The sequence below is a fragment of the Aphis gossypii genome, chromosome 1 (assembly GCF_020184175.1).
Source record: "Aphis gossypii isolate Hap1 chromosome 1, ASM2018417v2, whole genome shotgun sequence".
NCBI classification, from domain to species: Eukaryota; Metazoa; Arthropoda; class Insecta; order Hemiptera; family Aphididae; genus Aphis; species Aphis gossypii.
This window is the reverse complement of record NC_065530.1, coordinates 52380207-52452295: the sequence shown is the minus strand read 5'-3', so window position 1 is coordinate 52452295 and position 72089 is coordinate 52380207. Positions and strand designations below refer to the sequence as shown.

Sequence of the window (72089 nt, the reverse complement as noted above, 5' to 3'; positions counted from 1 at the left end):
GTTTGTTCTGAGTCATTTCCTGTCAGTAACAAAAAAAAAAAAGATAAAGATTATTTAAACTCGTCTATCGCTTGAAACGAATTTGTAACAAGGATATTATTAGGTACTCTATTATGGTTTTATAAAAATGGGAAAACTATAATACGTACAACATTATATTATACCGATATGGAAAAAATTGTAAACGAGCGATCTCCATACAATTTATAAGACACTCAGATTTATTACCAATTTATGTTTTTTAGTTGTGTGTGTGTGTTTCAGTAACAAAATAATATACGACAAAAAACGTAAACGATTTTTGGGCTTGGCTATAATTTGTAGCGGCGAGGACGACCGTCCAGTGCCGTAGGCGCGTAGGTGTGTTCTTGGTAATAATATATTATATTATAACACGTATGTTTAGTCGAAGGTCATCGAATAGTGCGGGGCTGGTGATTCGGCCATTATGAGGGTGAATTCTCACAATAGGAGCCGGCTCGGTATGTATGACGCGTGACCAAAGTAATTTACAGTTTGTGTCTTCGAAATGGGTCTTATATTATTCTCTGTTAAAAAATGCTGGAAAAAAATCTGTTTTTAATTCCTGCTCATATAATAAAACAGCGTTGAGACTACATCACTCCCTGCGAATTGTACACATATGAAGCACAGAACATCATGAGACTATATTATATAGTCATGTATGTGCGCCTATTGATCTGAGTTTGCTTCACGGCTTTCGATCCGAATAATTTTATTGATTTAATTTACGTAAAATTAATCATCTTAAAAATTCGTTTTTTTTCTAAAATATTACTTATATGTCACAATTAAGTAAGTATACATTACAGATAATGACGATTTAAAATGTTAAAGTCGTTAATATTTCTATACAATAGTTCATTATAATATTATGAGTATTGTGTCTATCCAAATTGATTATACATTTTTAGCGATCATAACAATTACGAAGAATAAATTGTATTTAATGAAGACAAATGTATATTTTATTTACATCGAATCATTTAATACGTATTTAAAAAGTATTACTGATCTATTAATTAATTGGAAGTTATGCATTATCAGTTTATGTATTATTATTTTTTATTTTTGTAGAAAACAGTTTAAATTACTCATATTAATTTTATTTAGATATTATATTTATACAAATTTTATCTCGAATATAAAACGACAAAATATACACATTTTAATGGATTAGAGAACATTTAAAGACTTGGTCAATAATTATTTTGTTTGTTGTATTATATACATATATATAAATAGATAAATCATAATTATACATAATAGCACTAATATAGTATATCGAATAAAATGAATCACTTATCATTTTAATTATTTTCATCGTTAAATCGGTCAAAACTATATTCTATTTTATTCTCTTCGATCTCATGTTCGTATAGAATTAAGTACAAGACTGTACCATTTTAAAATTCCTCGTTAACAAAATATATCTTGAGAAATCTGATATTTCTTAGTTTAAAAACATGATTTACGATAATATACTGTCGGCTGGCTGTATGACTAAGACTTGACGTTAGGTTGATACACCTATATGAATTGTGTTACAAGAAATACACGACTACCCCAGATTATAATACTGTAGGCGTCAAACACAAAACGGTCTAATTATATTGGTTATACGACGGTTCGATTTTGTTTCACGTTTAGAATGATTTCCGTGTTAGTCACCGTTTTCTAAATCCATCCTTATTTTTATTCTGAATACACTGCTCGCAGGACGCTCGGCACACGTGTGCCTGCACATTTCAGGGTTACTTTTGTATACATAATAAACGATGAAAATATGTCGTTAGAATTTTGTCTTGTTCCAGTCGTATATACGTTTCCAAATCGACCACCGTGAAGACTACGATTGACGATTCCGCGTATTTAAATGCTCGATAAATTATAAAATAAAACATCAATTGTATATGTACAAAATAATATTTATTTTTCCACATCAAAAATAGTTTTGTTAATTTTTTGTCGTTTGTTTAATAGAACACTCGTATATAATAAACATGATCATTTTGCAACCGAAACAGTAGATTTTTGTTATAAATTATACATAGATACTATAGGAATCTTTTCTAAGAACATTATTCTGACCTTTTTGGTTTCGTTTACAGTACATTTAAGAAGAAAATGGTTTGGAAAAAGAGGAAGTTAAAATTTTTTTGTGTATTTCGCTTCGGAAACTTTGAAAGTTAAGATTCCGTGCGGAAATAATATAGGTATATGCGAGATGTACATAGGGAGTTTGATACGTTTTCTATTTTATTTTTTATGTTCCGCCACCGGAATATACGTTTTGTATAATATATATTATATTATACCTACGTGAAGTGATATTATAGGATTGGGGTACTGAGGGTTGAAATTTTTTCACCGTCGTCGGTTGCAGCGACGCGGCGCGCGAATCTCGGATCGCGTAGGTGGAGTCGAAACTATTGATCTCTACACCGCCACCGGCCCGGACCGTCCACCCACCGACGGCGCACCCGTACTGCACTTCGATATATATATAATATGTGCACGTTATAATCTATTATATATATACGTATATTTGTGCGCAAAACCCGTCTGCCACGCCACCCTCCCCAGCTGGATCGCGGTCTCTGCCGTTTCGCCAAAATGGCCGTTCGCACTAAGCCCTCTCGCCGACCGACGACCGTATACATATATATATATATATATGAGTATTCTTCGCCCCGCACACTCATTTCACACCCGGCGATTCGCGTGCTGCAGCAGGGTCTCGCCGAGTTTTTCCTCTATACACCGACATTAAAAAGCGCACAGACCTTTTAATATTATCGCGTGTCCTCCGGGGAGGGGGAGAGTACGTATATATGACTCGTATACTCCCCCGCACGTGGGTTTTGCGACTAAATCGTTACGGCTAGGGACCTGACGCGATGTTATTTCGCACTCTGCGCGCGTGGAGAGGCTGCAAAACTCATAATATACGTTCGCTGTTTGATACCACACACACACACGAATATAGGTATAATAACAATAATACCATATATATATTTACGTTATTATATGGGTGTTGTATATAGATCGACTGCAGGCAAACGTTTTCGTTTTTACTGCACCACGCGCGCGTTTCCACAGCGGTACGATCATGATTCATGATATTATATATAACAATATATATTGCAAACCTATATGTAAGTGATACGCGTATATGTATTGTAAATGTGCTCGTGCAGTAGGTATATAATATTGTGGGACGTAACGCAAAGTACTCGAATGACCTCTGATGGAGCGGCCTTTGTATTAATCGTCGCTGCTACCGGATCGTATATGTAATTTTATAGCTGGCTGCGGAGCACAAAATGTCGGTGCGGGTCTCGAGTAATATAATTCGAGGAGACCCGTGAAATGTGTATAACATGCGACACACCACACACGCATTTAATATACAATATAATACGATTAGGATGTATATATGACGAATCTCTGGTCCAAAAGATCCGTATAATTTTTACGACGCATTGTACAATTATTACTGAATTACGGTCTATAAAGCATTTACTCTTAATAATAAATATATATGTATATATGAAAGACGCTATAATAGCTGGGTGCCTGGGTCGATCAACTGTCGTATCAATAAAAACGTGATTTGTCTAATGCGAATCGTGAGATTGATATATCCACACCGATATACTGCGCAGCATGTTATAAGCATATATAGCAACTACATAAGTTTAATTAAGTAATTATAGTAAAAACAAGAGAGAGTCGAAGTGTCAGTATTTTATAACGTTCTGGAATTCTGTGTTTTTCGATGAATAAATTAATTTTTAGATTCTGAAATAGCGACGGACCTCGACTTGATTTTATAATGATGTGTGTTTTTTTATTTCTGTTCCCGAAGACACTTTTTCTAGTAAAAAACAAACCATTTTATTCGTTTTTCTTCGTACAGTGATAATGATTTATCGTTGAATTCAAATTTAACACACCGTTTATTATTTTGCCCACTCAATGGCGAGATACACTCAAACCCGCTCTAATACTATACGACAGAACGGGCACCTATAATTTCCCATGTTTTTGTTTTCATAACAAAAATGTGATATTTAAATCGCCGTTTGCCATTACCTAAATATTATATAATATTCAGGCACCGTTTTACGATCACGAAGTTATATTAAATATACCGTGGCACCGTCCTGTACCTGTAAACAACAATAAGTCATCGATCATGTATGATCAATGTATATACTACGGTGCGCATGTGTGTGTTGCGCCTCATCGAAAAAACGTATAAGCAAACAATTTGTATTCCATAAAAAGCGACTGTTCGGGACCGTATCGTAAATATCAGAAAACTGACAGCGTTGAGAATACTTTTCGAACCGTGCCTGAAAGGTTTTTTTTCTTTCTCCATAATTTCAATACTTTTCAATATAATATACACAATACTACATATTTATATATATATATATAATATATTATATGTCGTCGTTTGTCGTGCCCGCCCTTATCAAAATAATAATAAAAACCTACTATCATATACCAATGCGTAGGATGTGTGTAATATATTTATTATAAAAGAGCACATTTAACCACGCCAAGACGGAAAGACGGGAAATCGTGTTTGCTTGTATCACATGTAGATAGTTACCGTTCCAAGTTTATTATTTTATATCATATTTGTATATTTATGTGACAAATCACAAAATGTTTTTGAAAAAATGACATACTCATCGTATATATAAATGTATTTATATACATATACTTGCTACTTAGTTTCTTAATGTAAATAATACTAATAATAAACACTTTTCGATTCTTGCCACGCATTTTTTCTACCAATACTACTAATACCAATATACCTACCAATACGATATGCTTTTAACAAAATTAGTTTACGCAGCTAAATATATATTTTTTGTCACGAAGATCGTTTTTTGCCTAATATACTATGCTTTGATTAATACTCGACTACATTAATAAATACCTATAATATATATTATATATACGATATACCTATACACAAGTTACGTGCGTCTGTTTGTATCATTTGGATCGACGTGATTCACGTCACGTGAAACAAAGCGTCGAAAACATTAGTGCTGGATTGGAAATAAATAATACAAACGACGTCCGTTTTCGTTTACCACCCGGTAAAGGCAGTTACGGGTCACGACTCCCTTTTGATTTTTCATCTATAATGCCATTTATGAAATTATCTTACGATAGTGAGATAGGTTATGTATGTTTCAATATAGGTACTTTATACTTACTATGTATATACGAAATACGAATAATAGGCATAATAATAGAATGATTGTGAGTTCCATTAGCAATGAAAAGCTCATACAAGTTATGGTCAACATAGGTTTCCCTCAAAAATGACTTTTCCGTTTCCCATCACGAATAATTTAAGTATAAATACGTTTTAAATTTATTTTATAAATCCATTTACTTTACTATTTAAAATTACAGCGTAAAAATAATGACTAATAAATAATAATACTATTAAATATTATGAAAAAGAGTAAATTTTAACGAATTTATTATTTATGCTTAATATTTTCAATTTATTATTTGTATTATTTTTATTTATTTACTGTAGATACACCTAGAAATGTTGAAAAATATCATTTATGTGTTATTTTAATACACAAGAAATAAATGGTAAACAGTATTACTATATGGTTAGCGATGTTTAGGTGAATTTCTAGCTTGTCCTGTCCTTTTTCACAACATAAAAATGTAAATATTTTTGTATTCAACACGTAAATAATATATATATATATATTTATAAATCCACATTAGATTTTAGTGTATTAAATTGTTAGTTACAGTATAAAAATGTATTATATTATAATATTGAATATTGACGCAAATAAAAATAATTTACGAAAACACTATTATTTATCACTTATAAATTATAAGTAATCGAAAACGGTAAGGTGATTTTTAGCATAAACCGGTGAAGTATCAGCACCCTGTGGTACGTATCGAGAACATTTTTCAATCGCGATTTACACGTTGTATACTGTCTGATGTATGTATAGTTTGAAACGACATAATATAATGATGATAATATAATGCGCAGACGTGGCGAAATCACGACTTTTCACATCTCGTACCATTATGTGCGGTTTTTCATCGTTGAAACGTTTGAATTATACGGTGCCTTTGAGATTCGACCGCTTGAGAGTGACGCCGCTAACCGGGCTCATTATAGGTATCGTAAACGACATGTGCTTCGTTTGTAACACGACTCGTTTCGCAATCAATAATATTAATAATTGCCCCCCAAAACTCGGTGGTTTTTCAAGTATAAAACAAAAAAACAAACAAACACCGACACGGACGAGTGTCAATAATTGAAATCATATTTAGTGGTTTGAACTCTCATCGAAAATATATTACGTTCATTACACTAAATCTTTATAAGTTACAACCGACAATACAGTCGTTAATTCCCGTATAGGAGTGCTGACGAACATTATATAGACGTTTTTGAAAAGTATATCATCTTTATAATTTAATATATGTATTCGGTATATATACCATTATACCTACTATTGTTTTTTCCACTATAAAGCAAATAGTTTATTACAGCAATTATTTCGTTCACGCTTTGCGTGATTCACACAGTAGTATGTAGCATAATATATGATTATTTATTATTATACACGTGTATAAATGAGTAGATTTTCATCTTTCGACATAAAAACTCGTTATTAAATCGGTCGGTGTACGCGGCTGGAAATATAATATACGTGCTTATATACCGAAAAAACGAAACGAAAAACAATGCAGGACTTCACGGGTTATACCCATATGCATTCTATCGTCTTTAATTTAATACGCAATAATAATTATTCAAACACATTATGAACACCTACGCCGTACGTATGTACATCATACAAGTACACGAATTCGTTTTAAACGGACGGTAGTGATGTGTAGTAAACGCCGAACACGGAGTCAGTTTCAAATCTGACAATAAAAATTAATACTCCTCACACGTTTCGTTTGCCATTTTTTTTACATATTAATAAATATTGTATACGATATTTATTTTTCATTTTCTTGACCGTTAAACGTTAATAATGTTATAACTTAAAACTTATAATTCATACACTACGTAGTATAAGCGTGGCATAGATTTATCCATTGTACATACATGGGTAATACCAAATTTGCAGGAATTATAAAATTACTGCTGGTAGAAGTACTTGTAACTTGCGAGTGTGAGTGACATCTTTTTTGGTTCAAAAAGTTAGCTGCCCGATTTAACATAAGGATGGACCCGTCCGACAGTTCGTATGTGTAACATTCTTTGGGACACACAATGTATCTAGTGTCTACACAATATTATATAATATAATATACATATAGTAGGATCGCGTTTAAACCGTCGCTGGTCCCCGTATATCATTGATGTTCGAGTTAAGTTAGGTTTTGTTATTATATTATAGGATCTATAATAGTATGTATACACACTGATATTATAATATGTATATATAGGTATCGTTATATTATTGTGTACGTAGATGCGACATCACGGCGAGCGTCGTAATATTGAATTTGTTTACGGAATAATACGTCCTGGACAAAGGTCCTACGTCCTTGGAACGCATATTACTGTTATTATTGCTCGCCGGCCGTCTTATATAAAAGGATACAATGTACTTAAAACGCGATCCCCGGCGCGGCGATGACCTTGTGTCAGACAGAATCCGTTGGATCGTTTGATAATGTCCTTTTTGTTTACGTTCAAGGGTACGTATTATGTATAATATAACAGACATCCGTACACACACGAATTCGGCGGTCCTCATATGCACACAAACACATACCTATCTATATTTATGTGCGTTTGCGGAGAATGTCATCAAACGTGACCAGCAAAGGGTTAGTCGGACGTTAAGGGACCTATCAGTTTTGGTCCGAATCTCTTGGTGCGCGAAACGTCGTCCGCCCGTCCGTCCGATCGAGTGCAATCATAATATCAATGTAATACTAGTGTAACATAACTGATTTTTAACGCTTTCAAGAACTTCTCGCAAAACACCGTCGCCGACTCCACTGCCGCCATTATTAGGAGATAATAAGACTACACAGACGTATTATAATATATGTAATTGTTATCTGCTGCTGCAAGAGCCAAATTACGCGATTGGTTTGGTATTTGTTTATTTTTTAAGCTTGGTTTTCTATAACATTAGTGTTATAACGGCATACTACTACTAGTATAGGTATACTATTATTATAATATTATATACGTAACAACTCAAACGCACGAGACGACAATGTAATATTGTGGGCACCATCACAATCTGATTCGTGTATAATGTATATTATACTCGTATATTACGTGGTTAAAACACTTAACTTCTGGTTTTTAATAATTAGGAGTAAAAACATGTCATCGTTCGTTTCGATGAACGCGGTAAAAAGGAATAAGTTAATTTAGCCATTTTCGTTAATAGACAAGAACGTTCTGTGTAATTTTTATTATCAATATATTTGATTTTTGTTTTTTTCCTATCTGAAATAATTATCTATACACGAAAAACCTATTAAGATAAATGCAGAAATGAGGTTGTTTTTCATAATTTATTACTGAAGATAAGTGATTTTGGATAACTCACATTGATCATAATCATTAAAGCTGAGTTGTTTAGAGATTTTGAAATCGTTTGTTTTTAATACTAAACTGATATTATACCTAATGTTTATGTTTACAAGCGTGTCTAATTATATATGAATATGTAGATAGAATATTTGTGCCGATTTAATGTGTCGTGGAATGTTTATTTATTTATTTATTTATTCAAAGGGGCAATAGCCCAGTAACAGTTTTAAATCAATTAATATCATAACAAAATTTGACAAATGGAAAAAAAGCACAATAAAATTGTATTTATATTTCGTCAATAATTGCAGTTGTGATTTAGTGAGTTTTAATTTGCAACTATCGAATAGGTAAATGATTCCAGCAGTTGGTATTCATTTAAATAGATTCGTGAATCATGATCAAATACATATACGAGGATCTTTACGCTATATGAAAATGCTTTTAAAAAATCTGTTCTCTAGTTAACAGTTTTTGTTTGTAAAACTGTACGAATTGAAAACATTCCACAATTCACGCTTCATACTATCTGTGAGATTCGATTAGTTTGTTGTGTACCAGCTCGACATATTTTTTTTAAATCTAATTTTTTACTAAATGTACGATCATGGTTCTAGAGCGTATTAGGTAAGACAAAACTACGACGTACATAAACACAATTATATACATATAGAATTTAATCCAAATACAATAAATTCGTACTCGATAAAACTAGTTTCTACATTATAATATATTATACTATAATATATAATGCTGTATGCTCTTATTGTTATCGAAATACTTAGGACTGCCGTGTGTAAGAAATGAATAAAACGGCATAATTTACTAGTTTTTTTTAGCAGTACCATTATTATGATATTATACGTCGTATAAACGTGTAATTAATCGTTCTGAGTATATAAAGAAAAAATGTATCTTCGTGTTGACAACACTACGGTTGCATTTTTTACCTACTGCGACGTTTTATATTAATATCGTGACCGTTAAACGACTAAAAATATGTTTGCCTTCTAGCCAGCAGTGTTGGAGCAAAGCCATAGTTTCTTATATAAAATCGACGATATAGTATTATCCTCTCTATCGCAGTGGTCGCCGCTACAGCAGTGCATTTTACGCGTATCTACATTGCGGTTCACACGCGCGTTCTCCCTTATTATATACACAAACACGATCGCGTTTAATTTATCATCCGACGATATGATATTATATGTAGGTATATACGTAAGTTTAACACTATATAGACAATGACTATGGCCGTTGATGATTTTCACACTGTATAGCTTTTGACGTGTCGCTCATAAGTTTTGTTTTCAGACCTATACATAATAATAATATTATAATATACTATCAATAAAATTCTGACGTTCGCCAAACACACACACACACACACACACACACACACACACATTTACACGGTTGCATCTGACTGTAATATCGAATGAATACATCGTTGTTTACGACAGACGAGGAAATATAAGGCGGTCTGCATAGACGACGAGGGACGTTTTTTCTTCGATTCGTTTACTTAACGGAGTCGTTTAGGGTCCATCGTATAATATGGTGATTTTCCGTTAAATTACACTATTATACGCCGTACGACTACCTACATTATACTATGTACTCGTTTCTCGGCTTTATGTTATTTGTTGATTATTATTGCGTCGCTCCCGTTAAAGACCAACGATAATAATATAATATACGTCTATAATAACACTCGATAAATTCACTCCGATCAATCGGAAATTTGTTTTTGTACAAACAATCGTACACACGTATACACACACACATACACATTGTTCAAAATATTTTACACAATATGTCAATATATCATAGTTCACGCCATCATATATAGTTTTCGCAATCGTCCTGCCGAAAACCAATAAAAGTGTACGACAGTTATCCTATCATACCTATACGTTGGGTACAGACAAATCGCCATTCGTCGGAACCCTAATATATTATTACGTTATATGTTTACAATAATTCGCTATTATAATTTATACCGATAATGGATACCATACTTTATTATAATACCTATATATATTCAGATATATTTTCTCATATAATATTTTAATGTATGGTATATCGTACTTATATACATAAATATATTGTGTACCAACGACCATTGCAGTAAAGGTGTGCTATATGTTTTCAAGCATTGATTTCACGGTTTATTTGTAATTTACGAATATCTCTGTCAGCTTGTGTATGTTTTAAAAGAAATATGATTTAAATGTAACCTAACCTAACCTACTGCTGCTTATTCTTTTTTTAACGATTTATTCGGAACAATTTTAATTTATAAAAACGCGTATAAAGTAATTCATACTTCTGTTAGTCATTAAATAATTATGAATATCACAAATCATACCTTACAAATAGTATAAGTTAGCTCTTCTACGTGCAGGGTATATCACGGCAAGAATATATAATATTACGCATTCTACCTTAAAACTTGTTGTTTATTGCAAACGTTGGGTTTTTAGGTTATTATTATTTTTATTATTATTTTTTCACACAACAAATAATAATAGTATATCGAACATTGGACAAACATCGAATTCTTAAAAAGTTTTTTAATCGCAATTATTGCAACACTCTAATACGTCATAAACTCATAACATAATATATAATGTGTGTATGTTGTACACGTACATAGTTTTAAAAACGAACGTATATTATTTATACTATTTTATATTAAACGCTCAATTATATTAATTCGTGTACAGAACAATTATATTGATTTGGTCAACAGCGATAAACGTACATAATTATCGTTGCTCCGTTAATACATTAATATGATAGCTATATACATGATTAATTATCTGTACATAACAGCAGATATGGAACGCATGTAAAATAGTTGATGTACGTATGTGACATATTACACATATTAATATTCTGACTGACTTTTGAAAGGGCACAACTTTTTCAAATTATAATATATACTTGTGGTCGGGTGCTCGTATCGCCGCGTTTGTTCAATCGAGAAAAATTGACCGCAGCTTTTGTGGTATGATATACGTATATTTATTATGTATGATAGTCTTCACCCGTTAAGAGTAAATAATAATATTCATATGATTTTAAAATAAAATCATTTAAATCTCAATAAATTATTTGTGTTTTAACTACGGTGGTCATCAGTTACGGTGACACTATATATATTATAATACATCAATATACGAGTTAATAAAATTCAATTTAAGACATAAAAACGATTTATAATTAATGTAAACTTAAAAAGTACTTTAAAATTATGTGTTTAACTATCAATTTTTTTATTTATAATATATTCATTAATCATAATGGTCTAATATTCTTTCATAACACATAACACGTAAAACCGTGAAAATAATTTGAAACTTTATTGAGGATTAATAAAAAAAAAGAATATAAATATTCTTCGCGTTCATCAATCTTATACACGATAGAAATAAAAAACTATTACTTCTAAAAAACTAAACAGGCGTTTATGATTTTTTTTTTTTATAACGCTTCTGGTGTTATTATTGCACATAATATTCAGTAATTATCAGCGCGAACGATGATTAATAATGGACAGTTTTGGTTTTAATTGAACGTATTTAAATTATACTTAATGTGTCGCCGATAAAACCAATAGAATAATATACGATCGTGCGTAATCACGCGGACGTGTTCATCGTTGACAACCGTCGGATCGAGACTTAATTAAATTTAATAACTCTGTATACGATTTAATTATATTATAAACATTTTTGAATTGTAAGACTATAATAATAAAATGTGTGTATATATTATTATATGTATATGCGTGCATGTTTATCGTACACCGATCTCTACGTATACGAGAGAGAATTACTATTTCTAATCCCGCCAAGGTATACCCATATTATAGTATATTTTGTTCAATGCTCGTTTATTAAATGTATAAATAAATAAATTACTCTAAGTGTAGGTATAAAAAAATATTTTGACTGTTTAAAGATATGCTGTGCATGTGTACCTACGTAAATTTATACGCACAGTAGCCATCGTATGAATTATTTTTGCTCGTTAAAAAATGAGTGAATTGTGATGATTAAAATATAATATATGAATCGTGTTTGTACAAATTTTTGCACACATTTCTATTGATGACTATATGCATACATTTACACAAAAATGCAGTATATTATATATATATATTTTATCGCGAATTCGTTTTGCACGAACGAAATAAGTGAGTTTGTCACGAATAACGATTCAATGTACAAACTTAAGTATACATAAACATTATATTATACGTATTACGTACACAGTTATTGAAAATGATAATAATTATAAATTATTAGAGTAAATATTTAATATTTAAAAATATTGAAATTGTACATACTTTAAAGACCGTAATAATTTCAACGTTTGGCAGCTATAGTTAGTAGATAAATGTTAAAACTTATGGGTAAGTAAATAATTTGCATTGTGATTTTAGACAATAGGATATGTGTAACGCATGAGTCGGTTGACACTTGATATTTCGAAACAAATTTCGTTTTAATTTTCACCAAATATTTTTTTACGGCATTTTAATGTAGACAGCGTTGATTTTTACGCATCATAAACGTTTGAACCTTTTCAAACATCGATTTTCGTTTATTCAGTTTATTGTATACATTGTTGCGAAACGAACAACTGAATAATATCATGTGTCGAAAATAAGATCAAATATTGCATCACTAAAAATTATGTACTTCAATGTTTATTACTTTAGACGCATATATTATAATTCAAAATTATTCAGTGAAACGTCCCCTAATGAAACCTCTAAGTAGCAAAGGATTTTTTTTTAACTGAACTCTGAACGAATAACGTAGGTACACTATTTTCAGATTCCGAATGTAGGTAATTAGAAGTTTCACCGTATATTACACTTGTAACTATCTTATATTTTCAGATTAAAAATGGCGATTTAGCTGTTGTATCGTAACGAATCGTATCAAACACACAATGAGTATTTTTTAAATTATTTTTTTTGCAAATATATCTTGTTATAATAATATTGTCTAAACTTAGCCAAACTGCTATATATTTTCTTAACGTATTAATTCCAATGTTAATCACCAAAACAAATACTTTTCGTATATATTCAGAAAAAATCGTTGTCCTCTTTATATAAGTATGTCGGGCTATTCACGCCCCCGCGACATGGTTTATATTAGGTAAATTATTATAGGTATTTTATTGTTGGCGCAGTAGCCTTGTTAAAACGTTCAGGAAACGAAAACACTACAAAAACCGTTCCTGTAGCAGCAAGCTATACTACCTATATATACGTATAATACATGTATGGTATGTATATACCTGTATCAGTGTATTATAATATATAATGTAGGCATGTGGCCTATCCACAAACGAGTCGTACACGGAATCCGGCCGATATTTAATATCGAATTGTGCATCGGGAAAGAAAACGTCAAGCCGGGTACCCGTTAAACCTGTTCAATGGTATTTTTTTTTTCCGTCTGCGAGTAAATGCGCCGACCGTCGGGTTAACGTGACCCGACATTCATTGGGTTTTAAAACGATATTCGTGTGTGTAATAATATATTATTATAAACGAATTACGTCCATGACCGACGCCATCGCGCGTGTAGGTACAACATATTATTCGATACTATTCGGCGGTATTATTTCTATGTGTAGTTTGTATTATATTTTATAATAAAAATATTTTTTTTCATTAGATTAAAAAGCGCGTGAGCTAAATTGCACAATAAAATGCGTTAAATTACAACGTTTGAGTTGATTATTAAATTAGTATAAATTATAATGGTTATAATAGTATAGTATACAATAATTGACAATTGTTGTAGGTAATATAATAACGATGATCTAGGCTGTACAGCTTCAGAGATTTAATTTTCCTTAGTAAGATATAGGTATCTAAAATAAAATCAAAGTTGGAGTATTTGTTGCATAATGGCATTGCTCTTGCAATGTGAGAATTTTTTGCAAAATTAGTATTATGTAAAGAAACATGGAAAAGTGTGGGACGTATGAGATGATACGGTTATTATGCCATTCTTCAGGCGAATGCATTGTTTTTATCAAAACAAAATTATATTTTATTTCGTATGCAGTATTCGTATATCTGTAGGTACTAGTAGGGACTTATTATTATATTTCGAAGTACCTATTATAAGCAAGGTACGTATAAATTAACTCGTAGTTATTCGACGTTTCCAATGCATACGCATACAACTCGTACAAGTACCTCAATGGAAATAATATTATAATATTAATATTATTATAATTATATTACGTGCCTTCGATGTAGATGTTGCACTACTAGTGAATTTTCAGAAAATATCATGTTAAAAAAAGGCTCGGATATACTGGTTTGGCTGGTCAGTCTGCATTCCGAGATATGAATATTCGTTGTGTCATGATGAATTATTGTCGAAATAAGACCAATGCGCCATCGCTGCAATGTGAGATGTGATTTAAAACCCGTTCGGTACCATATTCTCGGTCAAACGTGTGCGTGATCTATCTATAAGTCATGGGTACCGACGTAGGTTTGAACACGGATAGGCTTATCCGTACTAAATAGGATAGAGGTAAAAAATACTCGCGGTTACGTTATTACTCTTATTGGTAACAATGAATTATATTGGTATGTACCGTAAGAATATATACCAACACTATATATATTTTTATATAATAATATAAACTGTAATTATTCGTTTTCATATGACGAAACATCCGAGTCTGTATAATAAAGTCAGTCTCGCCGATCGAACGTTCGATAAATTGCAATGTATTGCAGCAATAAGTTTGTAATTGAAACGCTTGAGATCGCGTGGCGTGGAAAACATTCGTAATTGTTGCAGTATATGATTATGTTATATTATTACAATAGTATTATTATTTTGTCAAAGGATCACGCAGTAGAAAATTTACAATCCTCGAGTATACCACAAAATTGATTATATTATGTTTGTGATTTATCGAACAGTTTAAAATAATGATTGTCGCGTATGAACAATGTCGTAATCGTATATAATTGTCTTCGATAAATATTATAATATTTTGTAATGGTATATTCGTCGTAAATTAGTATCTTAGAATGAGTCATTTCAAAACGCCGCCATTTCGATGTGGTATATTATGTAAGTACATGTATATTATATATTTTATATGTATATACGTAATACGTTCAAAGCGTGATGGCTTAATATACAAACGTTTAAAAGGGAATATTTTCCAACATCGGCACAGTTATAATAGCAATAATAGTAATAATAATAATAATAATAATCAAACGACCTGGTTAAAGAAATAAAACAATAACGTTCTCGGTTGCGTTTCAATTACGTCAGACGACAAATCACATCACACCCATACATATTATAATATAATATTATGTACAGGTGAGTAAATTATTCTATATAGTGCTGCGACATCGTTTCTCGTATGGTTCAGATAATATAATATGGCGATAGAGAGGAATTATTATAAACCTACCTACAATTTACAATAAGATACGTATTTTTTTCGAGCGGCGCTTCCCTATATTTTTTTTTTTTTTTACCGAGCACGCTTTTAACGCACGAGCGAATATATAATATATAACGTGTACGATATTATTATTATACGTACATTATAATTTATATTTTATATATTATCATGTGCTCGCATTATATATATATATACGATCGGCCCCTATCTCTTTAGTCTGCCGCATCGATAAAGTGTGTGTATCATGTGTGGATGTGTGTGTGTACATTTTTTTCTCTTCGATGTGTAATTTAAAAAAATAAAGCTAATGCATGGCCGGGAGGCGGTGATCCCGTGTCATGCAGTGGGAGGACGGGGTGCTGCGTGTACACACTCACACACACAGACATACATTGGACGCGTGTAATAACGTGCACGAACGCATATATATATATATTTATATGTACGTCCCGGAGAGCTTGACAAGCCGGCGAAGCGGTCGTAAAAACTGTAATTTAACTGCTGTTCTGGGCCCAGCACGTATATAGTTAGCTGATAAATTAAAAAAAAAAAACCCGTGAGAGAGACAGAGAGAGAAAGAGTGAGCGAGCGAGTGGGAGAGGAAAAAGCCAAGGGTCGTAAAAACTAAAAACCGCGGGGAAGAAGAAAGTTTTTATTTTTTCGAGTACGGCTGGGAAAATCGGATAGCAAACGCCCAATTCCTTTGTAATGATATATGCTCATTTCTGCCGCAGTATGGTATATTATTATTATTATTATTATTATTATGTATTTAATATCGCTGTGAATTCGGTTTTGATAAAAAAAACAAGTATTATAATGTAGGTTTACCGGCAAAAACTCAATTCGTGTACGACCTCGACTGTAATATTTGGACTCGATTTCAATTGTAGGTACCATGTTAGATACCATGTTAGATAGTGGGGGGATGGTTTTCCTTTTATTTAAATGTATATTTTGAATTGTAATAACTGTAGTTGGTCCGAATGAAAATTCGTAATCGTTAAAAAAGTCCAACAATTATATTTTATTTACTACTAAAAGTGACCAACAATTATTGTTTTTTATGCTCCCGTATTGCGTTGTATATTATATGCTATTGGTAACGTATTAATGTATACCTATTATATACATGTACGGACCTATATAGGTAAATTTAAGTACTTAAATATATATATTAGGTAATAGGAATAATATAACTGTTTAATGTGTTTATTGCTAATATATAATAATGCTTGAAAACGATAATAATTGTTCGATTATGTATGTATAATATTATTTGACCTCTGACTGGAATAACAAAACATGAATTGCTATATTTGTGGCCAACGAGGAAGGTTAATACAAGGTAATAAAATAAGATGATACTTTGTATATTATGAATTCTCTAATTCTCGCACTCCACAGACCACGCGAACGTCTATGGTCTATATAATATTTATAATAATGATAATAATAATAATATAATATGCACTTACAAGTTACGACTGTTACAAGTAATAGTAATTGGGATTATGTTGACAAATATATGTTCGTAAAATAATAATATAAAATGAATTATATAATAATAAAAAAACAGTTCATTAGACTCTTGAACTGTACATTAAGAATTTAATATCTCAAGTTTTTTTTTTCGGTTATTTAAAACGATAAAATATAATTATGCCACACATACTGTGAAATTTTCAGTAAAATTCATTTTTATAATACTAAAGAACATTAAGCTAATATTTCTTTTTAATTTACCGTGTCTCTTATAGTTATTCAGTTATTTTAACATTATTTATTTTTTATAAAATTATAAATAGGTATTTATCTTAATTCGGGTTTGTAGACGTATTACTTTTCATGCAAAATGTATGTAATGAAATAACAAATATTATTTTAAAATTTAACTTCAATTAGTTTAATACCGACTATTGTATTTGTATATAATGATGTTTAATAGTCAGTCATTTATATAATGACGTTTTTTTTAACAAAAATAAACTGTTGTTTCTAATGACTATGAACATTATGATTTATATAAATTGTAATATTAATATTAAATAAAACATAGACCATGATTCATAACGTATGAGCAATATTAGAAACACTTAGAAATATTACATTGAAAAAATGTTTTAAATGTTAATTAAAATGAACTATACATGTATAATATATAATATGCAAATAATAGTAAAATAATTTATCTCATTCATTTAAGTATGACTGTCGTTGATAATCGTTTTTCATAATATATTATATCAATTGTCAATGTGTATGTAGGGCCTGCAGTGATAAATTTCTTCAGTTTTGACTAAGTTATCGATAGTTGTAAGTGCTTTAAAAGTGTTTTATATCGTTTTTATTACACCCATCAAATCTTAAATGCATGTTAAGCCATAAACAAATATTTTATATGACATTTAAATAAGATTATACGTCAGTATAAGATATCTATAATGTCAAATATAAAAATTAAAACCGATATTAATTGACATTAAATCAAAAAAAACCAATATATAGTATACTCGGTAGATAATAACAAACGTTTAAATAGAATCTGGAGGAAAAATTAAATTAAATTTAACACACTATTATTGATTTCTGTTTTCGTAGATTAATGTATCAAAGTGATAAAATATAAAATACGGTCTATTTAAACTCTCCGTAGTCCGTGTATACACTATACACGTATTATATATAGACATATAGTTAATAGATATCTATAGCGTTGTATTCAATACATCACGACAGACAATCGTTGTCGGAGATTGTCATTATGCCGAACACCAAATTTAGGTCATAAACGACGATAAATCGATGTGACAGAATAATAATTTAGTATATATAAATCGTAAAACAGTATTATAATATAATTTATAAGCTATATATAATATTATAATAGTATATAATATGGTTCGGTCGAAGGAAAAAAAATACTTAGCTACTCGCAGATGGCAAAAGAAATCAATAAGAATATAAGACGCACGCGTAGTATAATATTAATTGTATCTATAATAAGCATTGTAATACCATTTTTATCTGAGGTGTCCAGAGTATAGAAAATATATTATAATGCATCACGTCGGCACGACAATTATATCGCTGTCGGGACAAACTATAAAAGTAATTATTTAATTTAGAAAAAAAAAAACCAGATTAAAGCGACATCGTTAAATGTTTTGTGCGTCAACTGCGGTGTGGAAATAATCGGCGGTGGACGGTTATAACGACATAATGCGAGATAAGTCTCATCGAATCTATAATCGAACAACAATTATAATATTATCGACCGATTAAACGGTAAAGGCCGCCCGGGGCCAGTAGCTTAAATAGCCGCTGACCGTTCGTCCCGGCAATAGTCAATCGTTTGCCATCCAGGAGAAGTCTACGACTGCCACACGACGATGAAGACTTATTGAGACGACTACAACAGCGACGACCAAGACTTGGACGACTATCACCACGACTTAAGACGACTATGTCGACGACCAAAACTACAACGATGGTGAGTACCTTCGTTTATTTTTCTAATGCTTAAACAGTTAAACAATAAATCATAACTTTTTCTGCGTTCGTTCGAAATCGTTTTCATATAATAAATGTACCTATTATGTATACGCTGCCGCCACTGAGAGAGCTATAAGGGAAAATATGTGTGAGAAAAAAATAATACTCGTAAAAATAAAAAAAGGATAATAATTTATTTATAAAAAAAATTTTTGTGTCTGAGACGGATATGTGTTATTGCCTTTTAGTTCGTTTTACGAGCACGTCGTATAATATGCACACACACATTTATACAATATGTATATATGTATAACATATACTTCATGATTTACCGACTTTAACGCGAGCACGTCGTATTAATTATTGGCCCGTGAAATTTTGAACCGAACGAATGCGTTTTTTGCCGTGTGTTCTATACTAACGCGTTATAATTTATTATATTATACTTCAATTATTTATAAATTTATAATACCTATCGATAATATCATCATATTAATTTGCCAATTTTTTTTTGTCAGCGAACGACTTATAAAATGTTATTAGGAGAGGTGTATTTTGGTTATATTTTTTTTTATTTAGCATATTTATTTATTGAGTGGTCCGTACTTTATTAATTCAACTCAAGTTATTTTCTTTTTGATAAAAAGAACCACTGATCATTTAAATATAACTATACTCATTTTATATAGGTACGTTGTGTTGAACCACTCTACCGATTTTCACTTTCGTTATTATTTAACATTAATAAAAAATAAACAGCATTTTAAAATAAATTCAAATTTTTGATCAATTTCGGCTGCACACTTATACTGTAGATATACATGCGGTATATAAACACTAAAATTATTACTAATACATTCATGTCATTATAAATACTATACTAGCCATATATTAAATATTTCCATATATAGACTGTATGTCAGATGTCTGCATAATAAGTTAATATACATGTTACCTACACAATAGGTATATTTCACTTATTATTTTCTATTAAAAAAATAAAATTATTTACTATTTTAATAAGCCCCTTAGTAAAATCACTTCAATATGTACAATGTGCATGCGTATAATATGCACACACATAGACATATATAAATATATAAAATATAATATATGGCTTGTGATGTAATTATTTTTTTTATATAAATTATATCCCAAGTGTCTTTTATTACTTAACAAATGTCCAGAGGAAATAATAATACCCCATGGTGTAGCTATAGATATTATTATTAAAGATAGTGTAGACCGACGAAAGGAAATACAATTTATGCGTTTTCACCATTTAAGTAAATTAGTTGGTACAATTTTATTTAATAGGTATATATTATATAATCATTTTAATTAAAAACATTAATTGCACGGGAGTAATAAAATGGTAGTGTGTTATAATTGTTGTAATTGCGAGTATTGTGATGGTTGAACTCTGCAGTGAGAACTTATACATATAGGTACCATATTAAAAATAAATGTTTATAAAATTTTTTAAACGTATAAAATTTAACTGCCGTTGCCATGTTTTAGTTTTGATAGTCATATACAATTAACTTAGAAAAAAAATAATAAATTATACACGTCTGATGGGAAATTTTTTGAAAAATTGTGATTTTAAAATTATTGCAATTAACGATTACAGTCGCCGTCATAATTACTCTTACACCGATTATAAATAATTAATATGCGTTGCGGTCGTATCAGTTTCGATTTATAACTTCTTCTGTAGTAGGTACCTATTGCAGCTAAAGACCCAATAACGGCGGCGGTGGTTATATTGGGATTTTTTTTTTTATGTACACACAATTACGCTCAAATCAATATTATGATAATGAATTAATGGAAACAAAAAAAACAACCGATGCGTACCTTAAATTACTTTTTCTATGTCCTTTTACGTGTACCTATATATATGATTATAAAAACCCGCTAGTCGTCTGATAACTGTCGTCTGCCGTTTGTATATTTTTTAAAAACAATATACATATCACGTCATCTCACTGGATCCTATATATCGTTTTTAACCCTACACATTATATTATGTTCGACGATAGCTGTTTTGCCATTAATACGTTCGTGTCACACACACACACACACACACATTAATATACACGTATACGATTTAACGTATATATATGTGTACGCCGTATGGGGGCGCGGAATCCATTACGACACTCTCTGCGGCGACGACCCTCTCCATTATAAATTGTACAATTCCATTGCGCGCGCCATTGCTGCCGCATTTATATAAACGCAACATCAGCGAGTATATACCCACCGCCGCCTCCACCACCGCTGCTGCCGATGCGAAACCGTTTCCCGTCCGATGTAACAACCCTCTGGGCATTCTCCTATCCGCACATAACGTACAAAGCGATATATTATATATATAGAGTATATATGCGAACGCGGTGTGTGTTCGAGCGTACGCACGCATATCAGAGGGTCGAAGGAGAAAAAAATAGCCGGGGGTTTGTTTTTTTATATTTCGATTCGCCTCTCTTCCGTTCCCCGTTTTCGCTATTATATACAATATATAAGCCGGCCCCCGCAAAAACCCGTCACAGTACCGCACCGGGGCCCGAAGTATTTGCACAGTGTCGGCCGCGGCGGACTTCCGTCCGTCGCCGAACGCGCCGAAGACCGCGATTTGTTTTTGTTTTCGGTTTTCGTTTTTTTTTTCATTGTCATCTTTCGACGTCTTATCCGCGCGCACAACGGAAATCCGGCCGCGACGACGGTGTAGGTATCTGTATATAGGTATGTTTTATGTCCTTTGTCAACGAATCTCACGTAGGTACGCGTTACCACATGTTTACTCATATACTTACATCTATAATACCTATATATATATATATACGTATGTATTATATATTTTTATATATGCACGTATATTTACTATTATTATTATTATTATTGTATTTAATGGTGCTCCGTCGCAGTGTCACGCAATGACGTATATTATTTATTGCCGAACGCGTTACATTATTATATTATATACATTGTTATCATGGTATACTTATGCGTTATATGTGTTTGTTTTTCCCTCCACAGGTAAATATAGTACAACGCGGCCAGGTGTAGCAGCGAAATATGCCGCCATCGCCCATTATAACGTACACGAGTAATGCGTGTGACGGAATTACGTCTGGAGAATCGGAATCAACGGATTATGCCCGCAATGTACACACACGACCGAACGTCGCGTACTGCATAATATATGATTATTCCAACACAATGGTGCGGCGGCAATACTACGGCGGCGCGGAAGTGAAGAGGAAACGAAAAACAATAACAGAGGTGACGATTTTTCCATACGTACACATAGTGATTTTAACACGTACGCCCAATACATTGTAATGTATATGGTTTGTGTAATATGGCGAGCGAGCGTGTTTCTAGGTTAAGTTATAAGTACATAATATACATTGTCACCTCCCCCTATCGTTGCGTATTACCTTTTGTTTTTATCTAAGCCGCGACAGTGCGTTCGGCTTGCATATAATATGTTTTTTAGTTATTTGTTTTTTATTTTTGTACGTTTTCGTCGCGTGCTCTTGTGGAAACTCTGCGCGTTACCGAGTCACGGCTATACCCGCGAGAATATCGCATATTATTATTTATACGCCGAACGCTGTGCCGTCAACCGTCGTCGTTTGTATGGCCCGTACCGTGCGTCCTATCCGCCAGTTCGATGTACTTTAGGTATTATTATGTAAACGCCTTTTAATTATACGACCCTATATGGCTAGTGACTTTCGGCGGAAGTACAACAGGAAGCGGGTTGCCGTAATTTTGGAGTCTATACACCAAAAACGACGGCTCGAAAAGTGATCTATTTTATTGTCGTCCCGAGATGCATTGAGAATTTCTCCAGTGTAGGACTTCTGCAAACGACTCCGTGACGCGCAGCCTTTCGGGTCGCGTGCGCGTAGGACTTTATCGTTCGGGCGCGTTGTGGGGGGGTGGGCGCTGGGTGAAAAGCCACTCCTTCGTAGTCGCGTATCGATCCGAGGCGGGGCGGGACGAGCGTTCACCCGCCGTTGGCCCGGCAAAAGTCTGCGGCAAACGGCGGGCGCAGGCGCCGCGGCGGTGACTTTGCAGCGCGCCCGGCTTCGGAAAAGCCGCAGCCGATCGTGTCCTTTGCGCGACCGACGCATATGTCGTCACACCGCAATCGTCGTCGGCGGTGGCTGTGCGTCATCGTCGTCGTCGTCGACGCCGCCGCCGTACACACATCGCGCCGAGAAGCTCGACCGAGAAATCGTCCCGCTCAAGCTCTTCGTCCTAAAAAGGTAATCGCGCCGATTTATATATAGATTTACATGCGCCTTTTTAAACGAACTCCGCTCTGGTTGTTACAATTTTTTCGGGCCCCCTCCGGTCGAATGGCCGCTAACAAACATGGCCTCTAACCCTTTTGTGTGCTCATATAATATAATAACGCGATCGTATGTATGTATAATACGTACACACACACACACACACACATACATATTATTATATTATATTGTACACTCGTCGGGTTTCGTGCAGCTTTGTCACCCTCCGGCACGACGATGAATAAAAATAATCTTTTGTGAATCATTTCGCTCGTTCTCTCTCACTCTCCCGCGACGCCGTGACTCGCGTGGTCCGCCACCAACAGCTATTGTTCGCGGCGTCCGGCCTAGAGGGTTTTTTTTCGTCGTTCGATTTACTATTTTTTTTTTTTCCGTACATACATTATACAAATACAACACGTCGCGCGTATACCATATCGTTATTATTATTATATACATTATATTATATTATTGTCTTTCCATTTCCAGATGTGTGGCACCGGTTACAATGTGATTCACAATGAGCTGCTGCAGTTCCTCGGTCCGTCCGTCCGCCGGCGGTCCGCCCTCCACCGAGCGCCGCTGCTGAGCTGCAAATGTCGACTCGACGAATAATGCGTGGCACCCTGTACGTATACTAAATGTATCCTGAGTGCATTATAAAACTGTCCGGTATACCTTCAGTATACGTAACAGGGTACCATACCGATCGTCCCAAAGTGGTCCCGTGGTGCTGCCTACGACGTCATCACCGCCGCCTTTTCGCGTACAATTTTATTTTTATATACATATTAGGTGCATACCTACTACATAAACACACATAACGATTTGTCATTTTATTTTTAACATGCAAAATATTAAGATTGTTACAAAAAATAAATTAATGCATTGTGGCGGTTGCGCATTTAATACACACACACGCACATTAAAATATGTTACATAATAATAACATCGAAATAGGTACACATATACACATCTATAATTTATATACATATAATATATAATACATAAATTATGATTATTATAACATAAATTATTGTTAATATTGTTTTACTCGGCAAGCCTACTCGATTTACAATTTGTTATTTTTTTTTTATATATTATATTATTATCACTATCTATTACAAAATGCCTTACTTTGAAAAAGAAAAACAATTCATAAATATCTATTATAATATACTCTATAATTGTATGACTGTTATCGTCGCGAGATTGTAATCGGAAATAAAAAATAATATACATACCTATATAACATACATACTTACATTTATATTTATATTATATTACATATTGTGCATTATATACGCTCGCGAAACCCGTTTGCCCCGATGGGAAATTGCACGACAGTAAATCCGTAATGTTTACGATGTTTTCTACGATACGAAAAACGTGTAGGTTTATTATTATTATTATTATTAGTGTATAGTAGCAGTTTTAGTAGGTATATATAGCGAAGAGTAGGCTTGCGTGATGTGTTTTAATATACACATAGATTTCTATAAATAGCGCATTACAATAATATAATATATTATATTACGTAAAATGTGTAATAATATTATTATAATATTATATGTGACGCATATCGTATGTATACTTAACGGATTTTTAAAAACGTTTTGTAATTTTTTTTTCGATCAAATGATAGCTCATGTCATGGGCATTACAATAAAATTGTACGTTTGGGTGGTGTATACGTTTTTTAGTCCTGTGAAAACCGTACGATATTATAATATAACAGATATATCTATAGCCACATAGGTTCAATCGAGAGCTTGCGCTAATTTTTAAAAGGTCTGATATCTATAAGCTTTATATTTCTATAAACATTGTACAGAGTTTGATTTTAGCATTTATATAATATATACATATAGGTAATAGGTATGTATAAAGAATATACAATTAATGAAAAAAAAGTAGTGACACTCTGGTTCACGATAAGGTGTACTGAACATTCGAACCTATAGGTTAGGTTAGATAGTAGTAAAAGTAATTTATTAAGAATGCACGTGTTAAACTTAAAAATATAATACACTCACTACACAACATTAAATTCTAAAACACATTATTAATTAAAATTCGTACGCTTATAAAAACGTTTTACAGGTCATATTTGCGTTGTAAATCAAAATATTAGGAATATAATATAAATTTAATATTTTACTCACTATTATTAGGATTTAGAATGTTGTAATGGAAATACGTAAGTATGTAATTTAAAATTTTTTTGAAGCAGCAAGCAGAACAATCTTATAATATGTGGCTATATTATTTCATAGGTAATTGAATACAATATGACACGGATACAGGTAAATAATAGTTATATATAATATAATGCATATATTATTATTTTAAAGAATAAAAATTGTACAAACCAGTTTTCCAAAAATATGTTTATGAATGCATATACTAAAAAATGATTAGTGTGAAAGAAAAATCCATTATCTAACATCAAATAATAATTTTGTAAACACACAATATATCAGTAAATGCAAATATTATAATATAATATCTCTGTATAAAACGGGATAGTGTATAATAATATAGTGTCTACAATACGTCAACTTTTTAAAATTATAATACACAGTATTTCCGTATAAATAATTAAATAAATTAAATTGAACACGGGCGGGCACCATAAACTCGCAATAACTGTTAAGGTTTTTTAACGTATATGAAGACGCTGTAACGTTAACAATACTATACCATAGATAGATGTTTTTTTTTTCTAAGAATAATAAAATAATAAATATTTGTATTAAATTGATAATAACACATTAATAATAAATATTATAAATACATTTTTAATTAAATGTTATAAACGATGTCCTGCAACGAGCGAAATATTATAATTGGTATTAAATTTATGATACAATATTATAACAACGTAAAACTATATTTTGGACACCTATATACTTGCGTGTTACAATATGTGATAGATATTTTAGTACCTATGTGATAAAAATTTTAACCATTAAGAATTAAGATGGTTATGTTATGAATTAGTTTGACGAATAGATTTCCGTGCATATAGTGTGTATAAATTTACATTAAAATTAATTCATTTACGTTAATACTTATAGTTTGAAAAATAATAAATAATAATGAATCATTGTAATACGAAAAGTAGTTATATACTGAAAATGCATTTTAAATTAATTTGTGGAATCGCATAATATTTATTTTGTTTGTATAACACTTCCTACATAGGTAGTTGTTACACTTCCTGATATAGTCATACCTATATAATATATATATTATATTATAGATAATATAATTATAAGATATAATATATAGTATTAAATTAAAATTGAAGATAATAAACATGATTTTTTTTTGAATTTATTATGGAACCAAAAATAATAATTTAATTTAAAAAAATAAATAAATATTTTACACTTGTTTCTATAGCTATCCTTTGATTATAAAATGAATAATACATATTTATACGTAATTCAATAATTTATTGGTAGTGCATTAGTTAAATTTTATTTTAGAATGAAATACTCGTATATTTAAAATTACTATATATTTTTATAATAAATGTTATTATTTATGGTTCTTTTATTTTTCGATCGTAAATTATCTGCTTTAATCATAAATATGAATAAGTTATTAATAATAACGAATATTTTTGATTTAATGAAATGCATAATATATTGTATTTTGTATACCTACAAATTAAATATAGGTACGCCTATATTAGTTATTACAATATTCAATAAATCATGATATTCGAATAATGAATTTGTGAGTGAAATTTGATTTAGATTTATCTAATTTAAATAATGAATTTATTATATATAAATATACAATTAAAACGTTGTAAATTGTTCATTTGAATTGATTATTTTGATTATAAAAATATTACACTAACAAATAAATAATTTCAAATTATATAATATATATAGGTAGGTACCTGCTAAACATCATAATTAAAAAAGTAGTATTATACATTTTGTACACACAAATTTCAAGTTTTAAAATTCAAGTGTATTAATTTATAAATTTATACACGTTTTAAATGTCCTATTGTTTTATATATAAGAATCAGAAAACTGGTCAAAATCAATATTTTTATAATTTTAAGTTTGTACGATCATTATTTATTGAGTTATAACAGGTATTTAACGTAAAAATAACGAATAATCAAACTCAAAATTAAAACAGTAGCTTTATATTTTATTAAGTATAGAAAGGTATTTGTGATTCTTTTCTCAAATCATGGGACATAATATATATATAGTTATATTCTTGGGAAGACAACTATGAAAATATAATAAAAAATGACTTGTTTAAAAAAACATATATAGTTAGGTACATTCGTGGTTTAAACAGTATTATTATAAATATTTATATATTATAATTATTTACACGATATAATATATAAGTTAGTTTCGTGATCGTTCAGTTTGTATATGTCATATATGTATATATACGTAAAGTACTGGTTTCTACCTTATTGTATAAATATTTAGAATTCAAGAGTCATATTTATCACACTGTACGTCAGCCGATATTTATATATAAAATATACGGTCATTAGACTAATTGGGACTGATAAACCATAATATGATATAAATATTTTACATTATTATAAATGTACAGTAGTGTTATCTGTTATTGTTTTATGTAGGTGTTAAAGTATCTATATGCATACAGTAATATTAAGAGTTTCCAACCTTATTGAACACCTGGTATGTACCTATAATTACGTACCTATTACGTACCTACACGTACCTATATAGTATTTTTTTTAAAAATTATATCACCTAATATGTAAAATACGGTCATGTATGTTTTCACAGATTCTGTGCACGTCAGAGATACAACGGATTTGTGCGTATATTCTATATGTATACATATAATATGGTATATAATGTATTGATATACACGTACCTACGTACCTACGTACATAGGTACCTATAATCGTGCGAGCAGTAAGCATGAATCCAATTACGCATGAAATGAGTTTCAATTTTCATAATACATATTATTATATACGTCATAAAGTCGTAAAAATGTTGTACGCGTATATTTTACATAATAAATATAACGCCAATATAACTCAATTAATTATTCATATATATATATATAATATATATCCTTAGATATACTTTTTAGATCATAACTCGTAGGTAAAAATATGTGTTTAAATATGCAGTGCTTAAATTGACTTAATTAAAATTTTTAATTATCATTTTATCTAACTATTTAATGTAAGTTCTCGAATACGCGTTAAAAAAAATTAGCATTCTAAAGTATGTATGTATGATAATATATTATATTTATAGTTCAATTGAGCGTAACATAACCAAAGGAATATGATTGGTTCTCGATACATAATGCTTTAAAATGATCATCCGACGTACACACTATATGATATTTTGATTTTCATTCTCCTACCTACACCAAAACTCGTTCGAAACATACCTTTTGCTATAGTGATTTTGATACATTATACAGGTATAGAATGCGTGGATCGCTTTTTAAAACCTACCCCCCTCGGACGCGAGATTACTACAAATCGTGTTCAGGATATGAGAGAATTTTTTTTTACCATCGCGATGACCCAATTTTGGGGACAAAAGATGTTTTTTTTTCTTTCAGAGAACCGCGATACTTGTACAACATATTATACCTAATGCGCGCGCGGGCGTGTGTTTCGGTTACCTATATTTATATTTTATACGTAACTTACACCTATACGTGATGGACAGCGATTGCCGATTGGACCACCTGAACGCGTCTAATAATTTCGTTACGACCGTAACCGAGTTCGTGGTATATACACCGTAAACACGCATACACATCACACATAGAATATATAACAATAATATACAGGTAATAATATGATAATATAATATAATACGCATGTATAGTGTGTTGCGTGGAGTGTAGTTTTTTGTCGTTGTCTCGACGGTTATTGTTTCGGAGATCGGAGCAAAAAACTCGTCCGCGAGAAACGAAAAGGGTTAAAGAATTCTTTTGACCAAGACAATGCAGTCGTCAAAGGTGTATAGGTTAGTGGTGTCAGGTATACCCTGCGGTTGTCCACGTAATGTGCGGTGAGAAAGGGGTCACTGGGCCACGCCGCAATGTTTATTGCGGCTGGGCCATTATTACGAGGGAGCGACGTTTAAAAAGAAAAAACGAATAAATTTGTCTCAAAAAAAAAAAAAAAAACACGATTCTGATGCAAAGGATATGTGGGTCAAGAGAAAACGACAGTCCGCCTTGGTCATCGACCAATCGGCGACGGTCTCGCGTTTTTCGTATAGGTGGATACGCTCGACGACGATTATTATCACTGTACTCAGACCAGTTAAGCCCTTCTCGGTCGTCTCACTACTCATCGTCGTGTATTCGGCATTCGGAATTCGAGCAGACCGCTACTTGCCAATAATCTCTCATACACCTACAACACCGCCAGTCGAAGATCACTGGACCTGCACTTAAACGACCATACCAGCGCCAAGGTGAGTGAAATTTTATACCATTACCATTATTATAATATGACATTACGGTACATCGTCCACGAACTCCGCACGTTACGTTCAAAGGTGATGGTCACGGGGCATCGGCTCTCGGTCGCGGCCAAGTATAGAGGAACGCGTCGTGTTTATAAATAGAATAGGTTTTCGTTTCGGCCGCGATCCAAAGCACCGCGTCTATAGCAAGTCCCTGAGGGAGTGCTGTGCATAGGTTCCTCGGTGGAGTTTCCCCGGAGACACGGCGCTACAGGTGGATTCAGTTATACAGTAGGTCTATTATAGAATATACGTCCCGCGAAATAATATTTAAAATAATTTTATTCCCGCCGGGAGTTTTCGCAAAAATTTCACCACCCGACTGCGGGCGGCCGACTCTGCCGCCATCTGGGCGATCGGCTATCCCGTCATCCCCGAGGGTAGTTCGCGGACAGAGCGAGAGAAAGGAAAGGCGGCACGGCCGTCCGCGCGCGTCGTCCGGTCGTGGCGGCAGGTCGAGGGGTACGCTCCGCTACCATTATTGTCCTCGCGACCTGCGCACGACTCCTCCTATCCGGCATGGCGCCCGGCGGCGGTCGGCTTGGCCATCGCCGCTGTCGTCGTCACCATTACACAATACCGTCGCCGAAATTTCGCGATCACGATGGAAGGATCATCGGCCGCCGTTGCGCCATGATTTTTTTTTTTTGCAAAATAATGATGACATACTGCCCCGCATGGTTATGGTGGTTTTATTTTTTTTTCGTGGCGATTCCGTTTGTATCTGCAGCAGAGATGTAGTCCGTAGACGGTATTTTTTAAGAAGGACAAAAATTATGTGTGCTGGCTTTAGACCACTTGACGCACTTTAGGGGACCAAGTACACTCACACTCGATAATCATTTCGTTTTTATGCATCAACCCAATAAAACGAACCTCAATTAATTATAGCTTCAGTGCCCATACACTTATATTTAATAAAAAAAATCAAGCTCTTTCGCAAATACTTTATTTTTTATGCCGTCTACGTGAAGTAAGGAGTATAAATATATATTTATTTATATGGTGGTCGGTGGACTATAAGATTGATGTACCTACTGCAATCGAAATTATAAAATTTTGTATAGTCGCGTTATTCCATATACTATAATACATTAGTCTTATACATATAAAAGTTCTTCATAACAATATTACGAATATATAGAATGTAAATGTTTAATCTTATGAATATGCATGATGGGTATTATGTTTCGATTATATATATATAAATAATACGGTAGTAGATAAAATATAACTTGAAAGAAATAAACTTGACTAAATACCTATTACTGATTAACATTTTACGTTGTATTTATATTGTACAACTCTGTTCCAAATCGATAGGTATTAAACCTATAATTATAATGTGTATATTATTGGTATTTAAATATTCAATTGATTAAAAATACATGTATATATATATTTCGGCTATTATCCTTGGAATTATAAATTGAAACAAGTTAGAAAATATAATACTTTTCGATGTATCAACGTTTTCAAATAAAAATTATTTATTTAATAATTCACAAAAAAAAAAAAAAGGAAAAAACATTTTTGACAGGATAAACACCTCAAAAATCTAAATATTTAAGTATACTATTGGGAAAAGGTCTTACAGCTTTTAAAGTGACTTGGTATTTTATTCTATATTATATTTTGCATTGTTGCGTCCCATTTTGCGCTAACATGTATTTATAGATTTAGTAACTATTTTTTTATATGTAGATAGGTTTTCTATACCTAAATCAAACAAAGGCCGGTTGACCGATGCAGTCGTATATATAGGTACACATAAAATCGTGACGAAAGACATAATATATATATATATATAGTGTTATAGTCGATAATGTTTGTATTGGCACAGTAAAATAATATATTATATCAATATATCTGATGATTGACGACGAGTCACAGCCTATGCACGCGAGTTTCCGATATCGCATGTATACAAAACATAAATACAGTATTATATATAAATATACATAATATATATTATTTTGCTGCAGGACGACACGTATAAAACGGTTTTATGCGTTCAGAGTGTGCACGCGCGCTTATAGCCAGACCGTCATTTGAATATTATGAACGGTGTTTTCAAAGTCCACGCACTATAGACGTATAAAATAGTCGGTCGTCGTTTTTACGACCGTTTTTATAGAGTAGTTTACGCGCAATCAATGTACAAACATATATACACATCGCATATAATAATATAATATATAAATATATATATATATATATAACATAATAATGCGCATAAAGCGTAAATGCCGCAGTTGCGGTTGATCAAAGTCTGTATTTGACTTGCATCCTGCAAAGTGCATCGTACACAACAGCAGGTCAATACCTATATTTTGTACTTATAGGTACAAGGTGTACAAGGTACTAACATGTTATGTGCAAGTATCTATATGTCGATGAAAAAATTTGTATTGGTTCACAGGAAAAGTAAAGAACCCATTTAGTTTTGTCGGGATTTAATGTGTTAAGTCGGAATTAGAATGAATTGACCCGAAGTCGTCAAATTTAATCGTAAGAAATGTATTCATATTATAGGTATCTATTTACCGTTTTTCGATAGTTTTGTTTTATAGTGTGTTATAGAAACAAGTATGTAAAATCTATATATGTCGTTACACACCTGTATAGTTGTATTTGGAAGTTTGAACTATTGTCTATTGTATTGTTAAGACCTCTACACAGTAATAGATCATTATTGGTTTTTTTCAGCTGCGACTGCAAGTCTGCAGCAAATGTGTTCTTAGGGTACCTATGTAGGTAGTTCTTATCATCTCTATCTTATTATTATTTGAAATCTATTTTTTTCTAAATGCGATAACAGCTAGTTAGTTCTGTATTATTTCTTACCTATTATTTTGGACACCGCTGGCGTAGACACACATCACATTCATAGGAAAATTATATGATTTCCGGATATGTCGCGACACTACATCATCACTTCACAGTACCATACGGCGATAAGAATACTTCATTCCCGACACGTGACCGAGTACGTCACGTGTTCTCGCGTACCGAACTTTCCGTCACCTGGAAATCATAAAACATTCGAGTTCATTATTAATTGTGCTCGATACATAGTAACATGTAATATACATAATATAATGCCTATACATGAGTATAGATAATATTAAGACGTAGAAAATATTAAGTGTCTGTCTCGTTGACAAAAAACCATAAATTATTAGCGTTATTTCGTCCAAATTTATTAACAGATTTTTTTTAAAATATATAATATATTATACTAACAATATATTATTATAATAGTCTGTGTCCAATGTTTTAACATAATATTATTATATACTATCAATTAAATTATTTGAGTAAATCAGTCAAATGCTTGTACAATTCTCGGTTGAAAATAAACTGCCTCATGAAAGTTATTAATATAGTGCTCGAATTTTAAAGCATAGCTTCTTTTTTCATATGTGAGATAGAAATATAATTTTTATACACAAATTCGTTTCACGTCTAATTCTGATTCCAAATAAACCAATTTATTTTTATTTTTTATTATTTTATTTTTATTTTTTATTTATTTATTTATTTTTCATTTATTTCAGCTGTATAATTTTTATATGTTAATTATGCTACTATAGCATAATAATAAAAATCGAAATAATAAGATAGGTACGTAAAAACCCAGAATGCGTTATAGGTATTGGATTATTATTGTTTTCGTTATCGGCATGTTTATTAAATGTATTAAAATCTACATATTATAGCGAGCAGTATCTATACGGCCAGTATGCCTCTAACATCGATATCGACCATTTTTAAATTTAAAATTTAGTATTGTAATTTATTTAAAACCTCTTGTATGAAGTATGCATCGATCAATTCAATGGATGTAGAGAGTCGTTTTCTATGTATAAAAATATTCCGTGGGACAATATAGAGTCAGTTTCACTGCAGTATATCTAAAGAAATACATGGTAATTAGGTAATTCTTTTTTTAAATTTAAATTAATTGTTCACTATTTTTTATTCATTTTTATAACTAGTTCGTGTTAATTTTTGGTCATGTTTTTTTTGCATTTTTTAAAACTAATTTTACTTCTCTTTTGATTTTTTAAAACAATAGTGAGCTTTTTTTATTGGTTATTAAGCTTTAAAATCCGAGCCCTAGTTGTTAATTATTATTAAACGGATATTTTGATTAATTATTATACGCGTATAAATGACTAGATGATGTATCATATAATATGACCAACATAACAAAGCACACGATCTAGTTAATGATTGTTAAAGTATTAAATCAGTTAAATATGCTATTTATCAACTACGGTATATTATATTTTTTTGAAACTTTAAACTTAGATGTACATTGGGTACATTATTTCATTCGTATGACTTTAGAATATAATTTATACTATTAATAATAATGTAATGATATAAATAAAATTGTTAACCAAAATTTATGAAATTCTTCAAAACTTTTGTACATTTAAATGTTAATCAAAATGTCGATCAAAATATGATTCGTGTGCCGGTACGTCATATTTTATTTTTTTATTATTTATTTTAGAGGGTTTTATTTATTCGTTGCGGTAATTTCATGTTTTTATCTACACATAGTACAAATGAAACGGATAAAGTTTAATACCGCACGTGGAACATCGCAGTCCATACTCAATGGGACTAACCCTTATCGCGGTTAGATTAGATCCATGTTCGCCATTTCGCTGCTTTATGCGAAAATTCTTCTCCCCGAAAGTTTAGTAATACGATTACAGCTGCTTCAATAGGTAGTCATTGTAGTATAAACAAAGGGGGAAATAATCCCATTTTTGTTCGGCAACCGTAAATTAAACTCGGGTACGTGCACAATAATACAGCTTATACTAATGGCGTTTTTGAGGATGGCGTATATAACGTTTAAAACATTATTAATAAAACGTTAACCGTTTAATTTTTTTTTTTCATAAAAATAATAGTTATGGTCCAGGTTGTTATTTTTATATCCATTATTTTTTGACTGTACATTGTATCTCTAGCGATATCCCTCGAAATATACGCGTGTATATTGTCCTACAAAAGTTAAACTTTAAAATCTTTAATTTAACTAACAACGAATAGTAGGTATTTTATTATTCTTTATTATTTTTTTTCTGTTACTAGTCCCCTATCGACTTGATACATTAAACAACATCGTATCAACTTTATACCTTTAGCCTCACAACTCAATAATTAGTGTTTCTTAGAATTCCAAAATTTATTGTTTAAACATCAATACCATTCAAATCGATTTTAATCGATTACTTCGAAAAAAAACCATTTTATCTTATATACGTATATTTATATTCACCTACACGGTTACAACTTATGAACACTGTATATTGAAAATTATTGGTTTTTCAAAATCGTTATATTGTATTATAGGTACTTTTTATAATATGTATATATTATTATGCACGGACAATATTTATTGTCATAGATGATATCGTCTGGTATATCCGGTAAGGGTAGGTATATATATAGTCCGCGGTGTATTTTATTACGACTTTGACTTATAACGAGGTCGATGTAGAACACAATAAGTGGTGTACCTGCAACAAAGACTTGAAGCAGCAAACGTCCGTCGCGTATTCGAACAATATAAACGTCATAAAATAACGGGTTGTCTATACAGTTGCATATAATAATTATTGTATTGTAGGAACGACGTCGTAAAATATATTTTTACGAGATATCGCATTTCTGTGGGCACGGTTTCAGACTTCGGCTGCTCTTATCTTTGTATTATAATATGCATATTATAATATCTATTTATAGCAGGTAAATACAAGACTTTGTCATTTTACCTTATCGTATTTATTCAAAATGAACTGGTGATAAAATTGTATGAGATACCACGAAGATACGAATAATACGAAAGTTTGGCTGTAATTTTTTTTCGAAACAATAACATCTACGCACACGTTTTAACAAAAATTCACTTACCCTTGAACATCACTTTGCTGAGAGTTTGCGCATAAATTAAATACATTTGTATAGGCCATAGGGCATAGGACCGACTACACAAAACAATACATTAATTTAGATTAATTTTTTATAGGAGCACATAATATTATATTATTTAAAATTAATTCCGTTACATATTTAATCTTATGAAAATATCATGGTAAATCTCTTTTAACTTTCCCAAAAATTCATGGTGAATTGATTCACATTATTTTCGTTATTTTTACACTTGGTTGAAATTGTGAGGTCGTCATAGATATTTTAGGCTATTTGCGCTTATGGTCTACACGGTCTGACTAAGTTTACTTTTTGCAATGCTATAGCATCTGAAACTGTATATTATGGGTGTTAATAATAGTTATAGTAGTTATATGTCAATTTTATCCTATAGATATTATAATGTAGGTGTATAGGGTAGATATATATTATATATAATATCGGAAAATATTACGAATTTCATTATCTCTCCTAAAAAGAATTTCACGTTTTTCATTGGGTTTCATTCGGCACACTTCTATAACACGAATAAAATACGAAAATCGTTGCTGATGTAATAATATCTCGCGGTGCACGTATGATTGGATAGCACGCGCGAAATGCTCAAGTCGGTCGTTTATGACTTGGTTTTATATACTTTCGAGTTTGGCCTTGACCCCCGTGGCTACATCGGACAATATTATTATTACCGACGATGGTGGGGTGTCGAAAATCGGAATATTTTCATCGTCTGTCGTTTTTCTGAACGGAAACGCCGCCTCGCGTAGCGTCGCGCCCCGTCGAGACTTTCTGCTGCTGCAGTCTCGCAGTGTCACTTTTACGACCGAAATAAATATGCATACATATTACGATGTAAAATATAATAATATATAGGTACTTTAATATACAATACTCATTAAATCAGATACGCATATGGAAAATCAATTCATTATTAATGATGTACCTAGGGTGTTTATCCCCATCAATAATTTTATTTCTACAATATTTATATTTTTGACACTTAATGTCGTCTGTAAATGATATCGGAAACATTTATTACGATTTAGAGTATATTTTTATAGGATTAAACAGAGATGTTCTAACTTTTGTAGGAATGACCGATTAATATTAGTATTTTTTTTATAAACGTTGAATTGTCTGCGATTTAAATTTGGAGTATGTTCGGTGGCTGGTCTTATATAATACACAATGGACAAAATGAACGCCGTAGTGAATATCCTGTAACCCCGTTGATGATTTATACGCATGTGATCTTTATGGGTCTGTGTGCATCACAATTTCATATATTTACTCATAATATAGTGGCATAGGTGCTGCAATGACGCTGAAATTGCGCAAGTTCGGTGACGTCATGAAGACGATAAAAACGGTTTTTACGATGCACCCCGATTGCGACTATTATATTTTATACGTACCTAACGTAGGTCAGGTTTGTGACTACAGACGGTGTTCGCATTTGAGTAAGCACTATATATGTCTATATTTATCACCATCGTCGGTCGTGAAAATTTCATTTGATCTTTGTAGTGTTGGATTTACGAAATGGTTATTTGTTTAAGTATTTTAATAATTTACCTACATTCATGACATATTTTAGATACATTGACCAATGGTTGTTATAAGTATTAAAAATTACTATACTGCTATTAAATTAAATTTAAATAACTCGGCCAAGATATCACAAAATAGTTGTCTCCAGATGAATTTTATCTTTTCATCAAACAAAAAATGTATTTTTAATGGTGAATTAATAATGGGGGTTTTCATTATACATTAATTAATTTGGTTTTTTTATTTTGCAATCACTTGTTTGGTGAAGCTTGTACATTAAATTTCGATTCCCCCCCCCCCTCAAAAAAAACTTCTTAAATTCCTAATATGGTACTCGTAGAAATTGGTAACGTCTATATTTATATAGTATTATAGTACATGCGACGTACCTATGCAGATTTCTTTAGTTAACGCTATTACGTTGCGAATCCAAAAAATGTTGAAATGTATACCTATAGGTATAAAACATGTATTTTACTTATTTCACTGATGTGAGACTTTGACCGCGGGCGCTTAAAAATAACTCTGGTTGAAATAAACTATTTTTCGTAAATAGATTCAAGACACTTTGTCTAAAGACGGGCGCTCGTATATTTTATAAACCACTCTGGAAAATCATCAATATACACACTCCATTAGGTTATTCGACTCGTCTATACACACACACAACACTTTGAAACACACACATATATATATATATATATATAAGTTCGAGACTGACTTGGATAATGTATTGAAAGACATCGTGGTGAATCGCGCTCATATATATTAACTGTCCCTGTTTCGGTATAATGGTGCGCTGTATACAAACGAACTTTGCTAAACTCTAATTCCGAAGAAATTCTTTGGAAAACTAACGAAATTCGTTCCGCATTATTCGTACTGGGTATGTATATATTATTTCTCCAAACTCTCATTATATATATTATATTACTTAGGGGACGCACAGCGACAGCTTTTGCTTATATTATTTAATATAATCCCCTCGACGCGCGTGTAATATACACACACACAACGTATACGCGTGTGTTATATAAACTTTGAAACTTCAAAATGCGTCGTACTCACATAATAATAATATAATATAAATCTATATTCAGTCAAAACGTGTAGCTGCTGCAGGGCCGAAGAATTTAATAAAAATTCTTTCGATTTCTAACGATACATTACTATACAAATGCTATAGAGACATTGCAATATATATGTGCATACATAATTGAAACAATAAAGTATACACACAAGGCTGGTGGACTTTATGGCCTATTATTGCATATTGTGCCATATGTGCCGTGCGTGTAAAAATTGCTATTTCATACGTCGAAACGATCATCGTTTGACTATGCTATTGTTATTATAACAATCCAATTATCGTAATTATAACGCGTTCGCATATTGCCATAGTGTCTTTGTAATACGTATCATACGATGTTAAGAAATTGAAGCTATATATATGTGTGTATACATATAAGTGCATATAAATAATTTTGTATTTAAATATAAACGATTTGTTGTTTTTTACCTAGAGTACGACATATTGTATTTTTAAATTATTTAAGGAGTAGAATAATTATCATTAGCATTAAGCGTTTAATAAGTTATAACATTAATTTTAATTTCCGGTGCAGGTGTTTCGATCAATTGATTACTACAGTATATTTGAATATATATTTCACTCGTTTTCCGTTTTTTTCACGAGATATGCTTAAGGGTAAATGAGATAATGTGATCGCCCCATTCTGTAAACATAATATATATCTAATATTATTTTTGCTATTTTTATTATATTGTACTACAAACTTTTCATTGAGTACGAGAGAAATCGATTTAGTTGCCGCTCAAGCCTTATATTATACGTTATACAGAAATTATGATTTTCGTATGATATTCGTATACTATTCGTCGAATCAAAAACGATTGGCGACAACGTTTTCGTTTTCTGTTCTTTGTGCGCAGTATATTACGTTATATATACAGCACAAAGTAATTCTTTCTTGTTATTTTTGAAAAAAGAAAAGAAGAACAAATGACCTCGAACAAAATCTCATCCGGGGCTCCCGGCGAAAACTTAAACTCGTGTGCAGGCGAATGATGAGATAAAAAACCGTTCGGAGTCACCGATCGCGATGTCTATCTGAAAAAGAGGAAGCCATTTACGCAAACGACATACGTATATATATATGAGACCGAAAATCCTAAAAAATAACTTTGCGATCGAATTGTAGAAGCGATCTTATATATTTCTGTATATATATATATATATATCGTTTGCCGTTTCACACACACACACACATATATACTCTTATATATATATACACATAAGAGCGTGCGCACGACAAATTCGGTCGTCTCTCGATGCAGCAGAGTAAAACACGATCGAAGTTAGTGAGGGGCTTATAAGCTCGACCGATTTTCCCTCGATGGAAAAGCGCACGCACACGTGAATAGAGGTAGATAGGTTAGGTATATTATATATATATATATAAGTTTGATATCATATATGATGTGTGTATATGTCGTACGTATATATGTATGTAAGTATGAAATATATACGCGTGTGTACTACAGAAGAGTTCAAAAAAAAAAAAAAACTGGGCGTTTTCGAGAATGTCATCGTTTGGGGAGTGGAGAGAGCGCTGCACCGCGTATACACGTTTATTGTAACCCTCGTCGAAAGTACCCTCTCGCACCCTTTCACCCTCAAATAGTCAAATCTCTCGTCCCCTCCCCTTCGCCCCGAAGTTTATATTAAACATACCCCCGTTCTTTTAAACGTATATAGGTATGTATCACACACACATATATATATATATTATATAGTCGTGCGTGGATAATAATAATAATAAATACGCGTATGCCCTGCGCGGCCCTTTTTCCAGTCCGACGACTAGACGACTTTCGACGGTCGTTCGACCGGAACGAAATGAGTTTCACGTGCCCGTAACAGCAGCAGTAGGAGCACAAACCGACGACTACCCATTTATATATTATATTACGAGAGTGTACAATGTACTATATACACATAATGTTATAATTTCCGTCGCGACACGAAACGTATATGACTATTCTATATATACGCCGTTCCTGCTTCCTTATTATTTACCGCCCCTCAGTGGCGACAGCAGGATATCGTGCTAGAGGTGTTCACTGTACGCATCTATATATGATCGACAGATGTCATGATTTAGTGTTTATTCTCGTATACGCGCGTGGTTTCTGATGAGTATTTGTATAATAACTTCAATAATTAATACATGGATATCTAGCTATGAATAAATGATCTGACGATAATGCATCGTAGCCCCCGGTCTTGCTTATATATATATATTAATAAGTAATTACGTGATAACAGTTATAATATTATGTTTTACTACTATTAGTGCTTTAGAATATTCGTTTATTTACTATGCAGTCGATCTGATCACTTGTAAATTAGAATATAAGATAATATAGTACTTTATATACTTCTCATATAGTATACATATATGTAAATAAAATGTGATTTCGTGACTTCTAAGCGTTAAAGTAGGTATACTGTAGTTAATAATAATAGTATAATTTGGAGTGTGGCATTAAACAGCTTATTATATAGTGTATAATGCGATAATACAAAATAAACGTGTTATATTATTTATCAATTTATTTATATTTTAATGTGAGGATTTTCATGTCGTGCACACAACGAAATAATTTTTCCTATAAGTTTCAAACCAAAATACCGACTTCTGACAGATATAATAATTATAGTTAATTAATAATTATAATGTTTTCATATACTTATTATACCTATGATAAAATAATAAACTACTATATCTATTGATACGCAATAAAATGATAAAACTCACTGACCATACGTACTATATGCAAAACACATAATATGTACGGAAATCTGCACTTGTTTTATAGTTTTAAAAACGTTAACACACTGCAGGATATTTATGTACGGCCTTGTCAAACGACTTTCGACAGTACTGCAGTATGCAGTCTTCATCAATAAAATAAAACATAATAAAGCACGCTATAAAATACTGAAACTTAATTTCTCCTAGCATTGCAATAATATAATATTAAATTATACGAGAGTATGTAATATTTTTATACTGTGATATTTTAAATGCGTTATTATTGTTATATATCCGTGGATTCATTGATATAATTATTGTTCCATAAAGAATTTAATTGATTGTATATACGATTGTCGCGAGTTGTAACAATATATAATGTCTTAGAGCGAAATATTTCATAAATATAAACCAAGTACTTAATGACTGTACTTAAACCACTGAATTTGGGTCAGATCAATAAAAAATAAATATTATTTTTCGAGTTAATTGGTCAACAATATTCGTTGAAGACGATAATTCCAATCTTGATTTATTTGCCATTAACCAATTGTTGTTATCGCATATATAATATACCGTTATACATTAAGTATCTATTTATAAAAGCTATATGTATTATATAATCATAATAACATTTTTTTTTTTTTATTTAAAAATGTATTTAATCAATCAATATATTATATTATAATATAATATTTGTGTTTTAAACTTTTAAATGACTTGTGTGAAAAATTGCACGAATACACTATTTAATATTTTTAATACTATTAAGTATATTATAATTGGGTATTATGATATTTTATCTATTACCTATAATATATTATTCTTATCATGTTTAATACAATTAAAATATTATACAAATTATTAGGGTTTAGATTTTAAGGAAATATAATATAATATATAATAATATATCTTTTTGGTTTATATTGTAAATACATATAAATCTTTCGCGTTTAGTTTATAATGTACCATTAAGTATTAAAAATCTAGAAATAAAATGTTTGAAATAATATTTAAATATAGACACATTTTATACAAGAGTTATTTTCTTACATAATCAGAAAAAAACATAATTTCACATTTGTATTTAAATTTAAACCTTATTCATGATATAGTATTATAATTTAAAATAATATATTAAAATATACTAATTTATAATTTACATGTACCTAACTACTGTATAATATGGTTCAAGCTTAAAAATATTGATTTAAAAATAGTTTTAATAATTTCCAATAGATATGTATTAAATTTAAATGCCATGTAATTAGAATTTTCACGCGAGGAGAATTTGTATTTGATCGTATTGTAATATAATTCTAGAGATCGAAACGGAAATAACTATAAACATTTTAAGTATAATCTTACGAATTAATTCGATAAAATTGTCTAAATAAAAAAACACGTAGGTATATTTTTGAATTTTATAGCCGAGAAATGTGTTAGACATTTAGTTAAATCGTCTCGGATTTGACACTTTATAATATTATGAATATGCACAATAAATTTATGAAGCAGTAAAAAAAATAATAAGGGTAATGAATAATAATCAAATGGCGACAGTGCATCGAAACCATACCTTTTTTTATTTAGTTCCCGAGCAATAATGACACTAAACGTTGTACGTAAAAAACGATCCTAATAAATGCGTATAATATTATGTAAGTACCTAAATTTATCGACGTCAGACTATCAAATAATCTTCATTTTTATTATATCATGTATATCTGAACACAGTCTATTGCACAATTATTATATTGGAATTTCGTGTCATTTTCGTTTTTCGCATTGAAAAAGATATAGTTAAATGGATAAATGTGTTTTAGGCTTTGAAATTATTGATATTGAATGAAATTCTTGTGTTACGCATATTTCGACGCCTTCGATACCTTTTTTTACTGATGTCAATACAAATATCTTTTATTTAATAATAATAGATAAATATATAGACTATAGATGTTTAAAGAGTATTTGTTTGTAATAAAACTAATGTCACACATGCAATAATAAAAGTTAATAAGATTTTTTTCCGATGCATAAGCTATTTTATTTGATTTTTTATGATAAAAAAAGTTATATTAATAATAATGATCATTAATATTATTTAATCGACTTTTATAGTTGCATAATATGATTTATAATACACCTATTAACATTTGTCACATTTATACCTACAACCTAATAAATATTATTATATAATTAGAATATGCAATTTAAAAATATTTTTTAATGCTTTTTTTCTATACCTACGATGAAGTCTTTTAATTTTTTGTTAAGCTATATTTTTTGCGTCTTCTTGATGCACCGTCATTGCACCAAATATCCCAACCAAAAAACTATAATCGTTTATATCCCTATACAATAAAGGTATACTGCCGTCCGCCAGTGTAAACGTCTTACGTTTACTCGGATAAGGAAACCGAAAATGTCTTCCGAAATATTCTAAAATCTTTGTATTATACCTCTGCGTATTATTTGCGATTCCCTCGCAAGCCCCTATGACGCAGTAAACTCGATGTCGCGTTTTACGATCCGACGGTGACAATGCACGTCAAAACAAATTTTAAGATTTCTTTTCTCAAACCCCTCCCCGTTGTGCAGCTTCTTATTTTAGAGGAGGGACTACAGTCGTCCTTACCAAGACGGCTGTAGCTATGTAATATGTATGCGTGGCGCGTATATTATACTCATATCACATTTGTGCTTATTCTCTTTATACATATTGTAATCGTATTATTATTATTATTATTAGACTCACCTCACGTCATATACGTTTTATATTATATATATACACACACACACCTATTATGTTATTATATTTTATTATGGGTATAACGAAACGTTTGGGGGTATCGCCGCGATCGTGTTTTGACCGCACCTGCGCCGTCGCGTTTTATTCGGAACCATTTTGTCTCTACGGCGGCCTAATGCAGCGCGCCGGGACGGTTAAGAATTTCACGCGAGAAACGTGACCACTGGTCACGTCTTGCATACCTATACGCTTGTAATATTATGTAACTATATGGTGAACGCGTAAATCAAATCGATGAAAACAGACTCGGACCACGCGTGAGAAAGAGCCGCAAATAAGGAGAAAAAAATTACATTCATAAAATAATAATAACAAACACAATACGATATTAAATGGAGGTTTTATACGTATATGATTTAACACGCGAACCGACAGTTTGGAAAATCACCGTATATACTACAATGACAATATATAAATTACACGCGCTCGTCTGGCAGCCGCCGGAAGTCAAAATTTGGAACGAAAAGCGCTGCAGAGCATTATAATCGTGTACCTATATGTATTATAATAATACCTAAAGGTTAGATATATATGGTATATACATAGATTATTTAATACAGCACCTAACACAACAGCGAAACCGTGATAAAATTATACCACGATAAGGATAACTATAACGTTCTCATAACGTGTCTATAATAGCGATAATTGGGTGGAGGCACATTTTGTTTTTTACAAAAACGATCAATGAAACTGTGACACTGCTCTCGATGGTCTAAGTCATATTAAACAATAGTCGTTATTACCGTGTGTGCCTACGTATTATAATGTACGCAGTCAACCGCCGAGACAATACGCTTACGGTTTATTCGTCTATATTTGTATAATTACGTGGACATAGATGTGTATTATATTATTATAATATTAACGCGTATGTGTGTAATGCGCGCTCGGAATAATTGCGACGTCGGTCGTTAAAAATATCACGTTTTATGGTCATAGATGTTTTAAAAGTTGTTAAGTAAATATTTATGCATTTTTAAACCGTCGTTAACTTTATGGTATCTAATATGTACGTAACACCGTGGCAGTAGCACATTTTGTAATGTGCTCGTTAACGACGTGTACCTATATATGTATGTATGTATGTATGTATGTATGTATGTATGTATGTATGTATGTATGTATATATACACATTATATTCGTCTAAAAGGCGAATTGGTTTTATTTTCATACCTTTAATCGTATTCGAGATTTATACGCCACATAGGTACTGCATGCACGCGTCCATTGTTTATTTTAATTTTTATATATTATTAGGTAGGTATATACGTTTAATGAGCGTAAAAAAGCCGCGAGCGATGTCTTATAATACACACCCGTTTTATGCACTGCGATGATGATAATACACCGCAGACGAGTTTAATCGTATCATTAAGTGTATACATTATACATGCACTACGCAACGAACAACGTCGATTTCTCAACCGCATTTACACACTCGTATTATGCACATATAAATATCGAAGATATTACATTATATTATTATTTTTATTACATATAAATATCGGGTTGTTATCATGTCATGCAAAAAGTGTTTTTAATTGATTTTCCGCGTTCGGATAGACACGATTACAATCAAATCGAACAACATAATAATAATATAATATATTATACGACGAGATAACCATCTACGCATATCATTTTCCAAAAATCCGTCTGTAAACGTGTCTATAAATAATCGCACTCGTCGTTATGTATTCGTTTATAAGTTATTTTCAAAATTACTCTTTTGAAATGTGATTTCAAAAATTAACTACTGTTTCAGAAAGTTAGGTACGTTTATTAATCGATAAGGTAGATTTTTGATCAAAACGTTTGTTGTTTTATACAGGTAGACAGTTGATTTATTGATCAAATACGTGAATTTTTAAAAAATTTAATAACTTCGATTTTTGTTAAGTGTTCAATCACTTAGTGGATCCTATAGTTAATGCGTAAGGTAAAAAGTATATTGTCAGAAGTCGGGTGTAAAGGGTATTATAATCGTGTATCGCATATATATATAGGAGATGAGCGGGATTGTACACGATGGAATAATATTATATCTATGATTATATAATATATACATTCAAAAGTGCAGCTGCGGAGACTTACTCGGATAACCTCTTTGGTTTTTACATAATACGCATATTTTTTAGGCGGGGTCGCAGAAGAAAAAAATATCATCCCATTCGAATTTGCGTTTGCGATAAAACGCTGCAGCTATATATTATAGCCTTTGGCACGAGATCGAAAAGCAAATAATGCCGCACACGCGCATGCACATCAAGTCCTGTGCGAAGTATATATAATATATTGTTCCCGTTTTCCGTTCTGACAATATATCCGTCACGTGGTGTATATAATAGAGATATCATCCCCGGGGGGTACTGCAGCAGGCACGCGCGAAACTCTCGACTTACGCAAGCACATACACATACACACGCGCGCGTATGATATTATGATGTATTGCTGTATTAGTATTCCGAAACCGCCCTTATTCGTTATCAGCGTAGAGACGTTTTCGTGGGATAAGTGCTGCAATTCGTAGTCATCATTTCCTCGCCACGGGCGGCGCCGAGTGGAATCCCAGCCAATTACCGGATGCAAATTTTAAACCAGCCCGTATTCCCCGAAGACTCACGGTCTGTCTTCAGCCAATGTGTATAGACGTATAATACCTATGGATATTATGTATACGCCAACGATGACGGAAAAGTCTCGGAAAATGTATTGACGTCGTTCGCTCTGTTATATCTATACCCTCTCTCATTGCTGCCCGCGGAAATCATTCGATTTCCCGACCTTATTATGGTTGTTTTTTTTTAAACGGCATCCATTGTATTTATTTTAACAAATTATTCTCGAAGTATCTCCCAAAAATCTTTACCCTCGGGTTAGATATATATTATAACATCGAGAGAACGATTATATTTTTCATCTTAATAGGTATATTTACTATATAATCGAAAAACGATTCCAACCTGCAGGGTTTGCAGGTCGTCACATTATACGCAGACGGGTGATGACTAGATTTTTTTAAACTCGACGCCCTAAAACACCACTGGGAAAATTAAACCCCTTTAAATAGCCGTCCGTATTCAATTTCTGGACTAGAAATTGTGTCTTGTTTGTAAACATTTTTGAGTTTTTCGAAAAAATAAACTCTCACATACTTGAAACGCATGGTTCGATTTAAGTGACGTTTATTTTTGAGTGGTTCAATATTTATGGGACACGCATACGATCATTGTGTGTCTATCAATATCGACATTGTTATTATTATATCAATAAATACTATATTACAAGGTATCGTGTATTTACTATATAAGTATAATACGCTGTGTGGGTAATAAAATAATGTATTTATTTGTTTTTAGATGCCGTCGAAAAAGTGTGAAATCGTCCGAGGAATGGTTATCATCAAGCGTTAAGGACACTGACAAAATCGGACAAATACATGTAGGTATAACACACTATATTATATACGCTATTATAATATTATATCGAGTTGTTCGTAAGTAATACATTGACATGATATAGTGTTGAAAACGCTCTGACCATATTCACTATATAGGGTTTTAAGTTTTTATAGTTTTATACTGTTCGTTAAATTTATTTCCTGCTTATATCGATGTATTTTTATTGTTTAAATGCAAGTAGGTATACCTATCTGTAAAACTATTAAAAAAAAAAAAAAAATAATAGATTCTCGCAGGGATATTATTTTAGCCAATTATTCTGAAACAAAAAATAAAGGTTTTTTATATTATAATTAGGTATATATGATAGTTCAAGTAATAAACTATTAGTTTAGTAGGTATTTTATTTGTATATAACTTATAGCTTATATACACCATAATATTATAATTATATAAAAATATTAAATTAAAAAATAAGTACTTATATGAAAATACAAAAAATGACAAAAATTGAGTTAAAAAATAATAATCGTTCAACAAATCATTTGATATGCGCTTACATAATGTATTTTTGTTAGTTTAATTCAACCTTGTTATATCCACTAGAAGTTGTACATTTAAGTACCTACCTATATATCAAAGAATCATTTAAATTTACATTGTTACCGATTTCTTAGGTACACAATCGAATAAAATATTAAGGCAAGAAACAACAACGAATTCAAAATTTTTTTGTGATAACGCGTATTATATATTATTATAATATAATATTGTAAAGGATATGCGATACAACACTCACATCAACAATTTTTTTTTGTTTTAACGCGTGTGCATTTTTTTTTTTATCCAAAGTAATTTTCGACTTTCGAGGGGTGCTTATATTATAGGAAAGTTTTCATTGTCGACAAGACGGTGGCGGAGGGCCACGCAGCTGTTCCGGGCGGTCGTTTTCGACACGCGGCGCTGCTGCGACTCGACTCGAGAACGCTCATTACGTTATTCCATTACATTATTTCCTCTAACGCATTTACACACACACGTACACAAACACACACACACATATATATATATATATGTCTGCGTGTATACGCACTTAAAAAAAATAAGAAAAGAACTCGAAAAAGCGAATGTGCGCCATAAAGCATTACGGACGCAAACGTCACCATGATTATATATATATATATATATGTTCTGTGTAAAAATAGGGAGCTGCACGAGTAAAAAAATTTATATAATACACCGTGTCTCGCTGATACACTCGGGTATTTTGTCATTTTATTATTCTCCCCTTCTTCAAAACACCGTCAATTTCCATTTGCGTGAAATAATGCAAACGACGTCGCGAGTCGGAGTGCTCGCTGCAGTGCTTGCACTCAGTCTATACATATTGTAATGTGCAGTACCACGTATCAACCCTGATAATATCATATAACAATAACACGCTCATTATCGTTTACGCGATAAGAACAACTCGCGACGACGCTCGTATATTAAACAGCGTAAAAGTAAATGTGGCACCCCCACGGAACCGCACGACTGCAGTTTTTCACGTTATCGTAACGAGAGATGGATAGTAACAGACGTTTATGACTTATAGAAGCCTATACGACCATAGTGGTGGTGGACGTGTGGATACATCATATACACCGGAACGTCATATCCGTATAACAAATATAGAACATACACACACACACACACACACACACGTATATATAGTATATACATATTATATATTCATGTACATATATCTCCGAACCGGAAACGCGAGTCGAGTCGTCGTTTTTACAGCACGCGATCCATGTGGTATATTATTGTTATGTATAATGTATGAAGCAGTGTTCCCCCCAACCAGCGCGTGTGTTACGTGTGTACGACGGAAATTATATTTTTTTCCAAACAATCCGCCCGCTGGATATTTTCATTCGCACACACTTCAGACCTTAGTGCAGTTCGAAGTACTCTAATAGTACGAGCATGCTCTATAATAATATATAATGTCACTTCGAAGCACTCATTCTCGTATAGTCTTAACGATAGCGAAGAGCTATGAAAAGAACCGTTTAGTATCCTTGTGTATCGAGAATACATTAAAATTTTTTATAATGATTTGAGTACTCGTATATTGTATTATTATTTAATATTTATTCTGTTACCCAATCAATCAGCTGACTGAGGGGGCAGATTAAGCCTCTCCTCTTGCACTAAATTCTAAATTCTGGCGATATAAGCTCATTGTTTTTTACCTCAAGTTTTTTTTAGTAAGCACAAAGTTTATTTGAACAGTTTTTCAGAAACCTAGGCTTCGTATTAGTGGAAATGCTAATCGAAAAAGTATCGCTTCCTGCTGTTTCAGATGAAATATCAATGTAAAAGGTATCTTAAACCAAATAATTTCAATAAAATAATTTCATATCATAAGTCGTATGTGCAAAATATAATAGCTGGGTAATTATTGATTGATTGAAAAGTTACGTTTTTGAATTATATGGTCAATTACTTCGTGACCCTCTATCTGTTTTTAGTACAAATTTGAACAGTAAAAATATCATATCATTATCCGATTAACCAAACAAAATATACTATTTCGAATATCAATTATATCAATCGGCAATAAATGTAGTAATTTAAACTTATGACCCCTAGTTGAAGTGATTGTGACCCCCGGATTGAGAAATTCTAGAATACATTATACTACATTAAATCAAATAATATAAATCTAATCGTTCGGAAATATCTAGATTCTAGAGTCTATAGTAGATAATAATAATGTACATTATTGGCACACAGTACACGAAATTCTAAGAATATTTTCAAACAAGACTGTATTTTAGACAATTCTTTTACAAATGGATATTTTTTGGAATTTTTTTTTTTGGCACGCAGTATTTGTATACGATCAATATATATATATATATATACTACATTTAATATATATTATCATACGATTTTGTTGAAATATCCCATTTTTTAGAATTTATTCTTTTTTATTTCACTCGTACAACTATATATCATATCCATTTAGAATAATTTTCCTATAATTTATACTTTGCATAATAATATATTTAATGATATTTCAACGTTGTGGATACATTTCGTGTACTACCTACCTATGTATCTATAATTTATATATGCGTATCAGACGTATTATTACTATACATTTTTTTTCAAACGTACATAAAATACTTAACAATTATAATATTATAATAATAAATAATAATATAAAATAAATGCGACTGTAAATAAATTTGATTGAATATTTAGTGTTCAATATTTAGCGTAACAAACTACAGTATTATGACGATCTAAAATTGATTGATCCACCAGTTTGAACCACTGTTATACACATATATATACCTATGCCCTATATAATATACATAATATTTAGTAATAGTAGTTAGTAGAATTCTGACCATTGTTTGAGGTTCATAATCGTCAATTCCGCAATGAAATGATACCATTGAAAGTATATTATCGTACGACGGACGACAATAAACAATTAGGTAAATACAGTATTTAAGTAGGGGCTTTTAAAATATAACCACAATGTTTTATTTCACCATAACAATTTATAAGATTATCGAATAATAATCATTTATAAACAGATATAAAATAATATAAGGTACCTACTATATTGTAACACTATACTCAAAACCGTAGGTAATCATTATACCCGCGACTAACGAATATCGTTTCTCGGTGAAAATATTATAAATCAAATTCTACTCAGATACCATTTTGTTCCTACACTAATAATAAAATAACAACATAAAAATGAACGAAGGTGATGACATTTGTACCTATATAACTAGCATGCGTCGTATAAATAATAAATTTTTTTCAACCGATGCGTGTCAAAATATTCAACCCCGGTAATAAAATACATTAATTTCCCGAGGGTAGAATTTTAGGTATTTATAAAGAAAATAAGATGTCTGGGGATGAAAAAAATAGTATCTCGCTATCCAGTGTTCTCTCTCCCGTTTTTAATAATAATAATGCTACTGCCGGGAATTTAATATTTTTTGCACATACCATATATATATATGGGAGATACCTTCCACACAAATACAAATCTCACAAAAGACTTAGGATTTACGACGCATATGAGGAACATATCTCCCCCCGGTAAGCAGTAAAAAACTAATTTTTCCCGAGCACAAAACTACCATTATCCTTTGTATACAAAGCAAAATGTCAAAATACTCCGTACCCGGTAAGATTAATTGAAGTGTGCGTATATCTTTGTTGCCGGTATACACATCAAACGGTAATTTTTAAGACCGTTCAAGAAATCCTAGATAGTCTGGAACAATATGGTGACTTTTCAAATATATCTACTGGCATAAAAAAAAAATAGGCGTAATATATAAAAATAACGAAAAATTCTTTTGTTACTACGTTTTCAATACTATATATAATAGAATTTATATAGTCGGTTAAAAGACGTGACTTTTTTTTTTAAACAATTACAAAAACATACCTATATAGCTATAACGATTTTATGGTACATAACATTGAAATATTCAAGCATAGAAATTCATGTAGTCAACAAATAGCTTTATATAAAATTGAATCAGACGTATAATTGATTATTCTTTCATAATCTATTTCCATTTATGACACTATATTTATTTAATTTTGTGTTAATGAAACAAATTTTACGTGTCGTTAAATTGGAATTCATTGAGGAATAATAATGATATGAGTAACTACTCGTGTGCGCTATGGATTTTTGTCTATTGTCTATGGTGCCAAGGGTAAATAAGTACTATAAAAATATAAAACGATCGTAGAGGTTGATGAAAATAAAATAATTATTACCGCGAACGACTTCATATGGATTACGTCGATTATTATTAAACGAAAACGGCGTTAAAACAATTCCAAAGTTTTACAGCGGGGCGGTCCGCGAGCTATGCGCCTGTTGCAAGCAGCAGTGTGCGTTAGTCTCATTAGGACTGACATTCAAAATATATACTTAACAGTTTTATGAATACTTAGGCTTTGTGTAATTTATGACTTCGACGGCCGTCGTTGTCCGGGACCAATAAAAAACGGAATAGGTTACCACGTGTAGAAGAGCGTGAGGGGGGAGTCGAAATATCGTTCGCGTCTGTCCAGAGGTTTTAATATTTCGAACGTATCCGGACAAACGGGTTTCCCATTGGCCGTCTATCGATTAATTTATCACCTCGTGAAGGAGAAAAAAAAAATATTATCTTATAAGGCGACTCTAAATTATTATTATAAACATATTATATTATGGCATTATAATAGAGGCAGAAATCACCCGAGTATATACATATGATATAAAATACACTTTGCCATTTATACACACGAATACATGATAATATAATTTACACTTGATGATCGTAGCACAACAATTATACTGCGTAAATAACGTTTTCGTGTACATAATATAAAATCGAATGATTAATAGTCACTGCATAATATGCACCCTTTGTCAAAATAATATTATATTATAAAGTTGTATATTGTTACAGAATATCGGCCAAAATGTACTGTCATGGTCGTAAAAAACTGCAACAACCAATATTTTAGAACATTTTCCCTAAGAGAGGCATTTCAAGTACCTTTTTTTTATTTGTTTTTATATCGCGGACAACGCGCGTGAGTTTACGTCAAACCGCAGTTGAACACATATGGCATGTAAAGTTAAAATTTGGAATGGTGGTGATAGAGTTCCGCGTGCAGCATTCGGAAGAGTTTGATAATCACTGAGTATTTGGTGTTAAAATAAACTCGGGGTATGCTTTAATTGGACACAAAAAAAATAACAAAAAACAAAAATATTTAGTAAATTTGAAATGATCCACGATTTTTAAGTGTTTTCCACTCGAAATAGTGAGTATAGTGATACGTAAATATTTTTTTAAACCAAAATCGCAATAAATTCGTTATATGTCATAGATTTCTCGCGGGAGTGGTGTATAGGCGTAACTATACATAGATTTTTATAGTTGGTGGGAGAGAGGTTATATATTATATTATATATATATTATAAGCCCACGCAGCAGCTAACCTCGTTCGAATGGCATTTATTTAATCTCGTGTTAATTTAAATAATAATCAAAACACAATACGGTTAAGTATACGCATTTTTTTTTATTTTTATATCTGTTTAAAACAATTTACAGAATATTTTTGAATATTTTTAACCAACATCACAGAATTTTCTAAAACACTGAGTAAACGTCGTAAAATTATTCAGCTTTTATAGCGTACACGTTCAAACTCTCTTCGCTCCGAAGAGAGTGAGAAGTTCACCTTTACCTTTAGGGGTATTCTGGGTATTACAACGAAGGCGTTTATAATATAAATAGATATATTAATATTGCGACGGTTATAATAGTGAATGTATTCATACAGCTTATATAGGCTTACTTTAATAGGTTTTACACGGCATACTTATTGTATTAAGACTTGAAAGCGAGACCTGCACGTAGCGAAGAAAAAATTTTAAAACTCAACCAAATGAAGAAACTCCGAACTCGCAGACTATATTATTTATTGTTGTAAATAACATATAGTGAGTATAGTGACTGGTACAATATAGAAACTGCGTACATATCGTATATGAGTGTATTATATATATTGCAGTATTATAACACTATCGTAGTTTCGTCTTTTGCAGACGTTCAAATTACGCCGTTCGGTAGCCGCACGCGAATATCGTTTTTATATATATACGCAATTGGATCTTCAAAGTAAAAGCTATTCCGGTAGATGGCCCTGGCCAATCGTTTATTTACGTTGTTGCGAGAAATTGACTCTATTCTTTTGGTCCACGTGGGCATAAACGAAACACATGACATATGTATAATATGGGCTCGTTCAATCTCTCATGTATATACATATATATAAATGAGTAGCACTGCAAAGGGTCTCGTTATGATCTCTCTCTCACACACGCATACTCGTATATAGGTATATATAGGTACCATCGCGTAGACATGCAGTGTTCGCAATTCCGCTAAAGGTCGGCGTGCAATACTATTTTCCGCCCTTTCGTTTTATCTTCTGTTCAGAGCATACATCACCGTTCATTGACGACGATTTACTTTCATGAGTCCGATTACTGTTCCTGGGGGAAATTCTGAATTATTTCGTATACTCGATGTTTTCTAGTACCTATATATACATGCATTGTAGTAAATAAATATATATATATCTGTATTGTAAACCTGCATTATTCGACGCTGCGCGAACACAAATACTCATGTATATATATATTGTGTATATATACGGTAGAAACGGTTGTCGAAATACGCATTACACGTGTAGTGTAGTTTATATATTATATAGTAGTCCCCGTGCATCGATATATTTTATGTCTGTATAGTTAATCATGTTTTCGTCGTGTTCAAAAATTTTCAAACGAAAAATTGTGGTTATAACTCACGCTCCTATGCGCAATGCGATTGCATTGATTAATCAATCGTTATATTGATTACAACGGGTATAGATATTTCATCAACGACTTCGAACGTGAATAAAAACTTTTTTCCTGCAAACATCAAAATGCTTTTAAAGTATCAACTAGTTATATACTAGTTATACTGTTATCATAATTAATACGACTCGATGTCGACGTGTATTCCTTTCGAAAATAAGTACATACAAACGGCGTGCACGTATTATAATTATAATATTATTGCTATTTGAATAATTAATTTACATTATAGCATTATAGTTCCTTATACCTAACCGTATACAAATTTACTGCCATAATCGATAACGAGCCGCATGCTCGATTATAATATAAACTGCATTTTCGTCACACGGTGCAATATGCGTCGTCACGCCTACTTCCTTGCACGCGTACAGCACGTATTTAACGGAATACGCGTCTTATGCGCTTTTTGTATATTTTAATATATATATTATTATGCTGTCTGAATAAATTTGTTATAATCTATATGTATTACGGCATTGCGGTAAAGGGCATTTCGGCCGATACGGACGATGCCAGGGTGCCGACCGGCGAGGGGTCTTCACTGCAGATAACGCTCGAGTTTGTATATTATATACGTGTAGGATCGGATGCGTGGGACGGTGCTACACCATGATGGGAAATACGAAAAAGATCCGCTGGCAACGGACGCGGAGGAGGGGCGAAAAAATAAATCGGGGTCCCGGCGACAATCGGCTGCAAACGGATTACGCGCCGTATATTATGTACACGACCCAGCGGGCTGCCGCCGGATAAGTACACACATGTATAATAAATAATATATATAGATATAGTCAGTTTTCCGTCCGCGAACGCCGTTGCCGCCGGCCGTCGCGTCTTTTCACGCAGTACGACGACCACTCGGCGTTATTTATAGACGTGTGCGCTGGCGTGCACGCAGTGTGCGCGTGTTTTACACAATGGAAGTTTAGGCGAAAAAACTCGATAGCACATATAGCACAGCACATATATATATAAAGAGATATAATAAATAGTCGATTGTACGCTGCAGATATCGGCAAACTCCGCAGCTGTGTCACAGGGGATTCACTTTTTTCTCCTTTTTTTTTTTTTTTTTCTTAAAAAAAAAGATATTTTCACATGTACGACAACACATCGCTATACTTGCGCACATTCTCCCAAAACCGATATCCCGCTGACAAATGTCGTGAACGGCGACGCGTATAATACGCAGCAGCGTAAAATTTAACACGAATATTCGCACTATACACGGCCATGAAGCGCACGAGGGGCACGTACCCCCATCCTACAATTGCTGTACGTGCAGTTATTGTTAATAATAATATAATAAATGGCCGTCTATGGTTTATTCTGTTTTTAGTTTATTATTGGTTTGCTATACATTCCTATCAAAACCATATTTTATTTTGTTGAGAAATTGGTTACATTTTTTTTTAATAGTAATCGACGGCTTAACTAAATAACTAATACATGTGTAATATATAGTTTTTTTGGTTCTGCGATAAAAAAAAAACCTCTCCGATTAAAGGTATCGTATTCACGTCATTTTCATTCGAGTCAATAGAAATATCATACACGTACAATATATTTTTTTATCATTCTATTGTGCTGTAATTGTCGAATCGCCAAAAATAAAATTATAACACATGGTATATATATATATATATTATATATAGTTTAAAGGGCGACTGCTTCATATAATAGTAGTTTTTCGGAGAAAATGTGGCGCGGTTTCCTATACATAATAGCTATAGTATATATCAAGATGATAATTGCGTATAACTGAGATAAAAAAATGATGTTTTTAACGATTTTCGTAGGTATTTATCCACTGAACACACATTCGCAAATAATACAGCGTTGTTAAGAGGACATAATATAATATTATACAGCAGCCTTGGATTCGGTCGTCTCTGAGACATAAATTATACAAATTATACGTTAAAACCAATAATTTTACGTGTATATTTCCATTTTTAGTAATGGAACCAGACGTTTTCGGACGTTATGCAATACTAAATAATATGATCACTGACTTTTTACACAAAGCGCTCCATGCAGTCTCTATAATATATCAACCATCACAACGTGTATCGGACGAATACGATTTACTAAAAGCTTATGGTAATATTTAAAAAAAAAATACTATGATTAAGAGGCTTTACGGAATTTCATATTATTATAGCATTTTTTTTTTTTTTATGTATAATTTATCCGTTGTCCGTTGTCGACAAACGCCTGCAGTTACATAACCGTGTACGGGTGCTTAGACCTATACTATAATATATAAGCGTTCTCATCTCCGTCTCGAAATTATAACGGAGCGAGTCGACAGTAAAAAGCGGCTTTTTTTTTAAATATATTACGGCTGGCCAAAAACGTCGCGTCGTTCCGCGGATAACGGCGATTTGATAAGTTTTATTATGGACTACCTAATACTCGTTTCTCTGAATTTCAGGCTTGGAAAAAGTTGTACCTATAGAACCGTCATAATCATTATGCATATAATACTTTGTGCCACGGGATGGACGATAAATATTATTTTCAAACCGCATGTCATAAACGCCGAAACGGTACAGAAGTACCGATTAATATTATGTAATATGCAATTTACTCTCCACATTATACTTTATATTATGTTATATTTTATAAAATATAATTTTAATATCGTATTCAGATCGTAATGTCAAATTTTTCAAATATTAATATCAAATTCTATTAGTTTTAGTGTTATGTTTTGTATAACGTCGAATGTTTTATGTGCTGAAGGCACAGCTTTCAATCAAAGACGTAGAAGGTATAAACAATAAACATATGCTTATTGTTTATATAATATCTAGTATAGTTGAATAGTTTGTGACATCTGTTTAATATTAATGCCGCCTATGATTAAGGATAGGGTTGTATGTACTTGTTACAGTATTCGGTTTCGAGCAACGGAAACGTTTCGACGACTCGCCATCATAGATGAGACTTGGATTATAATCAATAATATTATCGAATAAAATATTCATTTCTCAGTGGTATTACAGAAATAAATATCAAATATCGATTCTTTATTGTACTTTTCTTAGTGACTTTATTTTGAATTTTAAATCCAATTTCATAATTATTTATACATTAGTTAATAATAATATTATACTCTCATACTTCTTTAAAATATATCTTTGACATACCTAAGAAAAGTTACAATTTTTATGAACACCGTTGTATTCTGAAAAATTATAAAAGATAATTGGATAATTAATTACTTAGAAACATACTTATCCCAAATCCCATTCGTATAGCCATAGTTTTTAAATAAAACTAAAAAAAGAACCGGCAGGTTTAATATGAATATCGATTCTATACAACCAACTGCAATATATAATATAAACATAAAAAAAGTAATAGATTTATGTTAAATTTCCATTTCTAACACTATAGATATGCACTTTTATAACATAAGTTATATTAACTACTGACGTATCTAATAAACAGATTTAGAATATATTCTTTAAAGAAAGTGTCTCGTCTTACACTCAAATCATCGACCTTCGCCGTAAAGAACAATATACTATACCTATATTTATTTTATATACATATTATTATACGTGCGCGTTCCACTCGTTTCTATCGCGGGTCATACTATACCTATACTTAGTATAATATATTATAAAATATGTGTACATCAGAAGTATTTTTTCCCATGGAGGCATCGTATCGCACGTTTTTTTTTTCAACTGCGATACGATGTGACCTGAAAACACATTTGGAAACGGCCGCCACGAGTATGTATAATATATAATATAGGAGGTGTATGTGTGTGTTTGTGCGCGCTTATTGGTGTAGTGCGTGTATAGTTTTTTCCTTCGAAAAAACAGAGCCGTTACCCACACGAGTGGGACCGGCGACGGCCTCTCGGATATCAATTCACGTTGACAGGATTACTGTTTTAAGGTTATTAAAAACAAAAAAAAAAAAAATCCGATTGCTCGCTACAGCGGGAAGAGCGCAGTGCGGCCGAAATCGATTTTTCGACTTTTCGGACAGAGGAACGCTGTTTACATTTCGTGCACACATATTATACATACATTTATTAGTATATGCGTAAGTGTCGTGTTACAGGACAATTTATTATAGGTAGGTATACGTCCAGCGCACAATACCGGACTCCCCAATAATATATACGTAGGTATTTATATCTACGTAAAAACTGTTTGTTTTTTTTCTCTCCTAAACGAAAACAAATATATGTAAAAAACAAAATAAATATACACTAGAGAATATGTATTGGGAATGTATATTATTATATTATTATTATCATCATTATTATTCAGCGCGTTTATACGACGATTTTATTTTCGGTGTAAATAAACAGTATTTGAAAATGATGGCATTTCTCATCATTGATGGCAAATGAAGCGTATCGTGTAACGATTTACCGTTTCCACGGCTACCCGATTTTCAAATAGTCAGTGGATACATTAGAAAAATATAATAGATGAAAAAGTTATAAATATTATTTTGAAGAATATTTCATAAATATTTCGGTCACCGGAACCAATATTTTCAAAGTACTAGTACTTAAATTGATTTTTTTTTACGTTATAATAATATCATTGATTGTTTGATATGTTATTATTATTATTATTATTTTAAACACGTATCTATGCATTATATTAGAAATATAAGAAATTAGTACTTACTGAAACAGAAAAATTTCTAATTTGGAAAAATGAAACGGATTTTTAAAAAAATGTATGAATCGAATGAATCGTATCAAAATCAAATATAAATCTTAAAAATGCATCAAGGTTCTAACTTCTGCTGTGTTTGTAATAATATACTTCATCTTCTTAATATTATAATATGTACTGCAGTGTACAGCATACTAGTGCGATATAAAAATAATTTCGAGCATATTATTATTAGTTTTTAATTACCATATGTGATTTTATGTATTTATAAACATTATTGACACTTAAAGTTATCATATTTAATACTTCGTGTCATGCAAATCCTTGCAAATCGTAAAATTTTTCAACGGTGTCAAATCAAGAGATGTGTACTGTGTTTATTATTTATGCATATTATATTATCTAAAAGTCTTTTCCATCTGGTACAGAGTAAGTACCGAGTACTGAAGACTTAACAGAGTACGCCCAACTATAAATTAACTTATATATTAATTAAAATAAAGAAACTATTAATTCGTTTAATGTTTGCATCGTCAAGAGGTACGCACTGCAGTTGCGATATATAATAACATGCGTCGTATACTCGCGTACATTATAATATTATAACCTTTAAACATGTCGGCGTTGTTAAATTATTGAATAATAAAACATGCCGATTCCTTCAAAACCTATTTATGTATATACATAAATAATGTCGCTATGATGTATATATTAATAAATTAACTACAATATAATACGTGTCGCTATAATATTATAACTTTGTGCGTCTTGGATGATCTGAAAAAAAGTGAAATGTTTTAATGTGAATAATTTCGTTATACTGTAGGACATCAAATAACTTTTACTAAATTGTAAACGGCAGAGAAGTAGAAATAAAATTAGTTTCACGTGCAGTGTTCTCGTATACCTACTACGCGTTAATTAAGTATAGGTAGGTATATAATATTGTACTCGCAGGTATTTTGAGTGTATAACTTTTTTATTTGTCGACTAAGTCAAACTACAAAACTTGAAGGCAAATTTATGGGTAACGGCGTACGATAAAAAAAAAAAAACTCAATTTTGAATGAAAAAAAAATATACATTATGCGCAGTTCCTTTTAGTCGAGATATAATATTAATAATACTGTGTCCGTCCCATCGGACCTCTTGATCAACAACAATATTAACACGGATGTGGTAATATAGCGTAGAGACTTTGGGCGTAGTTATAAGTTGGATATATCACGCTCGAGCATCGACCGCGTTAACTATATGCGCGTCTTATCGCCGGGTCCTTTATTTAATTCGCCTACTCCTCTCCTGCCACCGCGAAAAACCGTCCAGGCCAATATTTGCGGTAAACTTGCACAGTGTGCCGCCCGTATTTATCTATCGTGTGCCGTTTCACACGGTGGCTGTGTGCTGCAGGTACCTGCAATTATGGGCGTGTAATTATATGGTCTATAAATTATTCAGCACTATACTCGTGTATAATATACATAATATACCGCTCGCGTGGTTAATAATCTAATATACCGCAACGTTCCGTGTCCGCGATTGTGGTTTGTCGCCTCGCGCGCGTCCGTTTAAAATTCATCTCCTGCTCTTATGAATTATAATATTATTATGTAATATGCGCGTGGATGATACGGTATTGTGTACACAGCAGACCGCGGTCGGTTTAATTTATTAAAACTCTCCGCGAGGGAAAATGTGAGCACGGCGCTGCAGCAGTAGCAGCAGCTTTTCCCGGGGGATGAATTCACGGGGCTCGCGTCGACGTGGGCGGGCAGAGAGGGTAACGGAAAGCGAGAGATAGACACGAGGGAGAGACCGCTATGAGTGTGTATACGTATAATAGTGAGCGAAAAAGGGACGCAGATGGTGCGCCGGTCGGCCCGCGCGGAGGCTGCGGTGGCGGGTTGGGTTTTAACGCTGATGTGCGGTCTCTAACTCGTATCTCTCTCGAGCGCCCGGCCAATGGATTTTCCCCCCAAGAGCTCTCGTCGGAAATTGAACAAAGTTTGCGCCCCCTCCCTCGACTACCCGCGACCGTTCGCCCCGTACTCGCGCCGCCGCTCACAAGTCGTGGTCCCTATCCTCACCCCGCCGCCACCGCATCATGTGCCGACGACGGTCGTTCTCTGACCTCTACCGCCCCCGGGCTCAGACGCTGTTTATATATATATATGTGTGTGTGTGCAGGACCGGTGATGCTGTGCTGTATATACGCACAATTCTCGTCACGGTTATTATTATTACACCACTGCGGCGCACTACTATTTGCTACGTTTAATAATGAAAATTGCTTTTTGTATACGCGCTGCGTGCCTTAAGTATAATATATAAATGGAAATGGTATTCCTCGCGTCTGCGATGGCGAAACATGTGTATATATATATATTTACGACAAATGAAGTCGGGAGCTACTATATTAAACTAAACGACATAGTTTTAAATCAAAAATTCTGGAAATCTACATTTTTTTCAAAATCAAGTTGTTGCGGGTTTAACACAATGTATTATGTGCAATGTCATTGGACAAAAATATAACTGTATACCATATAAATGAGCGTCTACTGTTTTCTACTATATTTTATAAAATTATATATATGAATTTCAATTACAAAATTACTCGATAACTTTATGTTATTGCGATCATTGCAATCCGACCATATCATGATAATAATAATGCATGACGCGCGAACGCATTTGCTATAGCAGACACTATTTATCGCCTCAGAGAATTTTTCCAGAGAATTTCATTAGCGTCTACATTTCTTTGTTATATCTATAGACAATATAATTTTGAAATAAATAAAATATGTGTTCTATATGGGTTTTCATGTATAATATTGTATATTGTAAAATATATTTTGTAGAAGGTTTAAATAGCAATGTAGTTTTGACTTTTGAGTAAATAATATAACGCACGTGTGCGAACATTTTATATTTTCGAGGCATAAATTTTAAATCAAGATAGAATCGGTGTTGTTTTTTCCAACTATAGGTGTACATATTTTACTTGCAATATTTGAATACGTCAAAACGTACCTAAATTATAAATACTAGGTATACCCAGTGTTATTATTTATAGTTATAATTTGGAAGTTTTAAATGTGCACCGCCGTATAAGCATGTAGGTATGAAATATTGTTATAGTCTAACATAAATAACATTGTATTATCATTTACATCTATAATATTAAAAATAAATTGTTAAATTTCAAACGGTTTAAATTTTTGCAAAAAAAGAAAATCTTGACCAACTCATATAGAATATAAAGTATAATACTTTGGATTACATACCTAATTAAATGATTTAACTAAAATATTATAATACGTTATAATGTAGCTTATCTACTTCGTTCTCATTTCGTACCACACTTTATATGAATATCTGCAATATAATATTCATTAATAATATTTTATAAAATTATAATAGATACATATCATCTACTATAATAAATAGGTACCTATTACGACGTGTATTATTGTAAGAATAATTATTATTTGAATCGGATCTGCACACGCACACTCACGTGCAAGTATTCAAACACGTTTTGTATAATATACATTTATATAATACATATTTTATATTATATATATATTATATACTAAATACTTTCATGATATATACGCGAGGTTTGTAATTTATTTTCCTATTAAGCGCTCGTACAATGGTAGCTGACCTAAATAATTCGAGTACAAAAAAGTCGGAGACCAAAAAGGGGTGATTGGAAGAGGGGGCGATGACCACAAAGGACGATATGTGTCATGCAGGACAACAATAGTCTGATTATTATATATTTCTTTAGATGTGTGTGTATAATATATATACCGCGGCGAGTCGTATAGGATTACCAACGGTGTCTGCATGTATACGGGGCGGGACTCGGACCCATATAGCGGCCATTATTATTGCCGCTGCCACAGCATGCAGAGATCCGTGTTTATAAATAATATTTCGAATTTTTTTTCCTCGAGATAAACATTTTTATCCCGAGTGTTTTACGGTGATATATCTGTCGAACGGCGTAATAAAAATATTATAAGTTATTGTTTTTTACGAAACTAGTATTATAATATATATATATATATAGTATAGGTATATGCATATCATATACATAATACACTTATATATATATAATAGTAGTTTGTTCAAGCGTATACATAAAATATATTCACAGTAGGTATGCGCGTATACGTATGGACGACGTAAAATTATGTTTTCGAATATATTATATTTAAATTTTGACTCGTTATATCACCGTGTCTGAAACTATACACGGTGGAATAATATAATAATAATTATATTTGATATACTAAAATATCTTGTTATATATTTTTCCTATACGAGTTATAGATATTCGAATGTCGTTATTACATAGCTACAGATAAATGTGATATCATGAATTCGATTAGCTTACGATAAATATATTATTTAAATTCATACTAAAATGCATTAATCTATACTCGAAGAACTTAGATAGTATATGCTATAGGTAAACAGTATACCTATATACATTAATAACCTATTAGATGTTTCAAGTACCTAAATGAAAATTGAAGAAAAATAAATTTTTATTAATAAATACGCGAGTGAATAGTAGATAATATAGATACATAATGAAAATATAAAAATATACCTAGATACAAAACTGATTCAAACCTGCAGCAGCAGCTTCGTCAGTTGTTTAGTTTTTTATATGACTTACGATTTTGAATTGTTTTTCTTCACAATCGTGGTGATGTGCCGAAAGAAAAGAAACCCGTGTAAAAAATGCACGTCCGGTCGGAACTATACGTGTATTATCAATCGTCGTTTAACTCCTGCACTGTGGTAATTATATTTTAACGATGCGTACCGAATACCTAATAAACTCACTCATAATATACAATGTAATATATACATAATAAGTTGATACCGAGGTCTGATTTTTATCCCGTTTATGGATGATGGACGCGGTTATACCTACTTCAATATATTATGCTGTATATACATATATATACATATTTGTAGAAAAGTAGAAAAAACACTTCATATTATAACGTTGTAAATTATATGTTTACACGTCTCGTTTGACAATATATATTAATAATTATTTATATTTAAACTATAAATGTATATACAAAAAAGCTATAATTCATTTTTAGATATATACACAAGAAGATTTTTTTAAACACGAATTCCACTCATTATGAAGTATATAGGTACGCATTGGTCGATTTTTGTGTTTGTAAAAAAAAAGTTAAAATATATAATAGTTGGTATTTTCGACTATTTTAATTACTCATTATGTTCACTATACAGTAACACTTTTGAAAAAAAATATCTATATACTTTTTTTTATAGATTTGCGTTTTGTGTTTAAATATATATTTATATTCAATGACAGTATGTCATGACTGCTGCATCCCGAAGGTAAACGTAAAGACATTGCTTTCTAGATATTTAATAATGAAATATTATACATATAGTATTTAATATTATATCTGTTGTTTATCCTATAATATTATTATTGATTCTTTTTCAGTTTTTAATATTGAATAATGTATTTTGTTACAATGTTTCATTATTTTTGTAATTGACTTATTTTTTTACACAATTTATCGCTGGTTCGATGTAATGTTATTTTTTCCCGTTTACATATAAAACATATTATATTATAATAAATTATACAATTAACCTGTTTTTAGGTTGTTTTTCATTTTTATAACACCGTTCGAGTCTGGCCAAAACTTAATTGCACATTTTAGTATCTGTACCGCAACTGAAAAACAATTTATTTATGTGATTTCAGGGACTCGACCGGACCAGAATCAGGAAAAGTATTATGGATTTTTGAACGCCACCTGCACGATGACGGATACCTCCGCGATGACTCGGCGGCAACGGAAACCACGTCATCAAAATATAATAATTACCATGTAATAATAATAATTGTTGTTGTTATTACTATTGCGACCGATTTGCTGTAAGTCGGCGGCGTCTTTCCCACTACAATATTATTATTATGTAGCCTCGCACAATGAGCAATAAAAATTAATACCACCGGTTCAAATGGCTCTGTTAAAATGTCCCGTTTACGACGGCGTTATCAGTGTTTAAACGGTTGTTATTACGAGCCATTTTGTACCATACATACATATAACATAATATATTATTACACATACATATCACCGCCGTGAGGAGTAAGTATATATGTGTGTGTGTGTGTGTGTTTTTATTTCTAGACTTTATTATTTTCTTTACAGCGTACCGTTTAAGATTATTACTATTTTTTTTTTTTTTTTTTTATATTTTTATTATTGGTTGTATACACTTATTATTATTATTATTATATTTACTACGAGCATAAATCCCGCTTACAATGATTTCAATACGACTAATTTTTATATATTTTTTATTGTATTTTAAACGGACAGGTTTATCGGTTTACTGCGTTTTTATTTTTATGTCTGTGTACATAATATGCGTATTAAAACATAATAATAATAACTGTGTACATGAAGAGAAATAATATTTTACACACATCAAAATATGACAAATATAATAAAATAACTATTTAATATAATTATAACAACAATATTTGTACGCCTAACGATTTAAATTGGACCACATTATATTACTACTAAAATATCGTATTAAACCAAATCCTGCCGTTTAATATATAGGTATGCCGCGAATAACCTAACTTTCAATATACCTACAAATGTTTATAGGATTTATCCAACTAAGTACTTACAAAATGAAATTGTCAAAAACTACTATAACTCTGACTATTATTATCATGTAAACTTAGTAGGTATTTATATTTATAATATTTATTTTACTGTCTTTTTTTTCCCAATTAATTGTATTCATTGTCTTCTATATTGTGCATAAATATTATTTAATATTCATCATTAGTTTTTATGGCTCATGCATGGCTACTATTCCCAGACGATTATAATTATATATTTTTATTACCTCATAAGTATTTTTAATACTAATTAAAATCATATTCAAATATACAATGTTAATTATCGTTCGTCTATAAATAGGAAAACTAAAAAATTAAATATAATTTGATGTACTTGTACGAATCAATTCAGACACCTTTTTATGCTTATTTAATATATATCCTATTATATTAAATACCTAAGATATAATACAACAATTATTTTTACATTATAAACAATTTGTACTTAAGAATATTTGTGTTTATAAATAATAAAACTTTTATATTATACAATAAAATAGTATAATAAATAATAATTTATTATTGTAAAATTATTATAATCTTATGTCTAGACTATAAACCGTATTGATATAACTTGTATATTATGTAACCATTTTTATAATCTAGAATTATTTATACGCTTTATACAAGGTACCTATCATATGCTGTAAAAGTGTAAGACTACACTTCATAAAAATTACACAATAATTTATTGATTGAAATATATGCACACTAAAAAACATGTGCCCAACAGGGTTGGGTAAAAATATATTTTTTTTTTTAATTTGGTTCACTATAGAAGTTCTCCAAATGACTAATTATGTATAATATACGCATATTATTATGCAATAGTTAATTTTAATTTTGCAGCACAAATACTAATACTTGTAATACTAAATTCTTAAATGACTGATTTATATTAAGTACCTATACTGAAATATTATTTTTTTCAATCAGTTGTTGATATTATTAGGTCACAGGCGTGCATTTTGATTGTTAGGAGGGGCTAAAATTATATAGACACATGCAAAACGCAAAACAAACGATAGACCTATGGAGAGCTTTAAATAAAACAGCATATACATGATCTAATGTTAATATTTATTCTATTAGTAATATATATTTATTCTTTTTAGGAATTACAGTATAGCAAATTATGTATTATTTTACCTAGTAAACAATCTGGAATTTGTTGAACAACTCTTTATTTTTTTTTTTGGGGGGGGAGGGGACTGTAAAAATTGTTAGTAGACTAAGTCTCCTTAAGCCTCCCCCCCTTAAATTACGCATATATATTAGGTATAATAATATTTTATTATTGTTATAGAAAATATACATACTCCTATAAGCCATCATTATTGGTAGGTATATAAAAATAATGAAATTGATATATAATATATTGTTTTAATTAACATTTATGACCACATATATATTCGTTATTTGTAGACAAATATACAAATGCATCGTGACATTGAATTTCATAAAATCGTTTTTATAAAATTACATCACAATGCATAATAATATTGTCCTATATTTTTAAAGTTTTTATGCTATCGTATTTAGGATGAAATACGGTAGGTGCCTACCTATATTAAACTAACAAAAAATCCAAACGCGTTTTTCGAATAATTAAAATTAAACTTCAAAAACTTTGAATAAGTAAATAAGGCAAACGTGCAGGAGTCTTAAAATTGAGAATAAAATATTTTACAGTTTTTGTAAAATGTATATTCTTATCAGACATTTTACTTTTTATATAAGTTGTGTTTACAGTCACCATAAAAAACTTGTGTTTTAACAGAATGACTTGCTATAGTCAATAGTCGCTATTTGTATATATACCTACATAAGAAATAAAACGAACAAAATCGTTTACCATTGTCCATATAATTGGACTTATACTAAAATGCATACTTCAATGATAACATTTTTAAACTTTTAATTAAACTCATTTTCAAAACTATAAGATGAGTATATAGGTTATACACCAGCTGTGTCTCACACAATAATGCGTATTTGTACATCTAATAAATAATAATTATAATAAAATATTAAATTAATATAATTTTTTTTTTTCAAAAGTTTTAAAATCCAATTTAAAATCGATTAAACGATTGTTGCTGCAGACAATAATAATATTATATACACACATACAATTATGTTAAATCATATACAGTGCAGTGTGTGAAAATATCTGATTCGGCATTTGTACCAATTATAATATTATTTTACGTTTTAAGAATCGTTTAACTTAACGTGCGGGACTATTCATCTGTACATTTATTATTCGTTATTGTATTACGAATAAAATATAATATCCGGCGTAGCAGTGACCAGCCGAGCTGCAGCAATCTACCAAAAACTTACGGCTTACGGCTTTTGTAAGGGAATCGATCTTGAAAAAATATGATGTGTATAAACAGTGTATTTACATAAGTAAAATATTATATTATAATACAAATAATTTCCTGAAATCAGTGTATGCGTGGTGTATCATAAAAATCCGTGAGACGTCTCGTCCCGATTGCAATAAATGTTTTGTTAATATGTATATTAATAATTATGCGAATAATAATAATAATAGAATACCAGCTGTCGTGCCATATTTGTTGTAAGTAAGTACCTGTATAAAAATACATACTCAATCACTTAATATACGAATACTCGATAACGAGTAGAGAGATATTATCAGTAATATATTATATTGGATGTTGATATAGCTGCTAGATCATAATATAAGATCGGAACTGGAATTTTATTGAAAAGAAGCAGGGACTCGATGAAAATATAAAAAGCGGAATCTCACGAGAACCCATACATACTAAATATTTTTGAAACAAAAACAAATATTTTAATTTCAGCATCTACAAAATTTTCCAATTATAACGGCCGTAATCGAATTTGTTAATTTTATTTTTTAGAAATCATATAATTATGTGGGTATCTATGTTGCAGTAAATTATATTTCAGCACTAGTTGAAATCAATATTAATCTGCAAAACAATAATTTTTAACTTTAAAGTACTTGCGTGGAACCTATAATTGTTTCTAAGAACCCAACTGAAATCGGAATTGAAATTAGTTTTTCAAAGATCCTAAACTGAAGTTCTAGTCCCTATATACTTCTATTAGTCGTTCATTTTTCAAATTCGTGTCGATTGCCTATTGCAGCAATGCATTTATATTGATATTGATACAGTAAGTATGTATATATACGTACCCATCACGTTCTAATTCAACATTATGTATTGCAGGCGTGTCAATGGACTTGTGTATATAATATGATATGGAGGTCGTTGTGTGCAGCCGCGAAGTAGGTATATTACTCCAACTACTATGCTTAATATATATTGGATACCACACGTGTATTATAGTGACGATTATCCCACCACAGAAAAACAAAACTAGTATTTTTGTATCCTAGATTAATTTTAGACAACCCCGTGCAGGGTTCGTTGAGGTGTGTGTGTGTGGTCCGAGCAATAAAAATAAATAAAAAAATAAAATATAAGAGCGACTCCGGGACAGAACACGACGGCGGAATATTTGCTGCATTTTAATTTTAGAATCTCCTCCTTGTTACATATAATAACTAATAATAATAATAATATTACATATTATCGTAAACATTCGCAGCTTCGGCGCTCAGACATCTCGTCGTACAGCGCACATCACGAGTGTGTATAAAATATGTTGGTATATACTCTCACACACGCGCGAGTATGTATGGGCCAAAAGGTCCATTAACGAGCCGAATATAAATTATTTCTTGAGAGACGCGATGGGTTATTTACTATATTATAATACATTATTATTATATATCGTACGAGCCGCCGCCGTCGTCGTATAGTCGTGAACAACCCGAATGATTTAAGTAGGACAATATAACATTGTTGGACGCATTTTTTGTTTCAGCATACTTATTATACTTATATTATAGTTATATATTGTGTATATTGTTGTCATTGAGACGTTTCCAAAACGTGTTTCCCTTTTATAATAATTATGTCTAATAAAAATCAACTGCAACCGCAGTTGTATCGATCGCGTGATAACTGATAATAGCTGCCTATATCCTATTATTATGTACGTGTAAAATACCTTATCATGTTAAGTACCCATATAAGCAGGAAGGAGTACTAGTGCTGTCTGCCACTATACGCATTACGTGTTGGTGTGCAAACGTTAATAGTATTTTTCCAAAAAAGTATTTACCTATAGTGTATAAGTATGCTGATAATATAATAGTTATCACCCTTTATGTCATTGAACATAATACTATAATTAGTGTACATAAATTAGCTCTTAATCGTTTTAAAATGTTATATTGATTCTATTCTAATATATTTTTCACATTGATATAAAGTGAAGTGTGTTGTAAATCTTTGAACGTGAATTTTTTTAACAAACATCTATAACTTTACTTTAACAGACTATTTTAATAAAAAAATTAGAAAATTTAATTTATTATATTTTGGATAATATATTCACACAGGTTATAAACAAAATAATTTTATTGTATTTATTATATTAAATTTATTTTAATTAAATTATTATAATACAATTATTTATTTTCGATTTATATTATTACAAAGTTATATTAAATATTAATATAATAATAATAATAATTCGTTCATATATTTTAATATAATAAAATAAAATAAAATAATTGTATTATAATAATTTAATTAAAATAAATTTAATATAATAAATGCAATAAAATTATTTCGTTTTATTTTATTATATTAAATATGAACGAATTATAATTATAATTATAATAATTATAATAATTATTATTATTATAATTACTATATTAAAATAGCTTTGTAATAATATAAATCGAAAATAAATAATTGTATTATAATAATTTAAATTTAAATTTTTACTTTATTTTGATGATTTGTAAAAATGTTTAACACACTGAACATTTTTTTATACCAATAATTTTAGTGAGTATTTTTTTAATATTAGGTATGTGTATGCCATACTATTAATATAATATAATATCTATAAGTTCATTTTAAATGTTTTACCCAGTAAGTAAATTGATTTATAATAATCATTAACGCCGCATAATTTATTCACGACATTTTTCGCAAATAAATAAAGTACCAAATTTATTATACGGTAACGTGATGTATAATTATATTGCTAAGTGATAATATAAATGTAACTTTTATTCGTATCCCTACTTAATTGATGACATATAACATTTATAAAACGTTATAAAACTTCTTTTTTATTAT

The 72089-nt window shown here is 31.4% G+C and overlaps 2 long non-coding RNA genes across 2 annotated transcripts; both read left to right on the top strand.

Annotated features, from left to right (window-relative positions):
* Positions 1 to 19422: 19422 nt before the first annotated feature.
* Positions 19423 to 25601, top strand: LOC126548978 (uncharacterized). The gene is made up of 3 exons (XR_007603103.1): positions 19423 to 19595; positions 22643 to 22888; positions 24400 to 25601. It is a non-coding gene; the product is annotated as an uncharacterized LOC126548978 (long non-coding RNA).
* A 4638-nt stretch (positions 25602 to 30239) lies between these two features.
* On the top strand, positions 30240 to 67237 carry LOC114131497 (uncharacterized). The gene is made up of 3 exons (XR_007603113.1): positions 30240 to 30386; positions 47961 to 48042; positions 65923 to 67237. It is a non-coding gene; the product is annotated as an uncharacterized LOC114131497 (long non-coding RNA).
* The last annotated feature ends 4852 nt before the right edge of the window (positions 67238 to 72089 follow it).